This window comes from Dermacentor variabilis, unplaced genomic scaffold (genome assembly GCF_050947875.1).
Source record: "Dermacentor variabilis isolate Ectoservices unplaced genomic scaffold, ASM5094787v1 scaffold_13, whole genome shotgun sequence".
In the NCBI taxonomy this organism is placed as follows: Eukaryota; Metazoa; Arthropoda; class Arachnida; order Ixodida; family Ixodidae; genus Dermacentor; species Dermacentor variabilis.
In genome coordinates this window covers 9,745,294-9,817,382 of record NW_027460291.1, presented here as the reverse complement: position 1 = coordinate 9,817,382, position 72,089 = coordinate 9,745,294, and the positions used below count along the sequence as shown (strand labels likewise).

General features: G+C 46.5%; 1 pseudogene; it reads right to left on the bottom strand.

Moving 5' to 3' along the window:
- Nucleotides 1-39,878: 39,878 nt before the first annotated feature.
- Nucleotides 39,879-62,200, bottom strand: LOC142566796 (uncharacterized; annotated as a pseudogene).
- Between the last annotated feature and the right edge of the window lie 9,889 nt (nt 62,201-72,089).

The following is a 72,089-nucleotide window of genomic DNA, read 5'->3' as shown; positions in this document are numbered from 1 at the left end:
CCTCAGACGCTGAGGAAGTTGCTATCGCTCTGGCGATCACCGAGGCCGAGTGCCGCACCGTGCTCAGCGACTCGAAGAATGCCGCGCGCAACTTCGTCAAGGGGTGAATATGCGAACCGGCGGCTGCCATCATCGGCAAACTCCAACTTCAAGACCGCGGCAAAACCGTCCGTATCAAGTGGTTTCCGGCGCATGCCGGCGAGTGTGCATCCTCACCGAACCACAACGAGACGGCCCATTCGGCGGTGCGAGCGCTTACTTTCCGCGCCCCCAAGAGTGACCGTTCCGTGTGGTGGTTCGAAACCAAGGACAGATTGACTAGTTATGCCGAAGTAACCAAGTGTTACCGCTTAGCTCGACGGACAATGCCGCCTTCCCAACCGGCACTCAGTCGGAAGGAGGCCGTAATACTAAGGCAAATACAGACCGCGTCACTCCTCGCCCCCGCAATGGTGCACGTGCTTCACCCAGAGCTCTATCGGAGTGAGATGTGCGGTATTTCTGCAGCGGGTCCGGCGGACCAATGGCACATCAAGTGGGACTGTACCAGGTTCCCGAAGGCAGCTACCTCCAGGGCTTACCCACCCGAACTTCAAGGTGCACGGCAGTCTGCAGACAAGGACTCACATCTATGCGCCGTCCAGCAGGCACGGGGTGCGCTCGAAAACCACAAGCCTCATAACCCATTACAAACAGGCCCAACTGGGCTAGTGCAGAGTAGGGTATAGCCCCGTGTAGGACGCTTGGCCAGCGTCACGACGCGTTAAACCGTAGTTGGCCGGCACTTTATTAAAGTTATCACAATGCTAACCCCTAATAAAGAAAAATGTGCCATCATCGCTACTACAACTTTGTCATGCGTCATGCCATCGTCGTCACGCCATTGTCATCGTGCAAGTTTCATGATACAGTCGCCTTCACGCCATTGAAGTCAAACACTCGTCGTCATCACATTGTCGTCATACCATTGTCGTGTCAACACCGTCACGGAATCCTTTTCACACGCCTCAGTTGCTTAGTGGCTATGGTATTGGGCTGCTAAGCACGAGGTCGCGGGATCGAATCGCAGCCACGGCGGCCGCATTTCCATGGGGACGGAATGCGAGAACACACGTTTACGTTGATTAATGTGCACGTTAAAGAACTCAAGGTGGTAAGATTTTCCGGAGTCCTCCACTACCGCTTGCCTCAATATCAGAAATTGTATTTGGCTCCTAAACCCCATAATTAAAAAAAAACGGTGTCATCGCCGCCACTACAGCCTTGTCATGCATCATGCCACCGTGGTCACGCCATTGTCATCGTACAGGTTTCATGATATAGTTGCCTTCACGCCATTTCCGTCAAACACACGTCGTGATCACATTGTCGTCATATCGTTGTCACGCCATCGTCATCACAGAGTCGTCTTCACCCGCCTTAGTTGCTTAGTGGCTATGGTATTGCGCTGCTAAGCACGAGGTCGCGCGATTGAATCCCAGCCACGGCGGCCGCGTTTCCATGGGGACGAAATGCGACAACACCAGTTTACGTTGATTAATGTGCACGTTAAAGAACTCGAGGTGGTCAGATTTTCTGCCGACCTCCACTACGGCTTGCCTCAATATCAGAAATTGCATTTGGCACGTAAAACCCCATAATTAAAGAACGGTGTCATCGTCGACACAACAGCTTTGCCATGCATCATGCCACCATCGTCACGCCGTTGTCATCGTACAGGTTTCATGATACACCTGCCTTCACGCCATTGACGTCAAACACTCGTCGTCATCCCATTGTCACGTCATCGTTGTCACTGAGTCGTCTTCACTCGCTGGAGTTGCTTAGTGGCTATGGTATTGCGCAGCTAAGCACGAGGTCGCGGGATCGAATCCCAGCCATGGTGGCCGTATTTCAATGGAGACGAAATGCGAAAACATCCATGTACTTAGAAAATAGTGCACATTAAAGAACTACAGGTGGTCAAAATTTCCGGAGTCCTTCACTACGGCGCGCTAAAAAATCAGAAATTGGTTTTGACATGTAAAACCCCATAATTAAAAAAATTCGTGCCATCGTGACCACTACATCATCATCATCATCAGCCTGGTTATGCCCACTGCAGGGCAAAGGCTCTCTCCCATACTTCTCCAACAACCCCGGTCATGTACTAATTGTGGCCATGTTTTCCCTGCAAACTTTTTAATCTCATCCGCACACCAGACTTTCTGCCGCCCCCTGCTACGCTTCCCTTCCCTTGGAATCCAGTCCGTAACCCTTAATGACCCTCGGCTATCTTCCCTCCTCATTGCATGCCCTGCCCATGCCCCCCATTTCTTTTTCTTGATTTCAACTAATATGTCATTAACTCGCGTTTCTTCCCTCACCAAATCTGCTCTTTTCTTATCCCTTAACATTACACCTATCATTCTTCTTTCCATAGCTCGTTGCGTCGTCCTCAATTTGAGTAGAACCCTTTTCGTAAGCCTCCAGATTTCTGGCCCGTACGTGAGTACTGGTAATACACAGCTGTTATACAATTTTCTCTTGAGGGATAATGGCAACCTGCTGTTCATGATCTGAGAATGCCTGCCAAACGCACCCCAGCCCATTCTTATTTTTCTGATTATTTCCGTCTCATCATCCGGATCCGCTGTCACTACCTGCCCTAAGTAGACGTATTCCCTTACCACTTCTAGTGCCTCGCTACTTATTTTAAATTGCTGGTCTCTTCCGAGACTGTTAAACATTACTTTAGTTTTCTGCAGATCAAATTTTAGACCCACTCTTCTGCTTCGCCTCTCCAGGTCAGGGAGCATGCATTGCAGTAGGTCCCCTGAGTTACTAAGCAAGGCAATATCATCAGCGAATCGCAAGTTACTTAGGTATTCTCCATTAAATTTTATCCCCACTTCTTCCCAATCCAGGTCGCTGAATACCTCCGGTCAACACGCTGTGAATAGCATTGGAGAGATCGTATCTCCCTGCCTAACGCCTTTTTTTATTTGGATTTTGTTGCTTTCTTTATGGAGGACTACGGTGGCTGTGGAGCCGGTACAGATATCTTGCAGTATTTTTACATGCGGCTCGACTACACCTTGGTTCCGTAATGCCACCATGACTGCTGAAGTTTCGACAGAATCAAACGCTTTCTCGTAATCAATGCAAGCAATATATAAGGGTTGGTGGTACTCCGCACATTTCTCTATCACTTGATTGATAATGTGGATATGGTCTATTGTTGAGTAGCCTTTACGGAATCCTGCCTCGTCCTTTGCTTGACAGAAGTCTAAGGTGTTCCTGATTCTATTTGCGATTACCTTAGTAAATACTTTGTAGGCAACTGACAGTAAGCTGATCGGTCTATAATTTTTCAAGTCTTTGGCGTCCCCATTCTTATGGATTAGGAGTATGTTAGCGTTCTTCCAAGATTCCGGTACGCTCGAAGTCATGAGGCATTGCGCATAAAGGGTGGCCAGTTTTTCTAGAACAATCTGCCCACCATTCTTCAACAAATCTCCTGTTACCTGATCCTCCCCAGCTGCCTTCCCCCTTTGCATATCTCCCAAGGCTTTCTGTACTTCTTCCGGCGTTACCTGTGGGATTTCGAATTCCTCTAGACTCTTTTCTCTTCCATTATCGTCGTGGGTGCCACTGGTACTGTATAAATGTCTATATATCTCCTCAGCCACTTCAACTATCTCATCCATTTTAGTAATGATATTGCCGGCTTTGTCTCTTAATGCATACATCTGATTCTTGCCAATTCCTAGTCTCTCCTTCAATGCTTTTAGGCTTCCTCCGTTCCTAAGAGCATGTTCAATTCTATCCATATTATACTTCCTTACGTCAGCTGTCTTACGCTTGTTGATGAACTTCGAAAGTTCTGCCAGTTCTATTCTAGCTGTAATGTTAGAGGCTTTCATACATTGGCCTTTCTTGATCAGATCTTTCCTCTGCTGCAATAGTTTACTGGTATCCTGTCTAACGGAGTTACCACCGACTTCTATGGCACACTCCTTAATGATGCCCAGAAGATTGTCGTTCATTGCTTCAACACTAAAGTCCTCTTCCTGAGTAAAAGCTGAATACCGGTTCTGTAGCTTGATCTGGAATTCCTCTATTTTCCCTCTTACCGCTAACTCATTGATCGGCTTCTTATGTACCAGTTTCTTCCGTTCCCTCCTCAGGTCTAGGCAAATTCGACTTCTTACCATCCTGTGGTCACTGTAGCGCACCTTGCCGAGCACGTCCACATCTTGTATAATGCCAGGGTTAGCGCAGATTATGAAGTCTATTTCATTTCTAGTCTCGCCGTTGGGGCTCCTCCACGTCCACTTTCGGCTATCCCGCTTGCGGAAGAAGGTATTCATTATCCACATATTATTCTGTTTCGCAAACTGTACTAATAACTCTCCCCTGCTATTCCTAGTGCCTATGCCATATTCCCCCACTGCCTTGTCTCTAGCCTGCTTCTTGCCTACCTTGGCATTAAAGTCGCCCATTACTATAGTGTATTTTGTTTTCACTCTATCCATCGGCGATTCCACGTCGTCATAGAAGCTTTCGACTTCCTGGTCATCATGACTGGATGTAGGGGCGTAGGCCTGTACAACCTTTCTTTTGTACCTCTTATTAAGTTTCACAACAAGACCTCCCACCCTCTCGTGAAAGCTATCGAATTCCGGTATGTTACCAGCTATATGCTTAATAATCAGGAATCCGAGTCCTAGTTCTCGTCTCTCCGCTAAGCCCTGATAGCACAGGACGTGCCCGCTTTTTAGCACTGTATATGTTTCTTTTGCCCTCCTAACTTCACAGAGCCCTATATATCCCATTTACTGCCCTCTAATTCCTCCAATAGCTCTGATAGACTCGCCTCACTTGATAACGTTCTAGCGTTAAACGTTGCCAGGTTCATGTTCCAATGGCGGCGTGTCCTGATCCAGGGATTCTTAGCACCCTCTGCTGCCTCGCAGGTCTGACCGCCGCCGTTGTCAGTTACCTCCTATATGAACACAAGCACTACAGCTTTCTCATAATTGAGGCCATCGTCGTCACCCCATTATCATCGTATAGGTTTCATGATACAGTTCCCGTCACTCCATTGTCATCAAACGCTCGTCGTCATCCCATTGTCGTCATATAATGGCAGGTCATCGTCTTCACTGAGGCGTCTTCACCCGCCTCAGTTGCTTGGTGGCTACGGTAGCGCGCTGCTAAGCTCGAGGTCGCGGGATTGAATCCCAGCCACGGCGGCCGCATTTCCATGGGGCCGAAATGCGAAAACACCCGTGTACTTAGATTATTTGCACGCTAAAGAGCTCCAGGTGGTCAAAATTTCCCGAGTCCTCCACTGCGGCGTGTCTCAAAATCAGAAAGTGGTTTTGGCACGTAAAACCCGATAATTAAAAGAACCGTGCCATCGTCGCCACTACAGCTTTCTCATGCATCATGCCATCGTCGTCACGCCATTGCCATCGTATAGGTTACATGATACAGTTGCCTTCACTCCATTGTCGTCAAACAGTCGTCGTCATATCACTGTCACGTCATATCATTGACACGCCATCACCGTCACTGAGTCGTCTTCACCCGCCGTAGTTGCTTAGTGGCTATGGTATTGCGCTGCTAAGCACGAGGTCGCGGGTTCGAATCGCAGCCATGGCGGCCGCATTTTTATGGGGACGAAATGCAAGAACACCCGTTTACTTAGATTTAATTGCACGGTAAAGAACTCCAGACAGACAGACAGACAGACAGACAGACAGAGAGTGAACTTTATTTGATCCGAAGGAGCTTCAGCGGGGGCTCCTATCGGGGACCCGCGGAAGCCGCTGGCCGCGTCCAAGTCGGGGCAGGAATAGCGTGATTTTCCGCCCTTTCTTGGGCCCTCTGGATTGCCTCTAGTTGCGTCAGAAGCGATGGACTCCGAAATGCCTCTTCCCAGTCGGCTTCGCTGGATAGAGGACCGTTAGGTAACGCGGGGCATTGCCAGAGCATGCGCGCTAAGGAACAATAAATCTCATTACAGTCCGGACCGCTTGAATCGACGTCTGTATAAATGCGGCTGAGAAAGCACTGCGAGGAGAATGAGCCCGTCTGTAGCATCCTAAGTGAAACTGACTGAGACCTGTCTAACTTCGGGTGAGGAAGAGGATAGGCCCTTCTACTAAACCCATAGTGAGCTGTTATCTCGTGAAAAGTAAGGAGGGGATCGTTCTGCTGGATTTCATCCTGTCCCTTTAAGGCCTCCATGCATCCGCGGCGCGTTAGGTCTTGCGCACGGTCATGGGCAAGCTTGTTGCGGTTAGGTATGTTCTGGTGAACGTCCGCACCCATATGGACGGGAATCCAGGAGATGAAGTGAGTGCCAGGGTTTGTTCTCTTTTCTAGAATGGAGGCAGCCTCGTGGGCTAGGTTACCCGATTCGAAAGCTTTGATGGCCGCTCATGAGTCGCTGAAAATGTGAGGTGCGCGAGGGGTCGGTCATGGCCAGGTCTATGGGGACCTGTTCCGCGACTCCGCTCGTAGCTAACCTAACCGAGGCCGAGGAGCGTAATTCCCCTTTGCCGTGACTGATTGCCAATGCGAACGTGCTCGAGTTGCCGTACTGAGCCGCGTCGACAAAGACAGTCGAATCTTGATTGTCGCAGGCCTTCTGTAAAATCGCCCGTGCTCTGGCTTTTCGCCTCCCTACATTGTATTCATCATCATCATCATCATCATCATCATCATCATCATCATCATCATCAGCCTGGTTACGCCCACTGCAGGGCAAAGGCCTCTCCCATACTTCTCCAACAACCCCGGTCATGTACTAATTGTGGCCACGCCATGCCTGCAAACTTCTTAATCTCATCCGCCCACCTAACTTTCTGCCGCACCCTGCTACGCTTCCCTTCTCTTGGTATCCAGTCCGTAACCCTTAATGACCATCTGTTATCTTCCCTGCTCATTACATGTCCTGCCCATGCCCATTTCTTTTTCTTGATTTCAACTAAGATGTCATTAACTCGCGTTTGTTCCCTCACCCAATCTGCTCTTTTCTTATCCCTTTACGTTACACCTATCATTCTTCTTTCCATTGCTCGTTGCGTCGTGCTCAATTTGAGTACAACCCTTTTCGTAAGCCTCCAGGTTTCTGCCCCGTAAGTGAGTACTGGTAAGACACAGCTATTATATACTTTTCTCTTGAGGGATAATGGCAATCTGCTGTTCATGATCTGAGAATGCCTGCCAAACGCACCCCAGCCCATGCTCATTCTTCTGATTATTTCCGTCTCATGATCCGGATCCGCCGTCACTACCTGCCCTAAGCAGATGCATTCTTTTACGACTTCCAGTGTCTCGCTGCCTATTGTAAATTGCTGTTCTCTTCCGAGACTGTTAAGCATTACTTTAGTTTTCTGCAGATTAATTTTTAGACCCACTCTTCTACTTTGCCTCTCCAGGTCAGTGAGCATGCATTGCAGTTGGTCCCCTGAGCTACTAAGCAAGGCAATATCACCAGCGAATCGCAAGTTACTAAGATATTCTCCATGAACTTTTATCCCCAATTCTTCCCAATCCAGGTCTCTGAATACTTCCTGTAAGCACGCTGTGAATAGCATTGGAGATATCGTATCTCCCTGCCTGACGCCTTTCTTTATTGGGATTTTGTTGCTTGCTTTATGGAGGACTACGGTGGCTGTGGAGCCGCTATAGATATCTTTCAGTATTTTTACATACGGCTCGTCTACACCCTGATTCCGTAATGCCTCTATGACTGCTGAGGTTTCGACAGAATCAAACGCTTTCTCGTAATCAATGAAAGCTATATATAAGGGTTGGTTATATTCCGCACATTTCTCTATCACCTGATTGATAGTGTGAATATGATCTATTGTTGAGTAGCCTTTACGGAATCCTGCCTGGTCCTTTGCTTCACAGAAGTCTAAGGTGTTCCTGATTCTATTTGCGATTACCTTAGTAAATAGTTTGTAGGCAACGGACAGTAAGCTGATCGGTCTATAATTTTTCAAGTCTTTGGCGTCCCCTTTCTTATGGATTAGGATTACGTTAGCGTTCTTCCAAGACTCCGGTACGCTCGAGGTCATGAGGCATTGCGTATACAGGGTGGCCAGTTTCTCTAGAACAATCTGTCCACCATCCTTCAACTAATCTGTTGTTACCTGATCGTCCCCAGCTGCCTTCCCCCTTTGCATATCTCCCAAGGATTTCTTTACTTCTTCCGGCGTTACCTTTGGGATTTCGAATTCCTCTGGACTAATTTCTCTTCCATTACCGTCGAGGGTGCCACTGGTACTGTATAAATCTCTGTAGAAATCCTTAGCCACTTGAACTATCTCATGCATATTAGTAATGATATTGCCGGCTTTGTCTCTTAACGCATACATCTGATTCTTGCCAATTCCTAGTTTCTTCTTCACTGTTTTTAGGCTTCCTCCGTTCCTGAGAGCATGTTCAATTCTATCCATATTATACTTCCTTATGTTAGCTGTCTTACGCTTGTTGATTAACTTCGAAAGTTCTGCCAGTTCTATTCTAGCTGTAGGGTTAGATGCTTTCATACATTGGCGTTTCTTGATCAGATCTTTCGTCTCCTGCGATAGTTTGCTGGTATCCTGCCTAACGGAGTTACCACCGACTTCCATTGCACACTCCTTAATGATGCCCACAAGATTGTCGTTCATTGCTTCAACACTAAGGTCCTCTTCCGGAGTTAAAGCCGAATACCTGTCCTGTAGCTTGATCTGGAATTCCTCTATTTTCCCTCTTACCGCAAACTCATTAATCGGCTTCTTATGTACCAGTTTCTTCCGTTCCCTCCTCAGGTCTAGGCAAATTCGAGTTCTTACCATCCTGTGGTCACTGCAGCGCACCTTGCCGAGCACGTCCACACCTTGTATGATGCCAGGGTTAGCGCAGAGTATGAAGTCAATTTCATTTCTAGTCTCGCCGTTCGGGCTCCTCCACGTCCACTTTCGGCTATCCCGCTTGCGGAAGAAGGTATTCATTATCCTCATATTATTCTGTTCCGCAAACTCTAGTAATAACTCTCCCCTGCTATTCCTAGTGCCTATGCCATATTCCCCCACTGCCTTGTCTCCAGCCTGCTTCTTGCCTACCTTGGCATTAAAGTCGCCCATTAGTATAGTGTATTTAGTTGTCACTCTACCCACCGCCGATTCCACGTCTTCATAGAAGCTTTCGACTTCCTGGTCATCATGACTGGATGTAGGGGCGTAGACCTGTACAATCTTCATTTTGTACGTCTTATTAAGTTTCACAACAAGACCTGCCACCCTCTCGTTAATGCTATAGAGTTCCTGTATGTTACCAGCTATATGCTTATTAATCAGGAATCCGACTCCTAGTTCTCTTCTCTCCGCTAAGCCCCGGTAGCACAGGACGTGCCCGCTTTTTAGCACTGTATAGGCTTCTTTCGGCCTCCTAACTTCACTGAGCCCTATTATATCCCATTTACTGCCCTCTAATAGCACTGCTAGACTCGCCTCACTAGGTAACGTTCTAGCGTTAAGCGTTGCCAGGTTCATATTCCGATGGCGGCCTGTCCGGAGCCAGTGATTCTTAGCACCCTCTGCTGCGTCGCAGGTCTGACCGCCGCCGTGGTCAGTTGCTTCGCAGCTGCTGGGGACTGAGGGCCGGGGTTTGATTGTTGTGTTCATATAGGGGGTTGTGGCCAAGTACTGCATCAGCGTGGCCAATCCTGCTCTGGTGAGGGAGTGCGTTACGGGTTCTGGTCACCGGGATCAGGCCACACTCGAGGCCTGTTTGTGCAATTTTATCAACACGCGGATTTTTTTTAATCCGGTGGAAAATTGCCGGCACCGGGATTCGAACCACGGACCTCTTGCACGCGAGGCGTGTGTTCTACCTCTACGCCACCGCTGTATTGCGGGTGCATATTCCGAGCAAATGGGCTGACCACAAAGGTTGCCTGTGCCTCCCTGGATAAGGTGGTTTTCCGCTCATTGAGGAGTCTTGGAGCCATGCAGGCCCCGTCTAGGATGCGTCTACCTGCCCTGGTTGACGAGAGCTTGACTACCTGAGCGGTGACCTGCGCATCGATCACTTCATCCATGTCGTTGTGCATACCGATTTTGCTTGACCTGTCCGAGAAAGTGGTTACTGGTAATCCCAGTACCTTTTTGATGGTCTTGCGCATGAAATGTTGAGCTTATTCTTTTCGGTTTTGGTCCAATTGAGGGCCGAGGCTACATAGTCAATGTGGCTCATTAGGAAAGCGTGATGGATCCTGAGGAGGTTGTCTTAACCTAGTTTCTTCTTTCGTCCAGATACTCTAGCAACGAGTCTCAGCATGCTCTCGGTTTTTGCAGTGATGCGCGTGAGCGTTTTGGCGTTGCATCCACGCGCGTCAATCAGTAATCCTAGGATTCGGATAGATTCGACTTGAGGAATGGGCTGCCCGTTTCTTCCAAAGAGGGATATGGGAAGTTGGTTAAGGGCGTGAGCCCCCTAACACCTTGCCTGGCCGCCTCGTGCAGTAACAATTCAGAATTTTTTGGGGATAGTTGGAGGCCTGTGTCTTCCAGGTAGTACTCCGTTGCGTCTAGGTCTGAGTGTAGCACGTGCTCTACCTCTTCGAGGGATCCTCCAGGGCGTCAAATCGTGATATCGTCCGCGTATAGCGAGTGGTTTATATTAGGAAGTGATCTCAGCCTATCCGATAAGCCCTTCATGACTATGTTGAACAGTAAGGCGGAGATGACTGCTCCTTGGGGAGTGCCTCTGGCCCCTAGTGCGAACTCATCTGACTTTAGTTGCGCAATTCTGATGGTGGCTGTTCGGTTCATGAGGAATGATCTAACAAAAGCCTGAAACCCTGCTCCCAGACCTAGGCTGGCCGTGGCCTGCAAGACAAATCGACGAGATACGGTGTCAAAGCACTTGGTAAGGTCAAGGGCTAAGATGCCCCTGACATCCCTAGTGCTGTTATCGAAAATGTGCTTCTTAAGGAGTAGGATTACATCCTGTGTGGAAACGCCGTGCCTGAAGCCGACCATGTTGTGCGAGAACAGTTCCTTGCGTTCTATGTAATCCCATATCCTGTGGAGGATCGCATGCTTCGCTACCTTGCCTACGCAAAAGGTTAGCGATATCGGCCTTAGGTTGTCAAGGTTTAGGGGCTTACCCGGTTTCGGGATAAGCACAACCGAGGCCGCTTTCCACTCGTCCGGGGCGCATCCGTTCTCCCAAGTCTTGTTGACCTCTTTCGTTAGCAGCTCAATTGATCTATCATCCAGGTTCCTTAGCAGTCTGTTTGAGATACCGTCCGGGCCTGAGGCCGACCTGCTATTTACGTTGTGAAGTACTGCTCTGATTTCGGACTCCGTGAAGGGGTCATCCGAGCTTCTTTACCGTGTCACACTCAATGTTGGGATATTCCTCTGAGTGTGCTACGCCCAGTGGGAGATATCCATTGGCTACCTCGTCTAAGAGCGTTTGCTCGCCTCGTCCTTTATGTTGGTGCCTGTGAATGAGGCGGCACAATGTCTGTCTTTGGCTGCGTTTGGTTTGTTGGTCATCTAGCATGTGTTTAAGGAGATTCCATTTTCCGCCTGTGCGCAGGCGCCCATCACACTGCTGAACAGATTTCATCCCATTGTAGCCTAGCTAACTCGGTGCAGTACTGTTCAATCTCCCTGTTAAGTGTGGCAACGCTCTTTCGCAACCTCCGGTTAAGCCTTTGTGTTTTCCATAGCCTCAAAATAGAGGCTTTAGCTTCCAAGAGATGTGCGAGGTGCGGGTCCAACCTAGAAACGTAGAGCTCGGTTTGAATAGTTTTTGTAGCCTTTTCAACATCTGCTCTGAGTGTCTCGACGAGTTCGCTGAAACTGGCGTAATCGCCCGTGTTCTCCTTTCTGAGCTTACGGAAAGCATCCCAGTCCGTCACATTATATTCCCTGGCCTGGGGGGCTCTGACCTCAAGGGTAACACTAATGATGAAGTGATCGCTGCCCAGGTTTTCTTGCTTGTTATCCCATGTTGTTTGCTCTACATTTCTGATAAGGGCGAGATCGGGGGTTGTGTATCTAGCCACCGACGTGCCCAGTCTCGTGGAGAAACGGGGATCGGTGATGACTGTTAGCGCTAGGTCATCGACGGCCCGCGCTAGATTTATGCCCTTAGCCGTCTGCCTGATGTTCCCCCATGCGTTGTGTGGAGCGTTGAAGACTCCCTCGATTACTAACGGTGACTCTCTAGCGAGCGAAGCCGCCTTCATAAACAGGGAGTAGAAAGACTGTCTCTGATCGGATGGTGAGCTGTAAACATTGTGGACGAACACGCTTTGTTTAAGCCAGCTGTTGGGGATAACCTCAGCCAGAAGCGCCTCGATTCTGCCGCGACCTGGCTGAATGCCATGTTCAACTTATGCGAGTTTTTTGCTCACTAGCGTAGCTATACCTCTCTTAGACTGCCCGCTTGCCGCCACCGATTTGTAGCCTGCGAGGTTGGCTTAACACACAGTGTCTCCTGTAGCAAAATTACTTGCGGCCTTTTGGCCTCAGCTGAAATGTACTGTTGCAGCGAAGCCTTGTGCCTTTGTTAGTTAGTTAGTTAAATGGGGGTTTAATGGCGCAAAAGCGGCTAAGGCTATGCTGCGCCAAACACGAGGTGTTCTAATATACAGTTTATAAAGTGAAAGACTATGTTATGAACCTATATTTTCTGTAAAAATCCAGTGTCGTCTAGAAATTTACGGACGTCACATAATGGGACTAGCGGATCATCACCTAAAATTAGAGCAGGGTGTAACGGTATGTGTAGTTTATATAATTTGTGCAAAAGTGCTCGTCTGTGTGTTTCAATCTGCGTACATGTGAGTAATATGTGTATAACTGTTAGTGGCTGTTGACATTTCTCGCATGTTGGTGTGTCTTCTTTCCTAAGTAAGTAATTGTGTGTGATGTGTGTATGTCCAATGCGTAGTCGGCATAAAACTACTTCGATGAACCGCTCCTGATGATAACACGACTTCCACTCGCCAACTATGGGTTTCGTGAGATGTAGCTTGTTGTCAGCACAATGGTCCCATTCGCGTTGCCATTTTACCATGAAGGCTTTTCTAATTGCACGGATGCTATCACTATATGGGAGTGTCGTGTTTGTAATATCTTTGTGCGCTGCCATCAATGCACATCTATCAGCTGCTTCGTTGCCTGGTATCCCAACATGGCTCGGGACCCAGCAGAAACGAATTGACCTCCCGTATTCGTTAAAAGCCACCATGTTTAAAATGTCTCCAATCAGGGGTTCACACTCAGATTTCATATGTAGTGCCTTCAGTGTGCTTAAAGAATCTGTGTATATGACTGCATTTGTGTGTTTATCAGCGATAATTTTTTTCACAACAACCCATATAGCGAAAACCTCGGCCGTGAAAACAGAGGCGTGTTGTGGCAATCGGATACTTTTTTCCCAATTTTCCGTTATGACCCCCACACCCACGTGTTCTTTCGTTTTGGAGCCATCAGTGTAATATTGCACGTTATTTTGATATTTGTTCTGAAGTTCACGGAATTCTTGTGTAATATTTTCGCGTGGGGTGTCTTTCTTCTTTAAATGTGTTAATGTTCAATCACACAGCGGTTCAAAGTCGTGCCATGGGGGCAAACGCTTTGGCTTTGTGGCAACCTGTAGCAGTTCGCGTGGAATGTCGTAATCCCGGACATAGTCCTCATATCGCAGGACAAGCGGCTTAATCATGTTCGGTTTATTTGTATAGTGTAGGCGTGAGTTGCATTGTGTGAGGATGTTGTAGCATATGTGTTGTGGTGATGACTGAATTCTTAGTACGTAGGAAAAAGTGAGTAATGCTCTGCGCTGCTGTAATGAGGGTTCATTACACTCAACATATAAACTTTGGACAGGTGACGTTCTGTAGGCGCCACTTGCCAGTCGCAGTCCAAGGTTATGTACTGGATCAAGTCTTTGGATGTAGGATTGTCTGGCTGAGCCGTAAACAATGGAGCCGTAGTCTAAAAGGCTACGAACAAGAGACCGGTAAATACGTAAAAGACACGTTCGGTCGGAACCCCAGTGCTTATGAGATAACACTTTGAGGATATTCAATGCTTTATTTGCCTTAACCTTCAGTGCTCTAATGTGGGCAAGGAAGTTTAGTTTTTTGTCGAAGATTACTCCCAAGAATTTATATTCCTGCTTTACCTGCAGCGCAACATCATTCAACTTTAAATCCGGGTCTAAGTACAACCCTCGTTTTTGCGAAAATAGCACTGCAACAGTTTTCTGAGTAGAGAAGCGGAAGCCATTTTTCTCAGCCCACTCCATTAGTTTATTTATTGTTATCTGGAGCTGCCTTTCACATGTTGGTAAGTTTGAAGCGCGGCAGGCTATTTGCAAGTCATCGACGTATATGGAGTGCATAACAGAAGTGGGAATGACTTTGTTGATAGAGTTCATTTTTACAATAAAGAGTGTTGTGCTAAGTACGCAACCCTGTGGCACGCCGTTTTCTTGGATAAACGTGCGCGAGAGCGCAGTGCCTAGACGGATTTGGAATGTTCTGTTGGATATAAAATCTGCGATACAGTTTAGCATTTTGCCACGGATTCCTAGCGCGGCGAGGTCACGTAAGATTCCAAACCTCCACGTGGTGTCATACGCTTTTTCTAAATCGAAGAATACTGCCAGGCAGTGCTGTTTGTGTACGAATGCCTCACGTATTTCGTGTTCAAGTCGGACGAGGTGGTCTGTCGTTGAACACCCTTTTTTATAGCCGCACTGATCAGAATCAATGGAGTTCCGTATATGAAGCGTGAAAGTTAATCTGGCATTTACGATACTTTCATATGTTTTCGCCAAACAACTTGTCAGGGCAATGGGTCGAAAGCTGCTCGGGGATGTGGGGGATTTACCTGGTTTTAAAAATGGCACAACTATTGCGTTTTTCCAACTTTTTGGCATGCTTCCAGATTCAAATATTTTGTTAAAAAACTTAAGGATAACATCTACGGATGCTTGGGACAGGTGTGCGAGCATAGAATAATGGATCCGGTCCGGACCTACTGCAGTTTTCTTGCCAGTACAGAGAACCCTGTTAAGCTCTTGTAACGTAAATGGAGCGTTGTATTCGTCCCTTGACATACAAGTAGTTGGTAGTTTCTCTTTTTCTGCCCACAGTTTGTATTTTAAGAACCTGTTTGTATAATTAGCCGAGCTAGAGACGTTATAGAAATGTTCCCCAAGTATATTCGCTTGTTCTTGTAGTGTTGTCTGAGTGCCTGAAGGTGTGAGTATGTGTATCGTGTATGATGAGTAGTCCCCCTTAAACTTCCTGACCTGGTCCCACATCCTTTTCGATGTGACGGTGCAATTAATTGTAGATACATATTTTCGCCAAGACAATTTTTCCGCCTGTCTCCGAATAAATCGGGCTTTCGCTCTGGCTTGTTTGAAATTGAGAAAATTGCTTTGTGTTGGGTATCTGCGTAAAATTCCCCAGGCCTTGTTCTGCTGCTTTTTTGCTACGGTGCATTCACGTGTCCACCAAGGATTCAGGTTTTTCCGAACCACGCCAGAAGACTGCGGAATGGCCTTTTCAGCTGCAGAAATTATGCAATTGGTAAACTTTTCATTAATTTCCTCAATGCTTAGGTCTGTTAAATTAAGTTCCTCCAGCCTGGCACTTTCTGTAAAAACAGTCCAGTCGGCCATTTGTAACTTCCAGCGGCGTGGTTTTTGAGATATAATGGGTAGTGTTGATGGAAGGTGGATTAAAGCAGGTATATGATCACTGCCATATGGTTTCTCCAGTACGTCCCATTTAAGATCGCTAAATATATCCGGAGAGCAAAACGCTAAATCAATGCAGCTAAAATTATGTGAGCTCGTTGAGAAATGAGTTGGCGCACCTGAATTTAAAAGACAGATGTTATTAGTCAAAATAAAATCTTCGATAAGTTGTCCTCTTTGGTCATTCTTATCGCTACCCCAAAGAGTACAGTGAGCATTGAAATCTCCAACTAAAACAAAAGGCTCCGGCAGCTGGTCAATTAAATTTTCTAAATCTCGAGTTGTGAAATGGGTATGGGGAGGGATGTATAACGAACAGATGGTGACAGTCTTAAAAGTTAAAACGGTGGCAGCTACTGCCTCCAAGGCAGTATTTAGTGAAACGTTCCGTGTAGGAATGCCGCCTTGAACGACAATAGCGACACCTCCTAGACGACTGGAGTGCGCGCGGTCCTTTCTTATGATTGTAAAGCCTTTAAGAAAATTTGTATGCTTTGGTCCTAGGTTCGTTTCTTGAAGGCAGAAAGCCACTGGTGATAACTTATTTAAAATGTCTTTGATATCACCTAGATTGTGAATTAGGCCTCTGCAATTCCAATGAATGATGAAAGCCATGTTATTGGAATTGAAAAAAAAAACTTGTGTGTGTGAGCTTACGAGTTGTAGGTGACATGTATTTAAAAGCTGATTACTCTTACGAAAGGCGGTAACCGTTCAGGTTACCTTTCCTTTTCTTAGCGAAGGTATAATATGCTTATCCTTCTGTAAGCGCTCCAAGGAACGCGGGTCTTTTGGCGTCAATGACGCAGGGGTTTTCGGATCGACATCCATCGCCTTTCCCGAGGCGCTGGACGATCGAGAGCCAGGCGCCGAGACACGCGTCTCGGGCCGTGGAGTGCGGTTCAACTTAGGGCCCTGCGGCACTGTGGTCTGCTGGGCCGTCTTCGTTGCTGATGGAGCAGCAATGGCTGCAGCCACCAAGGGGGCGGTTGGGGTCTCTACAGGGGTACCGGACGTGGACCCTGTAGATTCCTGAGGCCGGTGTGTCGCTGCCCCCTGCCGCGTCACACTGGCATAGCTTGTTTGAGGTAAGTGCCCTAGTCTTTTCCTCGCTTCGTAGAATGAAATCTTTTCCTTTACTGTGAGTGCAATTATTTCTTTTTCTCTTTTCCAGCAAGGGCAGCTCCGCGAGTAAGCAGGATGATCGCCCTTGCAATTGACACATTGTGCGGGAGCATTGCAGTTGTCAGATGGATGGTCGTTGGCACTACACTTCGCGCATGTTTCCTTTCCTCTGCATGATTGAGATGCATGCCCGAACCTCTGGCACTTGAAACACCGCCTTGGGTTGGGTATGTACGGTCTGACGTTGATTTTCAGATATCCAGCGTCGAGTGAACTAGGGACAGTGCTACTACCAAATGTCAAAATCACATGTTTCGTCGGGATCTGTTGGTCATTTCGTCGTAGTGTTATTCTCTGAACCTTAATTACGTTTTGCTCTTGAAATCCTTCGAGTAGCTCTTCGTCGCTGAGGTTCAAGAAGTCTTCTTCAGATATAACTCCCCTGCTAGTGTTGAGTGAGCGGTGTGGAGAGATTGTTACTTTGATGTCACCGATATTGGTGAGTTCGGCGAGCTTTTCTAGTTGACTTTTCTTGGTCAGTTCAAGGAGGAGGTCTCCGCTAGCCATCTTTGAGGCCTTGTAACCCGATCCAATTGTGTTTGCTAGGCATTTCGATACTGTGAATGGTGATAGTTTTCTAACGGTGGTGTTGCCTTCACTATGAAGAACGTGGTATTTCGGAAATGTGTCTTCGCTTGGTTTTAAAAAGAACTGGAATGCTGCTTCGGTGCGACCTCTTTTCAGAGGCCGATCTGAAAGTCGCGGGAACGCTTCTGCCATTGGATGGTTTCAAAATTCGGCGGCGGTGGTAGCCACCCACCACGGAGCCCAACAAGGGGACGCTACAGGTTCCAAGAAACCTGCAGACGCCAGCTATACAGCGCCACTATAACCTAATGTATATACCCAAGGTTGAATATATCACACACGGTTAACCCTTGCCGCCAGGAAATACGGAAGTAATAAGAAGTGAAGAGAAGACAGGAAAGATGGGAAAGCGGGAGAGAAAGACGAAGATTGCAGAGGAGGACAGGAAAAGGCGACTGCCGATTTCCTCCAGGTGGGTCAGTCTGGAGGTGCCGTCTATGTGAAGCAGAGGCCAAAGAGGTGTGTTGCCTCCGCCGGGGGGCCTTAAAGGTCCAAACACCCAGCTTCGGCTCAACCTCCAGGATCCCCCTTTCCCCAGACACGGCTAAGCCGCGCACGGCTACACGCGGGAGGGTCCAACCCTCGTGTGCTCGGGTACGTGGTGTCGCAACACACCAAACGCCTGCTGACGCAGACGCCCCTGCGGGGCTTGTGCCTTTGAAAGCTAGCACAATTCCAATGCCAAATTACTAGATCTTTTTGAGTGCGCGCCATTTTGCTAGTTTAGATTTTGAAGACCCTTCAGGGCCGTCCCAGTACCGTCATTAGCTTCAGCTTGCTTGCGAACCTTTGAATTGGCCCATACCGCCATCTTGTTTTCAACTGCTACTACTTTATTCTCTATAGCTCCTACTTTACTCTCAAGTGCTCCCATGCGCTGCGCGAGTTGGTTAATGCTTGCCTGATTTTCTTTGGAAATACTAAGTAACTCTTGGAGCATTTTGTTCTGCGAGCTTTCCACCCGGCCATCTCCGACTCGCTCATCTCCGAGTCGTCCTGAAGTGGAGGGGGGCCTTACGTTTGGCTTTGCTGACCTCGACTTTGAGTTCCTGCGTGCTTTTCTGCACGGCATTATCCGCCGCTTTCGCACCCTCGACCCTGCTTTGAATGGCCAGCGCAACTTCCTGCTTGCATAGCTCTTCTTTGAGACTAGCAACCTCCTGACGTAGTAGTTGAATTTCACGCCATGCAATATGCTCTGGCGATACCGACCGCGTTACCTTTCTGGGTTTGGGCGTCTTCGCCACTCGATCCGCCCAGGTGAGCTCCTCCTGAAATCTCGTTCGAGACGCCGAGCGCCCACTGGAACGCGAGCGGCTCCGCTTGGCGTCGCGCCGCCACGTAGATAGCGTCCTGGAGCGACCTCTTCCGAGGGTGCTGGCGAAGCTGGTACATAGGCTGGAGTCGCGTTACTGCATTCCTCGGGCCACCTGCGTCTTCTCGGCACGCCGGTAGCGTTAGCGTCTTCTCCTTCTGACGATGTAGGGGACTTGAAATCTGTGTTTGCATACTCTGTTCGCAGTGGGATGTGGACCTTCGCATAGCGAACACATCGGAATGCACTGATGATCGTCCGCTGGTGATTTGTGTCCGCACGTGCGGCACCACTTGCTGTTTGGATTAGGGCAAACGTCGGCACGATCTCCTAAACCTTCGCAGCCGTTACAAACCTCCGTGTGTCTCCTGTACAGCGTACAGCGAAACATGCTCGCGCCACAAGACATATATCTGGGCACCTTCATACCCGTGAACAATACTACCACAGCCGTGGCGTTCTTGATTCTTTTGGCCTCGATGGCTCATGGGTTGCGGCGGTTCACGATTCTTGCTCGGAGTTGAGCCTCGTTGACATCCACGTCGGCACCCCGTATTACTCCTTTACACGTGTCGTCGGGGGAAGCCGGGTACAGATCCGGCACGTGCTTTCGCCTAGCCGGGCTTGCTGTGCCATTACGTAGGCGCGCGCATTTTTCTCGACAGGAGTGCACACCACATAGATGTTTTGGGTACTGTTGGAGCAAATCGTGTGCTCTTCGATTTCTGCAGGAGCCAGGGCCGCCGCCACGGGTAGGGCTTGCTCGAAACTTATTTGACTAACCTTGGTCACGTTCAGGCCGTCCCTCGGCCTGACGATGATGCGATACGTGTCCCTCGGCAGTCGAGGGAGCCTTCAGGTGGCGACGATACGCTGGTGCGCGCTCCGTGAGGCGGCAGTGATGCCTCCGTCCTTTCTCTCGCCACGTCTTGGGTTGCCTTCGCGGGTAGTAGTCGCCGCTCTCATCCCCTTGCCGTTCTTGCGTCCATATGCCGTCATCCAGCCGGGGCGCTTGCCTCTTCTTGAGAGATGTCTTCTCCCTCCACGATCTCCATCCTGCGCTCCATCTTGGTCCGTGGTCGCAGGGCTAGGCCCAGGCCTACCCGCGCTGCCTCGCCGAGGTTAGGCCTAGCTACCGCGCTAGGGTTGGCTGTGCCGCGGCGTAGTCGGAACTTCACAAACTCGTAAAACGTCAAAAAATCACCCACTGTGAAACGTCCGGTACCGGTCAAGCCCTCACATCTTCCTCCGTCGATCAACACATAATTTACTCTGTTTTGAGGAAAGAAAACAACCAAATTCATTGAAAAAACCAGAAGCCGAAATCATCGCATCCGCACTCGTCGGCTTCTTCGTCTTCTTCCAAAAGAACTGCAGGTGTTCAAAATTTCTGGAGTCCTCCACTACGGCGTGCCTCAAAATCAGAAAGTTGTTTTGGCACGTTAACCCTCATCATTAAAAAAACCGTGCCATCGTCGCAATTACAGCTTTCTCATGCGTCATGCCGCCATTGTAAGCGTACAAGTTTCATGACACAGTTGCATTTACGTCATTGTCGTCAAACACTCGTCATCATCCAGTTGTCACGTCATCGTCGTCACTGAGTCGTCTTCACCCGCCTTAGCTGCTTAGTGGCTATGGTATTGGGCTGCTAAGCACGAGGTCGTGGGACCGAATCCCAGCCACGGCGGCCGCATTTCCATGGGGACGAAATGCGAACACACCAGTGTACTTATATTTAGGTTCACGTTAAAGAACTCCAGGAGGTCGAAATTTCCGGAGTCGTACACTACGGCGTGCCTCAAAATCAGAAATTGGTCTTGGCACGTAAAACGCCATAATTTAAACAACCGTGCCATTGTCGCCACTACAGCTTTCTCATGCGTTATGCCATCGTCGTCACGCCATTGTCATCGTGCAGGTTTCATGACACAGTTGCATTCACGCCATTGTCGTCAAACACTCGTCGTCATACCATTGTCACGTCATCGTTGCCACTGAGTCGTCTTCACCCGCCGATGTTGCTTAGTGGCTATTGTATTGGGCTGCTAGGCACGAGGTCGCGGGATCGAATCCCGCCCATGGCGGCCGTACTTAGATGGAGGCGAAATGCGAAAACACCCATGTACTTAGATTTAGGTGCACGTTAAAGAACTCCAGGTGGTCAAAATTTCCGGAGTCCTCCACTACGGCGAAGCTCAAAATCAGAAAGTAGTTTTGTCACGTAAAATACCATAATTTAAAAACCGTGCCATCGTCGCCACTACAGCTTTCTCATGCATAACGCCACCGTCGTCACGCCGTTGTCATCGTACTGGTTTCATGATACAGTTTCCTTCACGCCATTGTCGTCAAACACTCGTTGTCTTCTCATCGTCGTCATGCCATTGTCACGTCATCGTCGTTACTTAGTCGCCTTCACCCGCCGTAGTTGCTTAGTGGGTATGGTATTGGGCTGCTAAGCACGAGGTCGCGGGATCGAATCCCAGCCACGGCGGCCGCATTTCGATGGTGCGAAATGCGAGAACACCCGTTTACTTAGATTTAGCTCCACGTTAATGAGCTCCAGTTGGTCAAAAATTCCGGAGTCCTCCACTACCGCGTGCCTCAAAATCAGCAAGTGGTTTTGGCACGTAAAACACCATAATTGAAAAAGTCGTGCCATCGTCACCACTACATCTTTCTCATGCATCATTTCATCGTCGCCACGCAATTGTCATCCTACAGGTTTCATTATACAGTCGCCTTCACGCCATTGTCGTCGAACACTTGTCGTCATACCACTGTCTCATCATCGTCGTCACTGAGTCGTCTTCACCCGCCGTAGTTGCTTAGTGGCTATGGTATTGGACAGCTAAGCACGAGGTCGCGGGATCGAATCCCAGCCACGGCGGCCGCATTTCCATGGGGACGAAATGCGCAAATACCCGTGTACTTAGATTAATTTGCACAGTAACGAACTCCAGGTGGTCAAAATTTCCGGAGTCTTCCACTACGGTTTGCCTCAAAATCAGAAAGTTGTTTTGTCATGGAAAAAGCTGTAATTTAATATATTTAATTGCGTCTTCTTCATAGAGTCATTGTATGCATTCGTTATCACACCGCGTCGCGGCGCTGCCGAGGTCGTTGCATCATCATCATTGCAACTTTGTCATCTGGTTTCCGTCATACCGTCGTCACGCTTTTGTCGTACACTCGTCCCCATCCTATTGACCTCACCTCCTTGACTTCTTGCTGCCACCGTGAAACCGTCGTCATCGTTTAAGAATTAATATATTACCGTCATGCCATCGTCGTAATACTGCTTTTCTCCTTCTATCAACGTCACTTTTTCTTTGCCATTGCATCGCCGTCACGGCGTCAGCTTCAGCAGTCGTCGTTATTGTTCTATGTTCACGAGCACTCTTCTCAACCGATTGCATTGGCAAAGTGGGACGATACCGGAATGAGGCGAGTGTAGTTGTAGTGCACCGCCTTTGGAGGCGCTACTGAGTCCCGCCTACTGGGCGCTTCCAAAGGTAAGCTGGGGAGCAGTAGCAGAAGACAACCCTTTGCTGGATGGATGGCTGAAGTTGGCGGCTGCGATTTCTCCTTTGTTCGGGTGTGATTGCTTCTTATGCGTTGACAGCTGAAGGAAAGACGTTGGCCTCTATGGTACCGGACATGAACATGATGTTACTGGTGTCGGGATAACCCGGTCCACATATCTGCCAGGTGCTTCCCGCAGACAAGTGCGATGAACCTTAGTTAGACGAATTGGAGCTTATATTAACTAGCCGCTTGGTTTTGTTGAGTAATGCGATGTTTCCATCGTTTTATTTTTTAATTCTACGCTGTGGTAATACTGCTTCTGTACTTGAATAATAGGCCCACGTCTTTAGTGCACTTATATCTGAAACAAGTCCGTGCGGTGCGATGTCGCCACATGTTGCTGTGATCTTTCTGCCGATGAATACGTGTGCCATCGCAGAATAAATTACGTCAATGTTGCCTCAAGAAGAGTAATTGCGAATTTATTGATGGAAATGCGTACACTAGTCAACGAAATCAACAGACGCCAGGGTTAATAAGAGCACAGGTTAGCGCTGTACAGCCGATACAATTCTCCTGCACTAGCAGGCGAACTGCCGTTCTCGCTGCAGTTTTGCAATTTTAAATTCCCTTACGGAGCTCCTTCGAAACTTAGAAAACTAAGCTCTGACCAACTCTGAAGTAGTTTTTTTTTTCTCGAACGCTACTAGAGAGAGATACCACATGATATATATAAAGGCAGAGCAGCGCCAGCCAACGTAGGTGGGCGCTGGCGGCGAGGCCGGGTTTATTCCTCTGCAGCGTAAGCATAATAAAATAAAATTGAGTTAAATACAAAGCGCACATGTAGAGAGGGACTGCGTTGTGAAACATGCAAATCACTCGGCGTGGTAAGTATGCTCAGACAGCATCGAGGTGCAAATGCTTCCCAAGCATGAGGCGAACGTTTCAGCGAAAACGGAGTTGAAATTTATATGCAGCAACTATTAGCAATTCTCGCCCTGAAATACCCATTTTCTTAAGACATTTCTCAAGAGATCACAATATATAAGATGTCCTCGGGCGAAAAGAAGAAAGCTGTTAAAGATACACTTGCCTGTTGTCATTTCGATAAGAGCCAGCGTGATTTCGGCCCTTTACAAACAAGGCAAGGTGCAAACCTCGCACTTAAAAAGTTCAACAACAGTTCAGCATGACGCAACTAGCGATAGTTCCACATGCGCGAAGCCACGCACCAAGTAGATGTAAAAACATGAAGTGCGCGACAGCTGGTGCGAGGACATACCGCGCCGAACAAAACCAACAATTTCAGCTCTTACAAACTTCAGTAGCTTTAACATACAACACGATGTATTCATGCAGTCGTGCTGCCTAGCTATTGCAACGTGGCAAAAAAGCTGCAAACCGCAGAAGTGCATTCAGAACTTTGCGAAATGCCTTTAAACCGCATGCTGCACTGCGGGCGAACCGAACAAAACATGGGCAGGCTGTGATCGACTTCGTTGCTCACCTGTGTAAATATGATCGAGCGCAGAAACACCGACCCGACAAGAGAAAGCATGAGAAGAAGAAATTTCCCACCGAAAGGACCCGACCCATTGCTACCGCTGCACCCGCTGATAACGCTTTGCGGGGAACGATTACAACTGTATCACCGGCACGTTGCATCCATTGTATTTGCGCACCGCAGCGTGCAACAATTCTCGTTCAACATGCCTTGAAGCTTTGGCCACCACACACATGCAAAGGGTGTTGCTTATTTGTGGTCTGAAAACGTACATAAAACAGAGAAGCACGATCAACGACGCAGAAAACGACGGCCCGCGGCTACGTCCTTTATCCGAGCGTACTTCGCAAGGCCCCCACCAGTGGCGCGCCCAGCGGCGCGAACTACGCGTGTGGCCGAAGCAATGGAAGTCTCAAAACGACCACAACACATGTAAAACAAGCGGGACCCAAGAAATACGGTGTGTCGCTATACTGATCGATTGCAAATCGCATTACCGCCGAGATTCATCATGAGCTGAGTTCTGCCGTGATTTTTGTTACAGTAACAAGTAATTTCCGAATTCAAGCATCATTTCCGCAACGGGTTATCTACTAATACGAAATTTGTAACCATTATTCACGAAATGGCAGTGACTTGTAATTATTCAAGACATGTTGATCCATTGTTGTTTGATTTTAGTGAAGTGTTCGACAATGTTACACACGGAAAGCTATTCAGGAAACTTCATAACTATGGTTTCCAGTTTTCATAATTAACTTGATAAGGTCATAGTTAAGTAACAGATATCAGTTTGTAGGTAAGAATGGCTGCTGTCTACATTGTTACCTATTAACTGTTGTGGGCCATAGGGTAGTGTACTTTGCCCCATTTTTATTCTTCATGTATGTCAACGATATAGCTTCTTCTACAGATCCCGGTGTTCACATTAGGTCACTAGCAAATGCCTGTGTCAACTTTCGGAAAGGTGGTTGTGCCGCGAAGATCAAACCTGTTTAAGTAGCGGTCATGCAGGTACTTATGAATGGTGTTCAGAATGGTCGACGAAATTGAATTTAGAGAAAACTGTACTATTACGGGTAACAAACAAAAATTATCCTTTTCATTTACCTTAGCTAGTAATGGTTCTCTTATAAGAGAAGTTAGCGATTACAAATATTTGGGAGTTACCATAAGCAATAACCTTACCTGATCTAAGCATGTCGATCGTATTTGCGTATCTGTAACCAGCAAGATTGTTTTTTTTTTCAAAGACAAAAGTTGAAACCGGCGCCTCCTGAGCTCTAACTACTAGCTTTCAAAACATTTATTTTACCGAAACTAAAATATGGAAGCATTTCATAGGGTCCATTTTGCATTAAATATAAATGAGAAATGGTGAAAAGGCGTGCCCATGTTCATTTTGTCTGATAAATTGAGGTCATTTATTTGCTGTTCACGCGTATTCGCGTTAACAATATTCTCACAATGGAGTATGGAAGAAAAATTGCAAGACTGAAATTGCAAGAGGGCAAGACTGCACCCCCCTGAAACAGTGTTCAGGGGTTTGCAGCTGGGCAGTGAAAAGGGAAAGCGGGGGGGGGGGGGCGGAAGGCTAATTCGTCAAACACGAGAAAAGGCGCCGCGTGTGTTTCGCAGAGTGGAACAGTGACACTATGCGCTGACTACAGACAACAAAAAAAACTATGAACAATTCTAGGAGGAATCTTTAGCAAAACTTAATGACTAAGGAGGCTCTATAACGGAGAGGAGGAGGAGGAGGAGGAGGAGGAGGAGGAGGAGGAGGAGGAGGAAATAACCTTAATGTGTGCCCTGCGAGTTGGCAGGGAGGGCCACGAGTTCATGGGTCCTGGCGGCATCCTCGGCCCACTGGACGGCCCATAGTTGACCCTCGAGGGCGGGGTTGAGCAGCGCGGCCTCCCAGCGCGCGAGAAGGCTGTTGCTAGAGGCGGCGTTCTCGTTATTGTTACGAATCCCTCGGCATTCCCATAATATATGCTCCAGAGTGGCTCTGGATTCACATGTGTTGCATTTGTTCGTTTGATATACATCCGGATATATGATGTGCAAGAGCGCAGGATTCGGATACGTCCTAGTTTGCAACTGCCGCCATGCGACAGACTGTTTTTTTATAACTTTTGGGTGAGGTCGCGGGAATATGCCCCTCTGTAACCTATAGTGTTTTGTGATGTCATTATATGTGGTCATTCTGTCCTCTCACTCATCTACCGCACCGTCACGTCCGGAGGGTGCCGGGGCGTCACTTGCGACCGTAGCTCGGTCCGTAAGCCCGCGAGCCGCGTCGTGTGCCGCCTCATTGTTGCCGTCCTCCGCGAGGGCGTGAGCGGGTGTCCATGTCGTGTATATCTTTCTTTTGCAATCTTGATCTCCTGCAAGAAGAATGCGTAGCGCCTCCGGGGAGTTTCAGCTGATGGCAAAGTTTCTTACTGCCGTCTGAGAGTCGCTGACCGTCACGGTTGCGTTAGTCTGAGCTACTGCGAGCGCTATGGCTACTTCTTCAGCTGTATCGTTACTTACGATGCGTATCGTCACGCACGTCTTACACTGTTTCTCGCCATCGATTATGGCTGCCGTAAACCCCAGTCTCACTGTATCGAGCCGCGTCTACGAAGACTGCGTCTTTGTCGCTTCCGAATTTCTTCTGTATCTGCTTCGCTCTCTTCTCTCGTCGGTTCTTATTGTGTTCTGAGTGCATGTTCTTTGGTATGGGGAGTATTACCCTTTGTTTCCTTCGCCTCTCTCGGGATGTCAACCTTGCCACCACGCTGTGTGTGGTAACCTATGTCTAGTCTCTATAGGATGTGTCTAACTGCTCTAGTCTTAGCCGTTTGTATGGTGCCGTACATTGCGCTTCAATGAGCTCGTGTATCGTGTTGTGTAGGGCTAATTGCAGCAGCTTGTTCGTGCTGGTGCTGATCGGTAGCGCTATGGCTAGTTTGTATATTTTCCGAATAAGGCATTCTAGTTTGATCTTTTCCGCCACCTGCCATTTCAAGTACGGCGCTGCGTATACTATTCTACGTACGACGAAGGCCTCTATTAACCTGATCGTGTATTCCTCTCTCATACCATTGTGTTTGTTTGCTGTCCTTTTGATTAGCCTCCTGATTTGCGCTACAATTTCCTCCAGTCTTCTGAGCGTTTCTCCGTTGTTGCCCTTGGCTTCGATGAGGAGCCCCAATACCCTGATCCTGTCGACCTTGGGCATGGGTTTCCGATCTGCCGTCTTCAACTGTATCTCCTCTCTATAAGTGAGATCTTCCCTGTAGTTGCCTGGTTTGCGACCTCTGCGAGTCGGTCTGTACAGGAACAGCTCCGATTTCTCTGCCGAGCAGGTTAGCCCTGTCCCCTCTAGTTGTCGTTCGATTGTTTCGACCACTGTTTGAGGCGTTTGTTATATTTGCCGGCACTTCCGTTTCTCACTCATAGGGTGATATCGTCTGCGTATAAGTATGATTGAGTCCCTCGATTTCTTGTAGCTTGGCTGGCAGCCCGATTAGCGCCTGATTGAACACCATTGGTGATAATAGCGAGCCCTGTGGCGCACCTGCGCTGCCTAAGTCAATCTCCTCCGAAATTAGGTCTGCTATCGTGATCTTTGCCTTTCTGCAAGTTTGGAAATTACGTCAATAATGGTACGTCCATTTTCTCAGTCTTAGTTCTCCTACTCTGTATTGTTGCATGTGTCACGCTATCAAAGGCCTTTTTTAGGTCCAACCCCAGAATTGGCTTTGGCGATCTGCCCGAATATTCTATGATCTGATGTTTTAGTTGCAATGGAGCGTCCTGCGCTGAGAGCATTCTCTGAATCCTATCATCGTGGGTGGTGGTTATCCTCACTAGGACCACGTTCTCCGTAAGTTTCCCCACGCAAGAGGTGAGAGATATGGGTGTCAACTTCTCAATCTGCAGTCGCTTGCCCGGTTTAGGTATTAACACGATTTGTGCCGTCTTCCATTGCTGCGGAATCTGCCCTGCCTTCCAGCATTCCTTAATATATTCTGTTAAATTAATTATAGACTCATCGTCCAAGTTCCTTAGCGTTTTATTCCTTAATCAGTCTAGTCCGGGGCCGACTTGGTATTGAGTTTCTGTAGGGCTGGCCTGACCTTTGAGTCGCCGATTTCGTTGTCTAATTCGTCATTTGCCCGCCCTGTGTAGTCAGGGTGTATGACGGGCATAGCTGGCGAGATGTATCTTTTCTCGATTTCCTTGAGGAATTCCTACTCTGTCCCTCGGTACGCTTCTATTAGCCGATTTATATTTTGCCTATGTGCCGACTTCGTCCCGTCCGGGTCTAACAAATATCGAAGGATGTTCCATGTCTTTGCCATTTCTATCTGACTGTACATGTCGTTGCCTTTTTCCTCCCACTGTTGTCTGCCTAGCTGCTGGGCGTACTATTCTATGTCCCGGTTCAATTTAGCTGCCCTTCTAAGAAACGTCCAATTGTGTTTTGTTGGTTCCATCTCTGTTGCAACCCTGTCTTAGGTTCCCACATGTGTGGAAGCTTAGTGTCTACCGTCTCTAAATTCGCCTCCGGCGGGACAGTCCAAATTAAATATACATTAGAAACGTCACCCCTTAGAGGTAGATAACACATTTTCCAGGCACACCATGCAGCGTTTCACTCATTGTAACTTCTCTAAATACTTCGCCGCCGGTTTGTTACAGCTCTAGCGGATAGTACGAGATTAGCATAAATTGTGTGTAATTTTTTTTTTTTACGAAAGCTCCTTAAACATAGCACACGTTATACTGAGAGGGCATTCTTCTTCGCCTTGTCGCCTACCATTCCTTGCTCGTCTTCATCTTACTCTCTTTTCAAGTTTACTCCTTCTGAGGGGCCTCTTTGAACTTGACTTTTTAAAAAAATATGCATAATCTATTCTTTTATATATCTACCCAGCTACGTATGGAAAGTGCACCGCACGTGGCTATATGCATGCACTGTGCCATACACTGTGGCACACACATACACACACACACACACACACACACACACACACACACACACACACACACACACACACACACACACACACACACACACACACACACACACACACACACACACACACGCGCGCGCGCACACACACACACACACACACACACACACACACACACACACACACACACACACACACACACACACACACACACACACACACACACACCACGACAGGTCTTTCCATTTCAATGCTGGCATTTCTTGTGTTTATGTGCATGTTTATTTTTATAATATCAATGTGGACGTCCATCTGACGAAAGCGTTTTGTTCTGTATATTTTTTTAGAAGTGTTCTTTCACGAAACAAGAAGGAAACTGCTCACTCATGTTTTTCGGTCTGCTAACAAAGACGCAGATAGGCGCTCTCGATGTGATGTCTCACTCAACAGGGAAATGTGCGGTGCACGAGTTACATTGGACATTGCGGAAAGGAAGAAAAAATAATAGATCGCTAGCTACAGAGCAAACCTCAAGTTGAAGGAAGCCATAAGGATAAAAATTGTGCTTCGCTGTTTGAAACGAGAGAATCGGGGGGTCAGGATGGGCCACCGCTCCGGGTGCCATTGACCCTAGTACCGCAGCTGCATGTAGTGCCCAGATTTCTTAACCAGTCTTTCGTTGAGGGAAGTTCTATACAAGCGTACAGATGATTGACTGGTTTCAGAACACGGTCATATGCTATGCATTCTCTTCTTTTCGCTCATTTGTTAATTTTCGGAAGCTACGATTACTACAGTCATGTAAAGTCAACTTTGTTTGCACTGTCTTTCTTTTATTAGCCTTTTTCATTATTGTGTATGCATATTCAACATCACCGTATCAATATTTTATTATTTGTAATGTCTTGTATCCATTTATATATGTATTATTATTTTTAATGTATTAATAACCGGTGGTCTACACGTACTCGTACTTCCTGCCGGTTGCCTCGAACACAAGCAGTATGACTAATGCCGGCTGGATATGTATAAGTCTAATGATTGTATATTATAATCTTTGAGTGTTCTCTCCCCCCTGACACAATGCCTCTAGGGGCCTGTAAGGTATTTTTAAATAAATAAATTAATTAATGACGTGATGATAGGATAAGACGGCTATGAACTGCGATCTGAACGTATGTAATGAAGATTATTATTATTTCTACAATTATGACTATAGAGGACATAGCTTCAGAGAAGAAAAAAAGGCACGGTGGCCATTTCATCATAAAACAATCATCATCATCATCATCTTCTTCTTCTTTTTCTTCAGCAGCAGGCTGTTCTATGTCCACTGCAGGACGAAGGCCTCTCCCTGCGATCTCCAATTACCCTTGTACTGCGCCAACCGATTCCAAGTAGCGCCTGCGAGTTTCCTAATTTAATCGCCCCACCTAGTCTTCTGCCGTCCTCGACTGCGCTTCCTTCTCTTGGCACCTATTCTGTAACCCTAATGGTCCAATGGTTATATATCCTGCGCATTACATTACCTGCCCAGCTCCATTTTTTTTCTGTTAATGTCAATTAAAATATAGGCTATACCCATTTGCTCTCTGATCGCCACACCGCTCTTTTCCTGTCTCTTAACGTTACGCCGAACATCCTTGGTCTGTCGCTCTTTGCGCGGTCCTTAGCTTGATCTCGAGCTTCTTTTTGTCAGTCTCCAAGTTTCTGCCCCGTATGTTAGCACCGGCAGAATGAACTGATTGTACACCTTTCTTTTGAGTGACAATGGTAAGCTTCCAGTCAGGATCTGACAATGTCTGCTGTACGCGCTCTAGCTTAATTTTATTCTTCTGCAAATGTCCTTCTCATGATCAGGATGCCCTGTAAATAGTCGACCTAGGTAAACGTACTCCTTCACAGACTCTAGAGGCTGACTGGCGATCTTGTTCCCTTGCCAGGCTATTGATCATTATCTTTGTCTTCTGGATAATAATCTTCAACCCCGCTCTTACACTTTCACTGTTAAGGTTCTCAATCATTTGTTGTATCTCGTCCCCAGTGTTGCTGAACAGAGCAGTGTCCTCTTCAAACCGAAGGTTGCTGAGATATTCACCGTTGATCCTCACTCTTAAGCCTTCCCAGTTTAATAGCACGAACACTTGTTCCAAGCATTCTTTATAGGTATCTTCCTTCTTTTCCTCTGGAGGATTAAGGTAGCTGTGGAATCTCTGTAGAGATCTTCCAAGATATTTACGGAAGTCTCCTGTGCCGCATCGTTCGGGCTGTGCGCGTGTACGGCGCTGCCAGAGCCCCCATCAAGACGCTGGGTCATTTATTTACCGTCTCTTCCCGACTATATACTTGGTGAGCAGCTAGCGGCACTAGTCCAATAGAACGCCTCTTCTGGCGAGGCATTCTCCTTTTCGTCCGCCACCACAGCGCTCGCACCACTCCGTTGCGCAGCGCTCCTTCCCCTCGGGCCGGCATACATCACTGCTGCGGACCACAAATATGCGTCTTCCTGTCTGCCGAGGCGCCACGCAGTCTGGTCCGTTTAGATTGCGGAACGGAGAACGTTCGTGGTGTAAACGGGCCTCCGCTGCGGAACACGGTGGCGGCACTGGAAGAAAGAAGGTATGCTAGAAAGAGCTTCCGGCTGCGCTTTCTTTCCCCCGTGCCAGCGAAGACAACTTCGGGGCGTCAGCTTTCCCACGGACAAGTTCTGCGGAGAAAACCGCTGCCGCCGGAAGATAATCTTTTTTGTGCACGCACAGCCCCCACACAGGTCGTTCGCTCGGGCCTTTCCTTTGCGCAGAAACGCACCAACCGTAGCTTCACGCGGTGACCTATGCCTCCACAGGGCAGTCTGTCTCTCGTCCAGGAGGAGAAACAAATGCCTGTACCGAAACTCAGCATGATGAGTCGACTGCGGTGCGTTGATAGCTGACGGGGAAATGCGTGAGAAATTTGGAAGCCACTTCCATGATTCTCCGTTAACATATCAGAGAGCATAGCAAATAGCAACCGACGTAACGACATAGCGTTAGCCTTGCGTGACGCACACTGAGCATGCCCAGTACGTAAGCGGCGTTGGTGCTATTGAGGGTGTACGCCATTTTAGGGATTTAGCGTTCGTAACCTCGTTTAGCCTTGAGTTGTGGAACATGGGGGCATCCGTCGAAGAGGCTGCCATCCAATTTGGATCAATAAAAAAATTAACCAGTGGAGTTTTACGCGCCAAAACCACGAATGGTTATGAGGCACGGGAAGGCGAGGGGGGAGATGGAAGCTACAGCATTGACTGGCTCATGTTGCCACGATTTGCTTCAGATTTTTCGGTTCTTAGGCTTATCGCAAGACGCCTTATTTGATGCAGCTTGCCTCCGAGATCTTGCGGCGCGCGCCACAATCCAAGCGCGCTGCCAGGCCTCAGATGCCATGGAATTCAAAATTTTGCTTGTATCTCCTATAGACGGCGCAACAACCTCCATTTTATGATCTAGTCGGTGCCAATGGTCGGTGCTGTGCGAATGATACGGATAAGGTACGGGATTTGGTTAATATTTGGTGTGTATTTGATTTACTTAGTACTTTAAGACTATATGCATTTAGGTGGCGTCGCAGCCGTTTGCCCTTTGCGTTCCACTCAGTTTCATTATTCTAAAGGATAAGTTCATGCAGTGTGCTACAACGTACGATAGCGTTATACTGTTGCGTCCCCCACTAATGCTATTGTAAGTAAATCATGAGAGTGACTTGTTGGGCTAGTGGTACATGGTTATACTAGGAGAATGTCAGCAAACTTGAGAGTAGAAAAAAAAAAATCAAGAGGCAGACATAGACAAAGAGACAGGAAGGTGGCTGGACTAACAACTGATCTTCATTCATGAAAACGACGTCCCCCAAGTCCGTACTGAACATGCGCAGGCACAACAAAACAAAAACACAGTCAACACCTTATCTATACACGTCTACAGTTATCAAGAAATAAAAGCTCTTTCTTGGTTAGGAACATACCCGCCGTGGTTGCTCAGTGGCTATGGTGTTGGGCTGCTAAGCACGAGGTCGCGGGATCGAATCCCGGCCACGGCGGCCACATTTCGATGGGGGCGAAATGCGAAAACACCCGTGTGCTTAGATTTAGGTGCACGTTAAAGAACCCCAGGTGGTCAAAATTTCCGGAGTCCTCCACTACAGCGTGCCTCATAATCAGAAAGTGGTTTTGGCACGTAAAACCCCAAATATTATTATTATTATTATTGGTTAGCAACACAGATGGCGCGCTTACACACTTCTCGGGGCCACATTTGCTGGGCTTATAGTCCAAGAACTAAAAAGACGTTGCTACCGTACCAATCCGCTCACTCGAAACTGGTCAAGCGTGGCATAGCCTCTTTGTGCTTGTCGAACGCGGTGGAAAAGAGTTCATCATCATCATCATCATCAGCCTGGTTACGCCCACTGCAGGGCAAAGGCCTCTCCCATACGTCTCCAACAACCTGCGTACAACAAAAGAGTTGTACGCATCTAATGCAAGACAGTGCCGCCCAGCAAGAAAGGAGACTGTTAGCGGCAGGCTATCCAACGACTTTGATCACTGCAGTGGGTGAATCTGTGTGCAAGCGTTTGAAAATGAAAAACAGGGGGGATCGCGAAGTGCGAGACAAAATAATAAAAGAACTTGGTGGTTATGCCGTATGTACATGGTATTTCACATAGATTGGAAAAGGTTGCGGCAAGAAACGACGTCAGTTTGGTTTGTTCTGCGCCTTGTAAGCTGGCAAAACTTTCATGAGGGTCTCGCAGCACAGTTCGCGAAAGAGTACGTGCAATACCAAGCATGTCTTGAAGCACCGCACGTGCGACACGTGTAGTGTACAGTATTCCGTTGAAATGTGGTAGAGATTACATAGGGCAAACCGGTCGCTGTATGAATGATCACATGCGTGAGCATGCAAATCTAATACCCACAGGCACAAGAGGCAATCTTCCGCTGCATTGTAAGGAGTGCGGTTGTAACCCTATCTTCAGTGACGTTTCAATCTTGGCGAAGGCTAAGACTCAGCAGGGAAGAGAGCTGATTGAAGCCTATCGCATATATAAACTTGGCCCCGAGAAGTGTGCAAGCGCGCCATCTGTGTTCCTAACCAAGAAAGAGCTTTTATTTCTTGATAACTGTAGATGTGCATAGATAAGGTGTTGGCTGTGTTTTTGTTTTGTTGTGCCTGCGCATGTTCAGCACGGACTTGGGGGACGTCGTTTTCATGAATGAAGATCAGTCCAGCCACCTTCCTGTCTCTTTGTCTATGTCTGCCTCTTGATATTTTTTCTACTCTCAAGTTTGCTGGCATTCTCACTAGTATAATCTTGAGTAAAACTCTGTATTTGCTAGTCGAAAGCACTTTGTCCAGTTGCAAAAGTAGGTCTTTGCTGGGTATTCAAAGAAAACGTTTTACTTTCCTTTCGGGAGCTCCATAAAGTCAGCCTAGACGGCTCGAATCGTGTTAAGCCCGTATGTTAAAAAAGGTGAACTAGCTGCGCTTATTTTGCTAGAAAAATACTTGACCTAACCATAGAGCTGAACATGACATGTCTGTGCATACACCACTTGATGGGGATGCTCCTAGCACCCGAAATGAAACCAATAAAACTGTGACAGAGGAAAAGACGACAGATAGCGCTGAACAGTGCAGCACTTTCACACTGCATGTGCTAAGCGCAAGGTCAACTGATGCATCGATATTTTAGTAATAATCTGTGATACCATGTCTAAATGCAAGAATTCCGCTAAAGCAACGACCAAGTTCGACTGGAAAGCCCTTTCAACGCCTACGAAGTTGCCTTCTATGAAACATGCTAACATAATATGCTCCGAGATGTAGCAACAGAAATTATGGAAATCTCTCGCTCTGTATAGAAACCAATGGGAAGTGTTTCACCGGTAGATGGTTATTCAGAATTCGTTGGGCCAGCAGAAGCACCAACATGCTTGTGTAAGGCGAGTAACTATGTATAACGCGTGCGTTTGTGTGAGAACAGCAACAAGCCGATGCCGACGATGGTGACGACGACAGTATGACCCGAATTCGCGACCTGTCGTTCTCCGGCGAAGAAACCTCATGACATTGTGCCGCACAGGGTGCAACAAAAATCTCGTGCAAGGTTTGTGTTTATCCAGTACACATTCCACAAGCTGCGCTGGAAGGCATACACCAAATCAGGAGGCTGCACTGTGTGAGACGTCGACATAGCTTTGTCACTAGCACTAACCCACAGAGTGCGTAAATACTGGAACGGGCGTGGCTAAGAGGAAGCGCCCCGCTACAAACTCGCCTGGTTCTTTCCATCGCGTTGCATGTACACAAACTATACCCTCTGACACTGTCCGGGCGTCCAGAGGGCATTGTGCACACATGTGACCATGAACCACGAAATAACACTGCAAAAACTGCGGCGCTTAGCTTTATACTAGCGTGCAAATCCAGAAGGAAGGTAGATTGAATGGTAGAGAGGAGATAGAGAGAGGAGGGAGGGGATGGGGGCAAAACCGACGCAGTCGCGAAACAAGACTTCACTCTTAGATCGCAGTTCCCATACAGAGGGGGCGGGGAGGCCATGGAAAAGATGACGTGAGAAGGCAAAGAACCGCTATGAATACAGACACGACAGTGGTCGCGCGCGAACGGATGGTACGGTACGGTACGTTTCTGCTATTTCTGAAAAAAAAGCACCATGTACATTTGTCAAGCGGACACTGACGCAGGGCGTGCAGACGGAAAACCCTATTGAGGCACCGTAGGGTCCAGGCAACACTACGGAAGCGGTCGCACGTCAAATTAGCCCTATGGCATGGCTCGAGGCCGCGGATTCAATCCAAACCGCGCCAGCCGCATTTCGACGGGAGCGAAATACAAATACAAGATTTAGGGGCGCGTTAAAGAACAACATGGTGTAAAGAATAATCCGGAGCCCACCAGTACGGTGTGCCTGATAATCCGATTGGGGTTTTGGCATGTACACTCCCATAATTCAGTTAAGTTTTAACGCTTCTGCCGCGATGTGATGTACTATAATATGAGGCAATGATAATGTCCAACCCTCTCAGAGGTTATGAACAATGACGCACAACAAAGCCTCAAGCAAACACGTCTCCTTGTGTGTTCTGTGTTCGCATGCAAGCAGCAGTGGTGCACGCAAAGTAATGTTTAACAACAATTCACCACTCTCCTATTGAACTAAACGCTGAAGAAATTAAATATTCGCCGTCAACATCTCTGTTAATGATCGTCAATCAAAGATAATAGCACAAAAGGCTTTAGTTATATCAATTCCCACAGGGCGTGAGATCCACATAATATTTTTATTGAAATCCGCTAAAAATTGTTATCCGTTAAAGGTGGACTATTGCCACCACCACTAGACGAAGCGGACAATGCAGTTTTAAAACACTCCTTTATAAAAAATATTTACTGGTAGAACCTGTCGAGTAGCTGTTGTCAAGGTGGTTGCAGGCTGTATTTTGACACCACGTCAGCAATCGGGAGGCTTTGCGATCAGGGCAGGCGTGGAATAACCGAAGCTTTTTGTATTGTGTAACGTGAGGATGCGCGCATTGGCCGTGTTTCAGTGGCGCTGCCGCGAGTGGAACGGGATCTTATGCCCCGTTAACACTAAGAAATTTCTCTTCGTCGACAACACCAACACAGGGGAAAAAAGAAGAGAAGCCCTTGCTGCGGCCATTGGTCCTTCACCGATTTTCGCCGCCGGAAAAAAAAAATATGCCATCGCTTTTCTCAAGGTAATCAGAGCACGAGAAGTGCAATATAACGAAGTGGATAGAGGCGGATGGTGCTCTTGTTTGTCAACATCCAGTTAGCTATTTTGCAAATATCTCAGAAATGGCCGGTCATGTCGCTGTTTGCAAGTATATTTTCGGTGTTTCCTACATATGTGCCGTGCTTCGTGTGGGGAGAAGTCTCCAGGACGAGTGTACAGTGCGGTACATGGACATTATGTGCGTTAAAATAGCTGTGGATTTAGCATACGTGCGCGTTTCCCATGTTGGTACGAGCCGAATAGAGATATATCACCGTGACTACGTAGCAGTTTTTCTTTCGTAACTGTTCCGTTGATGAAAATTGACGCGATCATTCCAACCCGTTGCAAAATTCATTGGTCTCCGAATAAGAAGATGGTTTGTCTGCGCTGGGTATAGCTGCATTCCAGCAAGTAAGGTGCAATGCAAATGATGAGCGCTAACGTCGTCTTACCCTACTTAGAGAACAGTCGAGACCGGCAGTGCTGTCATGCACGTGCTCTAACTGCGAGCACGATCAACACGCTTTGGCTAACATACGTCGCTGTAGCTGCAGAGGCTACAGTGCCAGTGTTTGCAGCGCTAAAGCAGCCCACGGAGTCAATGGCCGTGCGAGTGTGATTCGTAATCTTTATGGAAGGTCGTTAGCGTATTTGCCCACGTAATATAACGTATCCGATTGTCGTGTGTGCAGTGTATTTGAGTTTTTAAATTTATTTTATAGAGACATACGAAATGCTGTTGCACTAACTACGAATTCATAAAAAAACCTGCGAGAAGTGACCTGGCCAGTTTCAACGCGTCTGGCGAGAGTTGGCGGCGACGACGAGCATTCCGTCGCGCGCGACGAGGTCGGACGGCCGCCGACTCTCGCGCGGTAGAGTTTCGAGGTGTTTGTGAACATTACTGGGGGATCGCGATTTTGTTGTTCACGGGACCTTAAGGCATTTTCTTGATTTTTCCTAAGAATTTGGTACTCACATTAGCACATTTTTCTGAATAATCTTTCAGTTCATAAACAGCGCTGCTGGACCTGCTGCTGGACGGCCCAAAGCTGTTGGTCTTGGTCGCAGCTCTTGTGGCAGCCTCGAGCCACGGCGGGATCGTTCTTGTTCTTGCTTCCTCTGAATTTTTGATGCAGTACCACAAGATGTGCGTGTGATCTGCTGTCTCCGTCCGGCGGACCCAGCACTTATCGGTTGGGTATGTCTCGGAGTACATGCGATGCATCAGTCCCGGGCTCGGTAGCGATCCGGTCTGGAGCTGTCTCCATAGTACCGCCTCCGCTCGACTCAGCCTCGGGTATGGGGGTGGGAGAGTACTGCGAACCAGGCGGCAGGCCTTCGTGATCTCGTTGTAGTCCGTCATGCGGTCCTTGGCTCCGAACCACGTCGGTCGGTCTGTCGCCGGGGTGCGGTCGGTTAGCGCTCGCGCCGCTGCGTGTGCCATCTCATTGTAGTCCTCAGTGCGTTCCGACGCGTCGCCCGCGTGCACCGGGAACCACTTCATTCTTACTTTTCTGCCTTGCGGTTTGGCTGCTCGCAGTACGAGCTCGGCCTCCTTGCAGATTTGGCCTTAGGCGATGTTTCGCACCGCCTGTCTCGAGTCACTCAGCACCGTATGGCAGACTGCATCGGCGATGGCCACCTCCTCCGCTTGTTCCGCTCCGGCGCTTCTCACGCTCGCTGCCGTCCTCGTGGCGCCGGTTGACGCCTCTATAGCTCCGTTTACATGAATGCGGCAGTGGCGCATCGCATTTCCAAGCGCATTTGGGAAAGGCGATGCGACGCCGTTTACATGTAGAGCATTAACTCTCGCGAGAACGTAGCGCCACATGGTGTCGTATAAGGGAAGTGCAGCCAATTTCCAGTGTAACTGGTTTCCGGTAGTGGGCCGAATGCAAGTTGGTGGCTGAGTGTCGACTGTACCGACTACCGAGAGCCTGACGCTTGTGCAAAATGCTTGGGAATGCAGCGTTCCGTCTCTCTAATCTAACAGCTCACCAATATTTAATTCAGATATGATGGCAAGCAGAGCAGTGGTTTCATCTGCGGAGAAATAGGTTCGCGTATAGCATGCTGCGGCGAGCGAAGTTCCCGTGGGGGACGCCATTTTGTTTCTGCTTCGGGCGATGCTGTCTCGCAGCTTCACCAGCGCGGCAGTCCCGCCGCTAATTCCTTCCCATAATTCCTAATGCGACGATCCTGCGTTTACATGTCCGCAAGCCCTTACAAAAATTTCTAGTAACTTCCAATAAATTTTTTAGACAAATGTTACTAGAACCTACCAGTAGCCTATTGAATTTCTTTATACCGTTTTCAAACTTCTTATATACTTCATATCAACATTCTATCGACTATTGGACACTGGACTATTGGATATTGAATTGAAACCTTTTTTAAAAACTTTCTTTAGACAATGAATGAACATGCTTTAGATACTAAAAGCAGGATTTACTGACCATTTTCATACTTCCTCGAAACATTTTAGTAACATTCTACTTTCTGTTGCTTGATCTAGAAACATTTCAGTAACTTTCTGCTAACTTTCTGTTGCTCGATCTAGAAACTTTTTAGTAACATTCTGCTAACTTTCTGTTGCTTGATCTAGAAACATCCTAGCAACTTTCTATAACTCGACCTAGAAATGGCCTAGTAACATTCTACACCAATTTTCTGTTGCTCACCCTAGAAAAATTCTAGCAACTATTTTAGTATGCTTTAAATGTGCTGGGGACATTTAAACAAATTTCTCCGGCATTTTTAAAATATATTCTGGTGCTGTTCCAATGTAACCTTCAACATGAGTAGTATATATAAATGTGTTTGTCTATGAACAAAACACACCAGACTTTTTGAAAACTAACGTTTATTTAGCACATTTCACAACCCGCGCATGAGCATCGATGACAACGTGTTTTCGAGCTCCGCAGCGTCGAAGTGGCTTGCTGTGTAGCCTAAGGGAAGAGAAAAAGTAAAAAGAGTTTAGCCTTATGTCTCTGTTAATGTAGCTGGGCAGGACAGCACAAAGGAGTGATCTACAAGATTTTAACTTCAAATTACGAATTAAAGCAAACATTTTAGTTGTCTGCGCTGTCACACATACTCAGAATGGCGTTCACACGCGTTGGGTCCAAAACCTCTTTTTGGGCCACATCCTTGTGGGCATTGGAATGCCGCCCAAATAGAGAATTGTGCTCTAACTCTTCTTTGCTGAAACCTTCAGGAGGCCCCGTGCAAATCCTGAGCCTGAGTGTTTTGCGTCTTGCCGCAGTCGTGTCAGCGTGGCCTCATCAAGGAGGATTCCTTCCCCGAGGTCCACCTGAAAACGGAAAGCAAACATTAGTTCTGGTTTTTAGTCTTTGTAACTAAAACCTTTGTCTTTCCACTGCTATAATATTGGACAAATGATAATCTCTTACTTAAATGGTCTATTGTAGGAAGTCATGCTATGATACCGTAACGTAGGTGACTTTGCAACAAAAGCTGTGGTTTATATCTGTAGGTCTCTCATACTATTCCTGTGAGTCAGGATGCAGTAGAAATGTGATGGTTTCATTCGGCATTGCTGCATCTAGACTTTTCAGTTCACGTAAAACTTTCAACAATTGCTGCCCCATTTCACTCTTCAGAAGTGAAGAGTGTTTCATGTTTTGACTTTATTTTGTCACCTCAGCAGCGAATTTCAGCAATTATGTAAGCTTCGCCACGAAGTCTCTTTTCGCCCTAATTACCCGTTTTTCATTTGGGGCACTCCAACTCTTTGAGCCACAGGCATGAAAATAAGAACTCCTGCTCCTGCCTTCAGCCCATTTACTCATATGCCTTTTGCTCTCCCAATCTTGTGCTGAAATAGATCACGCGTTGGTCCTTCCAGCATCAACATCAGATGTAGCTCACGATGCTTTAGTGGCTTGGATGAGTATGGTGTCAGAAGCGTATGCCAGACGGAGTGCCAGGCTAAAAGTATCTTACAGCCTTTGAAATAATGGCGTTGAACTTGGCTAGGTGCTACCAACTCATCTTTCGTCCTAATTAGCCAGTTTTTCATTTGGGGCACTTCAACTCTTTCAGCCACACACATTAATATAAGAACTCCTGCTCCTGGCTGCAGCCCATTTGTTCGTACGTCTTCTAGTCTCTCAATAATGCACTGCTGCAGCAGATTGCGCGTTGGTCCTTACAGAATCAACATCAGAGGCAGCTCACCATGCGAGTGACTTGGATAAGTAAGGTGTCGGAAGGGTATGCCAGATGGAGCGTCAGGCTGAAACTATCTTACAGCCTTTGAAATAATGGCGTTGAACTTGACTAGGTGAACATCATTCAGGACTATACAAGATCTCTGCAACAACATATGGCACCGCACTGGTTAGTGTCAACAGCGTTCCATCCACATATCAGTGTACTTTCTGCATGTGCAGCATCTACTTACAATCACATCGCAAATGTTCTAGGCTCGTGCAGACTAGCTAGTTCCCATGGTACACTCAGGTGGCCGGCAACGGCCAAACTTACATGTGTGTGTGCAGCGCTGCTATGGGCAGACTAGCCTTACAAATTGGCGAGTGGCATGCAATAGAGCACATGCCATTTTCAGACGAGAATGCCTACATACAAAACAGGCCTCTGCGTTGGGTTGTTGAAGTCCAATTTGACAAATGCTTTGAACACAATGACTTTCGGCATATACCTTGACATACTAAGGAGACACACTAAATTATGACAGAACATTATGTTTGTCTCTCCAGATATGAAATAAGCAATTTGTATCATACGATGAAGCTTGTGAAACCAAAGGGAACGTAAAGTGTGTGGTGATGCCACCAGCTTTGATTGTGGTTAGCCGCATGGAATGAGACATTGTCTTCAAAGAACAGTAGTCGACCTACAAAAAACAGGACACTTTGTTTGCAGAATAAGCAACCAAAACATGTAAAAATGAAGCAGAGCCTCGTATATTAAATGCTTTATTTACCATGGTCATAATGACGTGTGAGGTTCAGAACAAACAACTTGGTTTCATTTTCTTTAACCAACGTTTTGCTACCAAATAAATGAAGAAAAGAGTTTTGAAGGAATAACTTATATGACTAAGATGTGTCAATTTTTCCATTTAGTGTCTGTTTTTGAAGTGCGCTAGGAGCTTCTGAAAGTCGTGCTGCTTAGTTCAGAAATGAAGTAGTTTCATTTTTTTATAGAAGCAGAGTTAAATGCACCTGCAGTCAACGTAATGGAATTGTTGAAATAGTACTGCTGCAAAGAATATGAACTGTTATATGTAGGAACTGTACAGTTGTGGGAACTAACCTAAAAGAAGCAAAGTAGCCATAAATCAGATGCAGTAGGGATATCCGAAGTTTAGAACAACCAGAGCTACACTAACTGCCAAAAAATGTGGTGGCACCACTTAAGCTTTACGCCCACCTTTAAAGGCAAACTTGAAAGATCCTTCAAATAGCCTTTTTTGTTCAAATAATTTTACATTTCACAAAATTGAAATGATTCGCACTTGACCTAGTTGCGTGGGCTGCTCGGCTATAGAATATCCATCTTAATAGCGTCTTTCAAATAGTTCACTGCACTGTATTTTATAGATAACTTCTGAACAGGTCTTTCGAACAAATTCTTCATATTGAATAAAGTCATGTACAAATTTGAAGAAAATTTGCCATATTATATATTTTCTGGCTAGTACACTGGAGAGAGAAATGAGATACGAAAGGCAGGGAGGCTAAGTGGAAGACAAATATTCACTTTGCTATCCTACACCGGGGAAGGAACAAAGGCAGACAGGAATTAAATGCACGTGGTGAATTGCAAATGAAGGCTATGTGTATTTTATAGGAATGTTCCACATCAACACTTGCACTACACTTAAGAGTCCAACATGTGAGATTTTGCGGTACCTGCTCCATGCAGAAGGCTATGCTAATAAATGAAAAGCAAGGTTGTGTGCATTTTCTACTAAATAAGAATAGTTCTGATAAGATAAAATGACAGAAGACAGGTAATATATACTGTGCTTGACCGTAGAAAAAAGAAATTGATTTGCCTTTTAAGCTTTTGCTCTATCGTAATTTCCACTGGTCAATTCCCCCCCCCCCCAACAGTCTGCCCCAAGAAATCACATCAGCTTCTTACTTTTGGTGCTGACACGACTGCGATAGCCTCAGCACCACCGGCACCTCTTGTTTTATCGAGGATGTGTTTCAACCTCCTTACCAAACTTGAGGAGTCTGCAAGAAAGAAAACCAAACTGTGAACAAGTGAATTGCACCTTGGTTGAAGGTGCACATGTTGATCTGACTACGCCACGAATTCTTAACGCGATTCACTTGCTGGTGATGCTGTTCCTAGTGATTAATGCTGCAATGCCCCTTTCTACCTCAACAATTTATGACACTGGTTATTTACGCAGGAGCGCAGAAGCACATGGACGAAACAAAGAAACGGGACAAAGTGCTAACTATCAACTGAATGTTTACTGCGCCAGAGCAGATATATATATATATATATATATATATATATATATATATATATATATATCACTGCACGAAAAAGGAAGGGAGAAGGAAGACACAAATAAATCAATCCAGCAAGATGAACACGCACAGGCAGCTAATGTGACCAAAACATTTCTTTCTCCAATAAGGAGACTGATGGGCAACTAACACAATCCCTATTCCTAATCTCTGCAGCTTCTACTATTTCTCTGGTGAACTGGTCAGGGTGTCTGGCCAACGACTGAATGCGATAAAACAGAGGCTTGCATCTGCAGCGTGCGCAATGTCCGGCAAGGTGGCCACATAGGGCTAGTTTTTCAACGTTGTTCGTGTGCTCATGTAATCGCTCGTTGATGCATCTACTTGTCTGTCCAACATACTCTTTGCCACGGTCCAAGGGGACGCAGTAAACCACCCCTCCAACACAAGAAACAAATGGTTTTCGGTGGGTCTTGTTGCACCCACGTGGCTCGCGTGTATCCGCGTTTACCCTCGTGAACAAACTAGACAGCTTCGAAGGAGCAAGGAAATCGATATCTACACCGACACATTTCTCGAACTTTTTTCAGATTGTCACTAATATCATGTAGGTAGGGCAAGACGATTACTTTCTTTACTTGTGTCACCTGGTCAGTGGCATTGCGAATGCTGCCTGCCACGGTGGTCAATATATGCAACCGGTAACCTGCATCTAACAGATGTGAGACTTTGTACTGAAAACGTCCCTGCACCAAGTGCAGGCTGGACTTCAAAAGAGAGTTTTTGAAGCATAAATTCGCATTACTTCACTTCACTAGCTTTGAATGAGGTGAGTATGCAAGAATGAGTTTTTTGCCTCTAGGCTCATAAAACCAACAAGAGGCAAAAAACCCATCCTTGCATACTCATCAGCTCATGAATATCCATAACCATAGTGTCTTACAAAGAGTATTCTACATTCTATTTGACAGATGACTGCTGAACAAGTATTTAGAAGAAATGTTCCATATTGAATTGACTTAAAGACAATTCAAGAACAGTAATAGCCAAATTCTATATATTCTTACTTGTAGATTGAAAAAAATTAATGCACAGAATGCACCATGAGAGAAATCTATGCGTACATTTACAGCAAAATTCCACAATTACTTGCCCCATATTTAAAAGTATAATGTGCATGTAAATTTGTATTTTCTCGGCTAGATCGAACTTTGGCAGATATGCAACTGAAAAGCACTTTGAATGGCAACTCGTGGCATCAAATGCTTTGGTAGAGCACGCAGCAATGATTAAGCACAACAGTGACTGCATTAACTCTAGTGCAATTGGCCAGGAAAGAAACTAGAAACCACACCTGTACCTCCGGGGTCCCTAGAGATACAATAAATAGGACACACGCTTATCGAAACGAAGGAACCCTCTCCGTGTTATGCACGATGCTTGTGTCACATGCTAAAACCTACTAAGTAGGCACTTATATTTTTTTGCCCCATTGAGAATAAGGTTTTCAAATTGGAAGCCAAACTGTCTAGCTTTTAAAGTTTTATTTGATTAGTCTATGTCATTATTTGTCATCTTCCATCGCGACCAGACAAGCTTCCATCAAACTCTCGATGATAGAACTTTTGTGCGAAAGCATTAAGGTACTTTTTGCCTAAACCATGTATTTGGGTAGTAGAACACACTTTTCTAGGTGCTCTAGAGTGCATTATTAGCAGTATGAAACCTCAGTTCGCTAAGTGCAACAAATAATTACACTATATCAAAAAGTAAACAGTTCAAAAATTAAGTGCAGCGCAGCTTGAGCTTCAAGAAAGCCTCCTTCCGACATCTTGGTAAATCCGAGCGAAAGTAAAATCAATTTTTCGCATTACACATAAGTAATTGCAAAGAACAAACTTTATCCCATGCCAACTGAAAAAGGGCAAAAAAATGGAGAAAAATTATTGCAATGTAACAGTGAATTGTCAGCATTGAGCTGTGCTGTCATGTCACTGCACTGGGCTGGTTATATGATTCAGCAGTTTCCTATACCACGTTACCAACTCAAATTTCTGTAATATTTAAAGGTGACCTGATTCTAGCCTGAAACGAACCTGCACTTGGGACTCATAGTGAGCTTCTAACGTTAAAAGGCTAATGATTTGTTATAAGTTTCAGGAACTGAACTCTCCTACTGACCAGGAATTGAGCAGCTACCTAATAAAGCAAGAAAATACATTGTTTGATGGAAATGTATTGTGGAGGTGAAGTATGACATGCAATACGTAAGTGTGACCGATTGAAGGGAAGAATATAGGCAGACAGGTAATAATGTGAGAATGTAACTCCATAAGACTGCTTAATGAAAAGATAAAAATAATACACGTCTAGGCACCTCATGCATCTCAACGAGGTTCTTAGGCATTTTCGCTAGATAATTATAGAGCCTGTATGAAGTATATCATGCATAATTACTTAAGATCCCCCCCCCCCCAATCATATGCAACTCAGAGGAGGCTAGTTTGGTATGTTGATTAAACTGAGGGCACTCCAGATCACCAAAAGATAAAATTCAAGTGATCTGCCACTAGAAATCCCAAAAATGGCACATACAGTAAAATGATTGCATATTGCACAAACGTGTCCTACAACTCACAAGGTAGCAACAGTTTTGACGCACCTTTGTGAAAGCATGCATATCAGGTGCTTCATCCTTGTGCTGCCCAGCTTTCAGCAGCACAGCACGTTCCTGCGGGGTGTAGGAATGCCTCTAGAGTCCGCATAGCCTTCAACAGTAAGAAATGATTGTTTATTGTACTGTGAAGGAGGAAATTTGTGATTTACCAGTGTCATGTGGAAGTGCAAAGAGTGCCTCACATAGCCAGTTGCATCAATCTGTGTCTTGTTGTACAAATCTCTCTTCGCTATATCTCAGGAGGTTTATACTGCTATTTTGTAACAAGTGAAATATCAGGAAGGAATGAAATCAGCAGCAACAACAGACTACCAGGACGATCATCAACAAAACTCGAATATATAGTAAAACAAAGATCATTGGATTAAGAAAAAAAATATTGAGCACATGAAAAGCATTCTGAAAGCTAGGCCGCGATTTGGTAGCGATGCTATTGTTTTGGCTATTCGTTAGTGGTCTGACCGACGCCTCGGCCCGTGTTAGCCGGCCGTTAGCGGTGGGCGACAAGAGTGGCATAGAATCGATCGGTAAGTATCGCTACAAAATCGCAAATCTATATATTGGCACGCACTAGTTACGCTAGAAGTCGAGGAAGAAGAAGTGTGCGTGGTAGCTGCTGCAGAAACGAACTGTAAACGGCCGTTCGCTTAGAACTGACTGACTGGCTTTTCCTCTCGTGACAAACTGGTGGAAGTGCTGCGTACGCATCCATCATATGCCTACGGGCCCTCAACCAGAAGCTACCGACGCCAGTACCTCGGGGACGGCAGAAATCTATCGAAGCAGCCGTCGCCTCCAAGGTCTTCCACCGCAATACAGCCCCCTGGCAAGCTCCGTGAGGAAGATGTCAACAACTACCGCAAGCCAAACCGAGGGGATCCCAAATGCTGCCGTACCATGCATTCTCAACGCGCCTCGCACGCCTAACCCGTTACATGGCGACGCCTTTGAGGACGTTGAAGACTGGTTGGACCATTTCGACCGGGTCGCCGCCTTTAACGACTGGGATGATCGCCGTAATTTGAAGAACGTCTACTTTTCCCTTTTAGACGCGGCGAGAGTATGGTTTATTTATTTATTTGTTTATTTATTTATTTATTTATCTTATTAAATTTATTTTTTTGGAGCGAGGGGTAATGGCACGCACTAGTTACGCTGGAAGTCGAGGAAGAAGAAGTGTGCGTGGTAGCTGCTGCAGAAACGATCTGTAAACGGCCGTTCGCTTAGAACTGACTGACTGGCTTTTCCTCTCGTGACAATATTATGTATATACAATTATATATAATATAATGCAATATATATATATATATATATATATATATATATATATAATGAAGGCCAGCGTCTCATTGAAATGTCTCGATTAAAAATAAACCTCGTTATTGTATTATCGGCCGATATCTGCTCTGGATCACAGACAAATTCGCGAAGACACTCAAGAACATAAACGATACCGGCAGCTTCTCGCGACGCAGACCTTCAAACCCAACTGGATACGTACAAAAATCTTCATACAAGGCTACATCTCCTCAATCGTCAAACTTAGCTATCGTGGGGCAAAGCGCGAAGCCTATGAAACATTGACGCATACATTACACATGTACTATAATTGTGGCAATGCCGATATAACGAAGAATTTCTTGCCAGGAAACTACCGAGCAAACAGCAACTTTCAGTGTTTTCATAATTGTGTACGCATTCAGTCATAGCAATCCAGGCGGGTAGCATATACTTCACAGAAGAATACTAGTACGCTGCAACATCAGACGAAGCTTTCGTGAAATTGCTTGCTAAATGAACACAGCAACATGGGCAACCTACGATCAGAAAGCGCTCTGCTCTGGCTAGTTACAGGATGCTCATTACATGAACAATAAGCTTCAAGAATGCGCGCAAGCGCCAAACTTGCTTACCTTTCAAGACGTAGTCAGCAAACGCTCCTTCGTCTCACACGTACCGTGGCACCGACGTTTTTCTGGCGCAAGCACTGTAGAGCTTTCGATGAAGTCCAGCGCCACAAATTCACAACCTTCAAAAGAGTCTTCCATAAACTATGATTCGAAGCCCCAGTGCTAGACTTTTCAAGAGAGCGGGCGGGCATCTCGGCAGAACAAAGGGAGCTCCGACCGGCACTGTAGTAGGACACTCCGTGTCGGCACAGGTGGATCGCACGAAAAACACGGCGAACTAATGTCGTTACACAAGACCGGAAGGTTTTGCGGTGGTTAATGCACACGACAAGGAGCACATTTTGTCCAGGCACTTCTAAAACATAATTCCACTACCGCCTTACAGCAACAAGCACTTAGCACTACCAACATGGTCTGTGAACCAAACAAATACTGCCGTAGCGCCACACTGCGTTTCTTAGAAAAATGTATCGTAAATTAGAAAATTGCGTGTATTTCCTAATAAGATTCGGTACGGACATTTTAACGAATTTTGTGGGTTCAAAAAGTGTGTACTTTGTAATTGTATGCACTTTGTGATACGAAGTTTAAGGAAATGTATATAAGCAAAAAAAAAACGAAGTGGATATTGCCTCCGAGATTCCCATCCGCTTTCATCATCACCATCATCAGCCTGGTTACGCCCACTGCAGGACAAAGGCCTCTCCCATACTTATCCAACTACCCCGGTCATGTACTAATTGTGGCCATGTTGTCCCTGCAAACTTCTTAATCTCATCCGCCCACCTTACTTTCGGCCGCCCCCTGCTACGCTTCCCATCACTTGGAATCCAGTCCGTAACCCTTAATGACTATCGGTTATCTTCCCTCCTCGTTTCATGTACTGCCCATGCCCATTTCTTTTTCTTGATTTCAACTAAGATGCCATTTACTCGCCTTTGTTCCCTCACCCAATCTGCTCTTTCCTTATCCCACAACGTTACACCTATCATTCTTCTTTCCATAGCTCGTTTCATCGTCCTCAATTTAAGTAGAACCCTTTTCGTAAGCCTCCAGGTTTCTGCCCCGTACGTGAGTACTGGTAAGACAGCTGTTTTACACTTTTCTCTTGCGGAATAATGCCAACGTGCTGTTCATCTGAGAATGCCTGCCAAACGTACCCCAACTCATTCTTATTCTTCTGGTTATTTCAGTCTCATGATCCGGATCCGCTGTCAGTACCTGTCCTAAGTAGATTTCTTCCCTTACCACTTCTAGTGCCTCGCTACATATTCTTAATTGCTGTTCTCTTCCGAGAGTGTTAAACATTAATTTAGTTTTCTGCAGATTAATTTTTAGACCCACTCTTCTGCTTTGACTCTCTAGGTCAGTGAGCATGCATTGCAATTGGTCCCCTGAGTTACTAAGCAAGGCAATATCATCAACGAATCGCAAGGTACTAAGGTATTCTCCATTAACTTTTATCCCCAATTCTTCCCATTCCAGGTCTCTGAATACCTCCTGCAAACACGCAGTGAATAGCATTGGAGAGATCGTATCTCCCTGCCTGACACCTTTCTTTATTGGGATTTTGTTGCTTTCTTTATGGAGGACTACGGTGGTTGTGGAGCCGCTTTAGATATCTTTAAGTACTTTTACATACGGCTCTTCTACACCCTGGTTCCGTAATGCCTCCATGACTGCTGAGGATTCGACAGAATCAAACGCTTTGTCGTAATCAATGAAAGCTATATATAAGGGTGGGTTATATTCCGCACATTTCTCTGTAACCTGATTGATAGTGTTAATATGGTCTATTGTTGAGTAGCCTTTGCGGAATCCTGCCTGCTCCTTTGGTTGACGGAAGTCTGAGGTGTTCCTGATTCTATTTGCAATTACATAAGTAAATGCGTTGTAGGCAACGGACAGTAAGCTGATCGGTCTATAATTTTTCATGTCTTTGGCGTCCCCTTTCTTATGGATTAGGAATATATTAGCGTTCTTCCAAGATTCCAGTACGCTCGAAGTCATGAGGCATTGCGTATACAGGGTGGCCAGTTTTTCTAGAACAATCTGCCCACCATCCTTCAACAAATCTGCTGTTACCTGATCCTCCCCAGCTGCCTTCCCCCTTTGCGTTGCTCCCAAGGCTTTATTTACTTCTTCCGGCGTTACTTGTTGGATTTCAAATTCCTCTAGACTATTCTCTCTTCCATTATCGTCGTGGGTGCCACTGGTACTGTATAAATCTCTATAGAACCCCTCAGTCACTTGAACTATCTCTTACACATTAGTAATGATATTGCCGGCTTTGTCTCTTAACGCATACATCTGATACTTGCCTATCCCTAGTTTTTTGTTCACTGTTTTCAGGCTTCCTCCGTTCCTGAGAGCTTGTTCAATTCTATCAATATTATACTTCCTTATGTCAGCTGTCTTACGCTTGTTGATTGTCTTCGAAAGTTCTGCCAGTTCTATTCTTACTGTAGGGTTAGAGGCTTTGATACATTGGCGTTTCTTGATCAGATCTTTCGTCTCCTACGATAGCTTACTGGCATCCTGTCTAACGGAGTTACCCCCGATTTCTATTGCACATTCCTTAATGATGCCCATAAGATTGTCGTTCATATCTTCAACACTAAGGTTCTCTTCTTGAGTTAAGGCCGAACACCTAGTAGCTTGATCAGTAGCTTGATCCAGAATTCCTCCATTTTCCCTCTTACCGCTAGCTCATTGATCGGCTTCTTATGTACCAGTTTCTTCCGTTCCCTCCTCAGGTCTAGGCTAATTCGAGTTCTGACCAACCTGTGGTCCCTGCAGCGCACCTTGCCGAGCACGTCCACATCTTGTATGATGCCAGGGTTAGCGCAGAGTATATGCGCTTTAGGCGCATGCAGTTTTCGAAAGCACCGCCTTCGAGATCCAATTTTGTTACTCAAAGGAAGCCGAGCTGGAAGGAGGGCAGGCATTCAGGCCCCATTTGCTGTGCTTGCATTATCTGGGTAGGCTTCCTTATTTATAAAGCATATACAGCAACTTAAGCCGAGCCATTAGCGAACTTTAATTGGCGAACCAGAGCCTATCAGCGCACCGTCTGTACAGGTCCGTCTGCTTGCAATGATGATGTGTGGTGCTTTATGGCGCAAGGGCCAGGTATGGCCAAAGAGCGCCATGACAAAGGTGATATTAACGGTATATTGTGAATGGTGTAGACAATGAATTTGATAATGAATTTCTCATGGTATATGTGACGTGGCTGTAAAAAGGCCTAAAATCGGTTGCTGTGGATGGCGTAAAATATATAGTTGCTAAAATAATGACACTAAGTGGGCTATGGTAATGGGGTTTAGTTAAAAGCATGACGCAATAAAACATAACATTAACACTTCAGCTTCGAGAGAGCCTTTGGGTAGAGGGGCTGTTATACGTGCGCTACAAATTCCCTGGCCAAATGATTTCCAGAGTGTCTGTTTCAGGTAAAAACTCTAAAACTAGTTTCGGATTAAAAAGCGGTTCATTATTGAGAAAAAATTTCGGGTGGAGAGGAATATTTCCGCGATACGCAGAAATGAAATACCTTTTTCTCTGTGCTTCTACTGCAGGACATTGAATAAGAACGTGCACGACTGTGAGATTTTGGCCGCACTTACTACAATTGGGAGGATGCCCCCCAGTCAAGAGGTAAGAGTGAGTGCCGTAAGTGTGTCCTATTCTTAGTCGGCAAAGAAGCACTTCGTTATATCGTGATGTTCTCTCCGATACCCAATATCCTAATTTGGGTTTTATCAAGTACAATTTATTTGATATCTGAGTACTCCACTGTTGCTGCCAGCGTATTTTCAGCTTGTGACGCAAGTATGCTTTAAGATCTGTGGCCGGGATGGGTATGTTTATGTCCGTGTCACTAAAAGCTACTGAAGTCGCTTCCTCGTCAGCAGCTTCGTTGCCTTTTATACCACAGTGGCCAGGTACCAGCATAGGATGATCATTTGTTTAGTACTATAAGCTGACCATAGCAATGTATACAGTTCATTAAAGACAGTGTTTTATGTATACGTACATTCATTAGGGCTCGGACTACACTCAATGAGTCTGTGAACAAAATAGCCCTAGTCAGATTCGTTTGCTTGATGTGCTTTACTGCAGAGAGTACTGCATATGCTTCCCCTGTAAAAATACTTGTATGTAGATTCAATGTACCGGATATTAAAAATGCTGGTCCTAGTGCTGCGAAGGCAACACCAGAAGGGGACTTAGAGGCATCCGTGTTAAATTCAGCACAAGAATACTTCTCCTGAAGCTCAAGAAAATTTGAGCGTATGTGTGCCTCAGGTGCTCGTTTTGATATTTCTGCAAACGACAAGTCACATTCGATAGTCTTCCACTCCTAGGGCGGTGGAAGGCGCGTAGTTGCCATTATGACATTCTCTACAATCGACGCGCCCGTTTCTTCGGACAATGCTTCCGATCGAAGGGACAGAGGAGGTCTAGTGCCTGGGCGGTTACGGAAAAGCCTAGCCGTAGACAGGTCGTAAATAACTGAATGGCATGGATGATGGAAATCTGATTTCACTTTGAGGGCGTATAAGAGACTTAAATATGTTCTTTGAAGATGTAGGAACCATTCGTTGGATTCAGCATACAGGCTTTCTACGGGGCTAGTCCTGAACGCACCAGTAGCAAGACAGATACCCAAGTGGTGGACGGAATCGAGCATCTTCAAAGCACTAGGCGTCGCAGAGTTATACACAATGGCTCCGTAGTCAAGGCGTGACCGTATAAGGCTTTTGTACAAGCTCAAGAGGCATCTTCTGTCACTTCCCCAAGATGTGCGGGACAAAAGCTTCAGTAGATTCATTGTCCTCAAGCATTACATATTCAAATATTTTAAGTGTGGAATAAAAGTTAGTTTGGTGTCTAAAATGAGGCCTAGAAATTTGTGTTCATGACTAACAGATAACCGTTCTCCATTAAGATCAATAACGGGCTCCGGTATTACCCCTCTCATATTGGAGAAAAGAATGCATGTACTTTTTTCAGGGTTTAGTTTAAAGCCGTTCTCGTCTGCCCACTTAGACAACTTATTCAGGCCAAGCTGCACTTGTCGCTCGCAGATACTAAGATTACATGACTTGTAACCTATTTGGATATCATCCACGCATACGGAATAAAACATTGTACGTGGTATGATAGTATGGAGCGAATTCATTTTTACAAGGAATAAAGTACAGCTCAGCACTCCACCTTGTGGCACACCTGTTTCCTGAGTAAATAGACGAGATATGACATTACCAATGCGAACAGGAAACGTGCGGTTGCACAGATAACTTTGAATCACCTTTAGCAAGTTGCCTCGGATGCCCATTCCAGCTTGATCACGAAGAATTTCGAAACGCCAAGTAGTATCTTATGCTTTCTGCATGTCTAAAAATACTGTTAAGAAAAACTGTTTGTGTACAAAGGCATCCCGGATATTCGTCTCGATACGGACAAGTTGATCTGTTGTGGATCTATGTTCCCTGAAGCCACACTGCAAGCGATCTAGTATCTTATTGCTTTCAAGAAAATGCACCAAACGACGGTAAATAATTTTCTCAAAAAACTTACATAGGCACCTTGTTAGGGCTATAGGCCTATAGCTGCTGGCCAAAGACGGGTCCTTGCCCTCTTTCAGAATAGGGATTATGACTGCTTGCCTCCAGGCTGACGGGATGTAGCTGGCAGAGAATATGGCGTTAAAAAGAGAAAGGAGTGTTTTGTGTGCTTCGGGATGTAGGTGTTGAATCATCTCGTAAATTATTCGATCGGTTCCAGGAGCTGATTTATTACAACTATGTAGTGCAGCCTGAAATTCAGCCATATTTGAAGGACGGTTGTAGGATTCATTGTTCTTTCCTTTTAGGTCTAGAGGCAGTCTCTCAGCTTGTTTCTGGTATCTAAGGAATGCATCGGAGTAATGCAATGGCCTAGAAATGTTTTCAAAATGTGCCCCTAGAGAGCCAGGTTGGTCCTGAAGAGTATTTCCTTGCGTGTTTACTAATGGTAGAGGATGAGTTTGCCGACCTTTGATTTTATTCACTCTTTTCCAGGCTTTTCGTTCGTCAGTATAAGAGTTGATGCTAGAAATATATCTCTGCCAGCTTTCCCTTTTGGCACGGCGCCGCGTTCTTCTACCCTCAGACTTTATTTTCTTGAAAATTATCAAGTTCTCTGTAGTTGGAGAGTCTCGAAGGTTCTTCCAAGCTTTATTTTGGTTTCTACGAGCTTTTTTGCAGTCGTCGTTCCACCATGGAACACGTCGCTTACAGGACGATCCATTGGTTGCGGGGATACATATTGACGCCGCATCAACTATGAACGCCGTGAAATATGCCACTGCATCTTCGATAGAAAGATTACTGATATCATTCCAAGTAAAATGTGTCAGCTCCCTGTATCGTGTCGAGTCGGCACAATCGACTTTCCACCGGGAGACATGTGCAGAGCACTCATCACCTTTCGTTAGTTTTATGACAATGGGGAAATGATCACTCCCGTAGGGATTCCTAATCACGTTCCACTCCAGATGCGGCAAGAGTGAACTCGATGCGATGCTTAAATCGATAGATGAAAATGTTTTGTTTGCGACACTGTAAAATGTAGGTTCTTTCCCATTAAGCAAGCAAGCATCTGTAGTGAGGAGGAAGTTTTCAACTATGCGTCCTCTGGCATCACAACGACGGCTTCCCCAAAGGGTGTTGTGTGCATTAAAAGAGAGTTTTAGTATAGCGTAAAGCAGCAAACGCAAAGAGTTAGCGTTAGCGTTAGCGTTGCGTGCACCACACTGCGCATGCGCTGTACGTAAACGCTGCTGGAGCTCTTACGTACGTACGCTATTTTCAGGATTTAGCGTTGAACGCTAACGCACGCAAGGGGAGCCTTACGTACGGCAAGATGGTGGCGCCAGTCGAAGTGAGAGCAGCCCGCTTCGGATCTATCGAGTCGTCGGCCTGCACTGTCCGGCTCATTCATTCCCCACTGATGCTCGTGTTTGCTTTAGATTTGTGTGATGATGCTTCGACAGTGGCGCACAGGTGACAAATGGGCGTTGTTTACGATATACGTTCTCGATTAGCGGCGTAGTAGGCTTAACGAGAGGGTTTGCTAATGTTTGCTCATGTTTGCTGTATCCGCCTCGAGATGGCGCCCAAGTGTATTTCGCTCGTTCGCTTGGTGTAAAGCCGCATGTCAAGCCGATGCATGTCACGTTTTCCGCGGCAAAACACGGTAATGTGGTCGGTGCTGTGGTCACGATGCGCGTGCGTTTTACCGACGACGACGATATGAACCTCCTGATGGAGGTTTTCGCCTTGAACCCATTCAGACGGACGTCAAGATGGGCGTCCGTTGTGAAAAAGTGGAAAGAAGTGGGAAATCAGATTTCTGGAAGCGAAATTGCCGGCGAAACGTCCCCTCCGGAATAGCTTCGTTGTCGAGTGGATCTTGAGGACACGTAGAACCTGCGCGGTCGCTCTCGTTTCCGAAGCATGAGGGCGTCAATGTCATCCCAACTTAAAAAGGACACGTAATATGGGTCCCACAGAACACTCGATCGCGGCATGCTAAGAATCATCGGTGTGTTTCGCGACTCTCGACAAAACAACACACTCAAACCAAACACCTACATGCGTAATTAACGCATCGACTGTGGCTTTCGATAAGCTTGACTTAGGGACACACTTGCGGATTCGGCATTGGATAAGCTCGACATTTCGTGTGGATTTGGCTTTCCAGTACTTTGTGTTTTTACATCTAGATGGCGCTGCATTTGTTTGCGTTAACGTTAACGCTTTTCTCCGTTCCGCTATTCTAAAACACTACCTTGTGCCGCGCAGTGCAGTCTTTCATTGCGTTAGCGTTGCGTCGCACGCTAACGCTAACGCAAGCATTTTACGCTATACTAAAACTGTCTAAAATCTCCAACGGTAATGTACGGTTCGGGCAGTTCATAGATAAAGGTGTGAAATTCGGTTTTTCAAAGTTGGTAGTTCGGGGGGATGTATACAGAGGTAATTGTGATCAGTTTATTAAACAGTACCGCACGGACTGCAACTGCCTCTAGAGTTGTTTTAAGCTGTAGTTGCCGGCAAGCAACACCCTTATCTACAATAATTGCCACACCGCCAGACGCGGCAAGGGCGTCGTTGCGGTCTTTTCGATAAACGGTATACTGCCGGAGAAAGTTCGTGCGTGAAGGATTAAGATGTGTTTCCTGGACACACAGCACCTTTGGATTGTACTTATTTAAGAGTTCCTTAATGTCGTCTAGGTTGTGGAGTAAACCTCTGACATTCCATTGTATTATCTGTGTATCCATAATGTATGTGTTTTGTGCTGTGTGTCTAAGAAATATAGCTTAGTTCACGAGGCCTTTCCAGGCCCCTTCATGCGAGCTCTCTCTTTCTTCCAGGCGCGCTCGAGGGAGCTGCGCCGTTCCTTGGGCGTCTGAGACGCCGGATTTGTGCCCGTATCCATCACCTCCTCTGAGGCGGTGGATACTGCCAGCGTGGCGGGCACTTTCGCGGGAATGTTGGGCCGATCTGCTTGGGCAGTGGCCGTGGGTCCAACAGGCCCGAGGGTCTGCTGGTCCTCCTTTGCGGGGGCCGGTACAGCGCTGGCTGTTCCAGCCGGGAGGGCTGATGGCGGGACCCCCGTCACACTCCGTGTGACTTGGGCGGCCGCCGAAGGATGTAGCGCTGCCCCCCGGCGCGCCACATCGGTGTAGGATGGACTACATTGATTGATGGAGAAGCGTTTGCGCGCCTCTTGGAATGAAAGGTTCATTTTTACTTTGATTTCGATTATTTGTTTTTCTTTTTTCCATGATGGGCAAGAACGAGAGTATGCGGGGTGATCCCCTTCACAGTTAGCGCAACGTGTGGCGGAAGTGGAAGTGTCGGACGAGTGCTCGTTTGATGCACATTTTGCACAAGTAGTGCACCCTCGGCAACTTTGCGAACCGTGCCCGAACCGCTGACACTTGAAGCATCGGCGTGGGTTAGGAATGTATGGCCTTACCCGCAGTTTGCAGTATCCTGTTTCTATTGAATCTGGTAAGTTGCTAGTTCCAAAAGTGATGATTATGTGCCTAGTTGGTATTTCTTTGTCATCTCGCCTTATTTTTATCCTTTGTACCTTGACGACGTTCTGCTCTTGCCATCCTTCTAATAATTCACTTTCGGTAAGTTCGAGAAGGTCATCTTCCGAGACGAAACCGCGCACTGTGGACATCGACCTGTGTGGGCCTACAGAAACGGGAATGTCCCCAAACGCTACAAGTTTCGAGAGTTTATCATATTGTGGCTTGTCGCGAACTTCGAGTAGAAGATCGCCACTTCCCATCTTCGTCACTTTATAACCTGGGCCTATTGCTTGAGTGATAGATTTGGCAACTAGAAATGGTGATATCATTCGGACTGTCTTCGTTTCGTTCTGACTGTGGACAACGTGGTATTTAGGAAAGGACACTTTCGGTTGCAAGAAAAAGTTGAACTGTTCATCGGTGCGCCCCCTCTTCAGGGAGCGATCAGGTAATAGGGGAAAAGCTTCAGCCATAAAAATTTAAAAAATTCGGCGGCGATTGTGGCCACCCACCACCGAGCCCAACAAGGGGACGCTACAAGATTGCAAGCCTGCATACGCCAGCCATGCATCGCCACTATAACCTAATATAAAATATCCAAGGTTGGATAATTACACCAGGTTAACCCTTGCCGCCAGGAATACGGAAGTGAGGAGAAGTGATGAGAAGACAGGAAGATGAAAAGGCGAGAGAGAAAGACGAAGATTAGAGAGGAGGACAGGAAAAGGCGACTGCCGATTTCCCCCGGGTGGGTCAGTCCGGGGGTGCCGTCTACGTGAAGCAGAGGCCAAAGAGGTGTGTTGCCTCCGCCGGGGGGCCTCAAAGGTCCGAACACCCGGAATCGGCTCAACCCCCAGGATCCCCCTTTCCCCGGACACGGCTAAGCCGCGCACGGCTGCACGCGGGAGGGTCCAACCCTCGTGTACTCGGGTACGTGGTGTCGCAACACACCAAACACCTGCTGACGCAGACGCCCCTGCGGGGACTTGCAGTGGTGGACGGCCTACTGGCGTCTTTGACACCTACCGAGCGCACATTCGTGATCACCGCCCAAATACACGCTTCCTATACCCAGCGTCCAGTGTCCAGTGCAGCGCCGGATTATGGGCCCAGTGCCACAAGCTGGATGCTGGGGCGCTGGGCAGGCGCGGCGTACTGGGAGGCGCTGGCTACTGGTGCGAAAAACAGCTCTAGCGCGTTAAATACGCAGTGCCTGGACACCGCATATATTTTTTTGAATGCAGAAAGCACCAGAGAGTGTTTTAGTGCAATAAAAAAGAAAACAATCTGAAAAAATAAAAATGCTCTGACCCGGATTTGATCGTCGGACCTACATATTCCAAGCCCGGTACTTTACCGCTGCGCCACGCCAGCACTTTTCTTATTCTTCTTTATTGCATGGAAATATCGGTAGAGTCAAACCAATGCAGTTATATTACATATGAACATACATGAGAAACAAATTCGCACACAGTATGCAGTCCAATGACAGTTGAAAATTCTGGCAAACAAACACAACCGTCCAGACGCGAAATCCATTCTGGTACGGGATCATATGTAGCCACCACACTACGGACTTCAGCAGTCTCTTCTTGGAAGATAGACCTTGTCGAGCGAGGGGGCTCGGCATGTCTGTCGATCATTCGACTGCTCCATAATGAATAAAGTCCTAATAGCATAAAGAAATCGTATGGTGTATTACTGACTGTCTTTTTGAAAGGAAGGAACCGGATACCGTAATATGTGAGAGGAAAGCCTTTTTTGAGACTTCTTTGTAAAATGGTCCCAAAAATGAAATGCCTCACGACAAAGTATAAAGCAATCTTCTATTGTCTCGGGTTGATTGCAGAGTCTACCATTTGGATTCCAGGGTACATACAGTCCTTTTTCCTGAAGCCACGTTTTAACTGGCAGTGTGGAGGTGTGCAGCTTAAAGAAAAAGGTTTTTGCTGCTGGCGCAATGCACATTCTACGGACACGGCAAAGAACATCTTGACCAAATAGAGACAGATACGGCTTTCGGTACAGAGGTTCAGGGAAAAGGTTATCTATAAGTGCTACATTTAGCGACGTTCGATTATCGGTAAACAAATATTCAAGTGTGAATCTGGTTTTTAAGAATGAAATAGTGTCGACAAGTTCCTTTAGGAAGCCCCATAACGGTAGTTCTTGAGCAAATTTTGTCGTGACAAACAGAAAAGGGAGGTGTGACGCAAGACGTGCTAGATTAACTGCGAGAAGGAATGGATGACGGGCATTTTTAAGGTAAAATAAGTGCATGACCAATTGTCGCACAAACAAATGCGCAAGACCCAGGCCTCCCTTTTCAAGTGGGAGAAAAAGGTTGTCCTTTCTCATGGCTTCCCATGATGAATGCCAAATAAAACATGCAAATATTCTATGAAATGCCTGGACATGGACACATGTCAGTGCAAGACGTGCAGAACATAAAGAAGCTTAGAAGCGAGAAATGTATTGCATGCCTTAGCTCTCGCAAAAATGGAGAGATCACGTCCTTGCCAGGTTGTCACCTTTCGACGGATAGTGGTTATCGTGGACGCCCAAGGAGGTCCACTATTACGGAAGTTATCGAGAGGTACTCCAAGATATCGCAACGGAGACTGATTCCAATGAATATTCGCGAGAACAGAGGGAGTGAGCGCCCACATGCCTAGCCAAAAGCCTCTACTTTTGTCAAAATTTACAGTAGCTGCTGCAGTCTCACAGAAACGCAGGGTAGCCTTTATTTCCTTGGTAATGCTTGGCTTATCGACGCAAAAGAAGGCAATGTCATCTGCATAAGCTAGCACTTTAATTTCCTCATCGGCATACATGTATCCTTTAATGCTCGAATCGCAAAGTACGCTTAAGCAAAGCGGTTCTAAGTATATGGTGAAAAGTAAAGGCGAGAGCGGACAACCATGGCGTACGGGTGACTGAACCTGTATTATTACATCTGAGAGGGTACGGTTCACAATTAACTTTGTAGTGCAATGTGTACAACAAAGTTTTACACCATTGTATAATACATCCCCTAACTGAACATGTCGAAGTAGTTGGAACAAAAATTTGTGTTGAACCTTATCAAAAGCTTCGGCGAGGTCAATCTGGAGAAGAGCTTCTCGACCCGTACTACCCTCTATGCACTCAAGGACTGAACGTGCGATATGAATATTTGTCTGTATAGAGCGGCCTCGAATTCCCCATGTATATGGTATCCTACTAATTTAGTAATGACTGTCTGCAATCTATTTGTCAGCACTTTTGCAAATATTTTGTATCCACGTTACATAACGATATCGGCCTATATCCGTTTACCCTCTTTATTATTTCATCATCGGTGCTCTTTGGTATTAAGGTTGTGTGGCCCTGACAGAAAGATGGAGGAAGCTCACCATATTGATAGGCTTCCTCGAAAAGCTGCTCTAGAAAAGGACACAGGAATTCCTGAAATTTTATATATAATTCAGCACTAAGGCCATCAGGGCCAGGCGTCTTGCTCTTCTGCAGCGTTTCGACGGCAAAATTAATTTCTTCTCGAGTGATTGGCCCATTAACGCTGAGGCGATCGTCTTCTTCTAAGTGTGGCATAAGCGAAATAAACTGATCAGCGTTTTCTTCGTATCCATCCTGAGGCTTAACTGCAGTGAAAAGATCTTTATAATGCGCTTCAAATAGGTTTATTATTTGGGTCGTTTCTGTGTATATGACCCACCAGACTCAATTTCCAATATTTGCTTGGAAAGCGCGTATCGATTTTCATCACCGAGGGCCCTTTTTGTTGGCTGCTCTTCTGTGAAGCGAATTGTGCGTGAACGCACCATTGCTTCTTTGTACACTTCCGTCTCATATTTCTGTATTTGTGCGCGAACTGTGTTTATTTCATCACTAAACAACCCTGATTCCTGGCTTTCGAAAGCGTGCAGCTTGTGCAGTAGATCATGAAGGTAATGCTTTTCAGCTTTTTTTCTTTGAGACAGCTCACAAGAAATGGCAATCGCCTCATTTTTTACTGTATTTTTGAACATTTCCCATTGAGCAAACAATGGAAGCTGTTGACATTGTGTTATTTCCAGCCATAAGTCTTTAACTTTGTTAACAAACCTTTCCTCTCATAAAAGTTGTGTATTAAGTTTCCACAGTTCCCAGTTTGGAGCAGACTTGTGAAATTTTCGGGGACCCCATGAAACAGCTACTAAACAGTGGTCTGTGAAAAATACAGGCTTCACGGCGTAGTTGTAAATGTGAGACCAGAGATTCGTCGAAACATACACACGATCAAGTCGAGCATGGGAGACGCCTTGAAATTGCGTGAACCGCACCCAAGAAGGCGTGTAGGCTCCCACGTCTATTAGATTGTGATCTTCCGTTAACTGATGCAGGAAAGTAGCACTTGCATCATAACGATTAGTTAGGTATGAGTGATCTCTGGAATCACAAACACAGTTGAAGTCTCCCAACAGTACCCAATCCTTGTCAGTATCTAGGAGCGCAGCAAATGAGAGGAAGAAAGCCCTCCTGTCATTCACTTTTGACGAAGCATAAACGCAAATAAACCGCCAATTACGGCCATGAAAAGAGAGGTCAAAGCATATAAGGCGGCCTTCCCCATGAACACGTAGCGACAATGCAGAATGATTTAACTGCTTTCTGATTAAAAAAAAGCATCCACTGGAAGCACCACATGCTTGGCTAATACACACCTCGTAATCAGGTTGAAAAGTTTGCATCGCAAGGTTGACATCACCAGCAGACGATATCTTTGTCTCTTGCACTGCACCAACATCAACTTCATGCTGCCTGAGCACGTGTAGTAAATTCTACTGGGGCCTTATATTCCTCAGCCCACGTACGTTGTGTTTGGCTACCCATAAGGGGAGGGTGAAGGCGGTAGCCATTTTGCCCACCTAAAGCTTTTGTGTTTCTTTGCCCTTGGCCACACGTGAATCTGTGGTCTTGCTCCCTTTGGAATTCTTTGTGGCACTCACCTGACTACGCTGATAAAACCGGCGCGGCACATTATCACCAGGAGAGGGAGTTCGCTGAGCACTAGGAGACACTTTCTCGGACGCCTGTAGTGCACTTTGTTGCTTCGTCGTTGCATGGTGCCGGACGTTTCCTTGCCTGACTTATGTCCATCGCCTCTTCCTCTTCTTCCTTGTCATCAGGGGGCTTTTCTTTAAGGCTTGATAGGCCAGGTGGGCAAACTGAGTCATCCTCGCCTGTAGCTTCGCTAGTAATACTTGAGCTGTTGTGACTGCTTGGCATTGGCTTCAAGGACTCCTGGTCTTCGTCCCTAATGCCACCTGTAGGCTCTCCGGTGGCATATACTACCTCTTTAGAATCCATGAGATGGTCCAGTTGTGGCTCGTCTGCGCTATACTGCCAGAACGAAGCTTATTGGCGTAGGTGGACGCGCAGGCGTCCGCTGAGTGACCAAATCGGTTGCACTGTAAGCATCTCGGTTTTCTGCATTGTCGACGAACATGTCCCACGCACTTGCAACGAGGGCACAGCGGAGGCCTACCGGGGATAAGTACGAGGCACTGGTGTCCATAAACGGACATAATGTGCGGTATTGAGCTTACGGTGATAGTGTCCTTGAGCACCAAGGAAACCTCCCGGTTTGTTGTCACCCACTGTTCCATACCAGTGCATCTCCAGACTTCTCTCTCCACCGACTGCACCTGGCCATAGGTCTGGAACGCCTCTTCAACGCGTGGTGGTTCAAGGTGAGGTGGAAGCCACAGTAATTTAAGCTTGATGTTTTTAGTCTCGGGATCTATCACCATGCACTTCAGCCTTTTGACACGGAGCTCACCACAGGCGACGAGAGTCTGTTTTGCCGCACTACTAGCGCAAGTAACCATCCATACATGGCTCATTTGACACTGTCCGACACCTACAATATCTGAAGTATTCACTACCTCAAGCAGAGCGTCTCGGAAGTCAGGAGCACGGTATGGTCTGCCACTCAAGTCCGCATGAAGGAAAATAGAATTCAAAACGTCGTTACCGGTTGGTAGACGCGGGAGGACAACTTTGTAACTTGCATCTTCGTTCAAAAACGGAGTCGACGATCCTCGGCCTCGGGCCGATACGCTGTTTCCAGCAGAGAGCATTTTCGAGCACAGCCGTTCCACACGGCTTCTTCTTCCTCTTCCTATTACCGGCTTGGCAAAAGAAAGTACACTGTGAATATTACATGGCCATTAAAAAGCTATTCAATGCCGGACCAGTGTGTTGTGATAAAAACGATGTAGGCTAGTCACTTTGTCCAAAGCACTTAGCCAATCAGGAGGATCACTCTGTGCACAGAAAAATTCACGTATATATAGCACACTTTCAATGAAGTATTCATGTGCTGGGGCCTGAACAGTGCGCTCATGTCTAATATCCACAGGCGTTAGCCACACGCTATGCATGCACAGAAGCATTAACAGATCGACAGGCACTCCCTCTGGTTCCGCGCATGGCAGGAAGCGCATCACTACGACTTGTACGTTTCCATGTTGAAGCCCAAATAAACGTCGCGAATACTCTATGCAGCTTTTGCAGAGACATCCTCGTCAGACATAACGCTTGCATCACGTAAAAGATTTTAGCGACTAAAAAGAAATTGCACACAGTGGCGCTCTTGCAAGCATTGAAAATTTATGCCTTCCCCATTTGCCGGTCTGGGTTTTTACTCGTACTGCTTCATTGCCCCAATATTCTTTGCTATCACGATAGTGTTCGAGTGGCACACCTAGGTAGGTGCCTGGTGTTACCGCCCAATGCATGTTACAAAAAGTCTCCGGCTTGTATTGCCAATTGCCGTGCCGAAAACCAAGACACTTGTTCCAGTTAATAGCACTTCCACTTGGAGTAGAAAATTTTACGGCCTCTTGTACAACGTACAACTGCTTTAACACTGTCCTGGTCCGTACAAAACACTGCTAGATTATCAACATATGCTAAAGCTCGAACTTCAGTTTGATGAAAAGTGATTCCCGGATGTCTAGGCTCTTCAGCAGCCGTAAACAAAAGGGCTTGAGGCAGAGAGCGAAAAGCAGGGGAGATAAAGGGCAGCCTTGTCTCCCAGACGACTGCACAGGAATACCATCACTTAACTGCCTATTAATTATCAGCTTCGCTATACAACCATTGTACATCATTTTAACACCTTCTCTAATAACGGTTCCAACGTTGATATGGTCTAGGATTGAGAACAAAACCTCGTGTGCCACTTTATCGAACGCCGTGTGCAGATGTAATTGCAACATGGCCACGCCTCCATACATGGCCACGCGTCCAGCATTCAAGGACAGTTCTAGCTGTGTGAACATTGGTAAAGATTGTCCTGTCTTTTATGCCGCATGTCTGATGCGGCCCTACAAGTGACTTAATAACACTTTGAAGGCGTCGAGCTAAAATCTTCATGAATATATTATAGTCCACGTTTGTTAGGCTGATGGGACACGTATCTCTGCAAAACTAAAACTGCTTCTCGATTTTGACCTGACAAAATAATCAATTATCAATTTATGTCGATCGGCTCGCGTGGCGCCGCTACAGTTCGTCCCATCAGCTACGCCACGCCAGCCGATCAACATAAATTGATAATTTGTCAGGTCAAAATCGAGAAGCAGTTTTAGTTTTGCAGAGATACGTCTCGCACAGACATGGTAGATGCGCTATCGCCCAGCAACTAAAACTCACGCCTGTACCACAAAGACAAATCTACTGTCCGTATTGAACATGCCTTACAGTCGACACGTCTGCCTAGCCATATATCTTCGTCAGAGAAGCGCAGGCTAGTGCTGGGAGCCTTCGGCGACAGCACATATACCTGTGTTTATGAGGCGTAGCATCGGCACTCATCGCTTGTACTGGCACTGTAAACATCAAAAAATGGTTCATTTACGAACACCGATGCGAAATCTGAAATATTGAGTGATTTACCCTTGTTAGATTTCTTGATTCCTGAGCCTAGATGCGCCGATAGCGTGCAGACGGACTCGGAAGGATTTTTTTAACTAAAGTGAAAACAGAGCCTACCAACTTTTCTAAAACTTTCTTGTAACAAACTTTCTTCAAACAGAAGTAAAAACACAGCCTACCAAGTTTTTTAAAACTTTCTTTTAGCAAACTTTATTCAAACAAAAGTAAGAACAGAGCCTACCAACTTTTTAAAAACTTTCTTTCAACAAACTTTCTTTAAACGAAACTAAGAACAAAGCCCACCAACTTCCTTTGAACTTTCTGTTAACAAAGTTTCTTCAAACAAAAGTCAGAACAGAGCCTACCAACTTTTTAAAAACTTTCTTTAAACGAAACTAAGAACAAAGCCTGCCAACTTCCTTTAAACTTTCTTTTAACAAACTTTCTTCAAACAAAAGTAAATACAAAGCCTACTAACTTTCTTATAACAAGCATTAATAGGAAGTAAAAGTACATAGGATGTTAACAAAGTTGATAGAAAGTTGGAAAGAAGTCTAAAGAAAGTAAGTATGCATTTCTCTATAGGAGAGTCGACTCGCGCCCGTAAATCTATCCTCGCCTGACGCATTAATGTGATGCGCCTTCCTGGCGCATTAGCGCTGTTTACCGGAATGCGATGCGCTAGAAATGCGATGCGGGGCGACACTGTCGCGTTCATGTAAACGCGGCTTATGACGACCGCTGCGCAGGCGTTCCGTTGGTACTTCGTAGTTGGAGAAAAAATTGTCTGGAGCAAGACAATTTATTCTCTAACTACGAAGTTTAGCCGCACATAAACTCCTTCCTTTGTAGCACTGTACTGCAGTCCGGTGGACGAGAGCATTTCATTGCGTGAGAGCCTTATTGGCATGAAGAATTTCTTGCAGCGTGCGTGGATGGTTCTGGCCCGTCTAGAGCGGTATCTCGAACTGTGTAGCAGCGCTTACTCTGCCTCCACTGCAGGCTGGGCCATTCTTCCGTCGACAGCATTATGGACCTCATAAAATGCGTCAAGCAAAAGAAAAGTCGCAAATGAGCTGCGCTCTTTTTCTACGTAGGTCATATGACAATGATGTCCATAATGCCACCCTCAACTCAATCGAGGCAATAAGAATGGGCGCTCATCGACGCCTGCCAACACTGCTCGGCTGATTTCGTCGCCTGGATCTTCTGGCAACGCTGACCCGGCGTTTCAGCATAAAACGCCCACTTCAACCTAGACCGCTTCGGCCGCGATACCTCATCGCCTGTACTTACTTCTACAGGTAACGTTTCCTTTGTATGTGAAGTGCTACCGACTGCCAAGCGTTGTCTGAAGACAGCCTTTGTATTGCCTGTCAAGAAAGTATGCCTAGGGATGGACGGATTATAGCATGTTGCGAATGCAAATATTCATATCATCTCGGACAGACTTGCTCGGGCATTGCCCCTAATACCTTTAACATCATCATATGAAACTTTTGTCCGCAGTAGGCTTGAATATGCATCCGTGACCTGGAGTCCTCATCAGTCCTACCTAATTAACATGCTTGAATCCATCCAGAACCGTGCAGCACGCTTCATATCGTCGACATACGACTTTCATTCTTGCGTAAGCTCCATTAAACTATCACTTGGCCTCACTTCCTTAGCTCTCAGACGAAGAGTTGCGCGCCTGTGTTTATTTCCTAAGTTATATTTCAATTTGCCCTATCTGCGTGGTTCCCTTATATCTCCTCCCATTCGTACAACGCGCCGCCTATTCAATTCAAATTGCGTCCAACGACTTCATGGCTCCACTGATGCTTTTAACAAGTCCTTCTTCCCGACCGCAATTGAAGAATGACACCTACTGCCCGATTCACTAACTAATGAGTACGACGCGACAAGGTCTAAGGCGATGTTGTTAAATCATCTGGGTTGACATGTTTCTTTTTGCTCCACTTTGTGTTCATATGTAATTTTATCCGTTTTTCTATATTGAGTTTTTTTTCCCTGTAACCACTGTGTACTCGCCCTGCTGCCCTAACCATTCGCCGACGTGTGTGGCGCTTGTGGAATCAAGCCAATATTGACAAGCACCGTTTTAACTATCGCGGTCTTTGCTTCTTTTAATGTCTTTGTGTTGCAGTGTTATATTTTTATGACCTTTGTTTTTATTATCAACCCTGTATACACTCCCCCCTTATGTAATACCCCAACAGGGGCCTTTGAGGGACAATAAATGATGATGATGATGATGATGATTATGACGATGATGATCATGGGACAGGCGAAAAGTGAGGATTGGGTATGCAAGACCTGCAGAGCGAACAAAAAGCAACCTTCTTCATCTCCCTCGGATTCAGCGCAGGCGGCAGGTAATAATGACGCAATTCAACTCTTGTTGCTTTGTGTCAAATTGATTTATCTACCCTTTCTGCTTTTGGCCTCCTTCACCACCTTCACACGTGAACGAGTTGGGAATGCCCGAACAATGCATTCTAGATTAGAGAACATCGCCGTACGGGCGCCTAATCACGATCCGCATTCATGCGTGATCACGCAGCGCGTAGCAGACCATTACTTCACTATCCATCGTTTTAGCTTGAGAGGCCTTTTTAACGCACCTCACGGTTGGAAAATAAATAGCTCAGATAGACGAACGCGCGTGGCCTTTTTGTTGATCAATGTCAATTGGATGAGATGAGCAGGTTCGATTGGCCTTCACTGATTTTTTCAGGGGCGCCAGCGTTGATTTATGAACAATCTTGTTCGCAAATACGCAGCTTCCAGGAAGCCTGTACTCGTAGCGTTATCTCTAAACAGAGAAGAAATCACAACGGGCTTACCGTGCATATCATGAATGCCACCGCCTACCGAGATCTGCTGTAGAAACGGCTTAAGCGAACTCCAAGCAATGCTGAGCTTCGCGCTAGCTACGGAATCGCGAGGAATGAAGTCGTCGCCCTTATACAATACGCTAAACGACGCTACTTTCAACGTCAGTTTCAATTATCTGTTGGAAACCCGGCGAAGACATGGTCACTAAGCTAAACACTGACCTAAGCAAAGCTAAGCTAGTATGCTAAACACTGACCTAAGCTAAGCTAAACTAAGCTAAACACTGACCTGAAAAACGTGGTTGCAGCTTAACTCGCTAAGAATAAATCCTGCCAAAACGTCTTTTATGCTTTTTCACTAGAATCAAAGAACACCAGAATTCATTCCCACCATCAACCTAAACTTTCTTGACATTAGTGCAGTTAATAAATGCTCATTTCTTGGTATAATTCTTGACTCAAACATAAAATTTACGAAGCATATCGCCTATGTGAAGCGCAAGATTTCTCCCGGTGTTAGAATTTATCTAAATCTAGGTATTAGTTTAGCAAACCAACATAGCTAATCTTGCATTTTTGTTTTCACAGCCATCTCAATTATTGGATTACAGCGTGGGGTTACACAAATACAACTTATATAGCACCACTACAGCATTTGCAGAATCAAGCCATCCGGATATTGTATTTCAGCTCATTCTACTGCAATGCTTCTGATATGCTTCTCTCCCCCCCCCCCCAACCACAGAATACTTTCAGTAAATAGTCGTGTTAAATATAAATTAGCCTTAATTTTATTTAAGGTAACACTTAATCCTCCCCCAGTAAATTTATTCTCTGAGGTTACTTTGGTTAACTTAAACGGCACAAGATTTGCGGCTGACAACAATTTCTTATTGCCACTAATACATACTAATTATGGAAAACAATCTGGATATTTCGCAGCATCATCTACTTGGAACAGCCTCCCGCTAGATGTCAAGCGCTCTTTGTCTTTAGGCTTCTTCAAGAAAACATTATTCACTTTTCTACTAGAGAGCCAAAATAAACCACATATCTAAGCTATTCACTTGCTTCCTTCATGCTCATTTCCTTCCCCATTTTCCTTTTTCTTTAGTTTCTTTTTCATTTGTAGCCTTTATAAATGTTTTTGGTTTGTTGTGTTTCGAATGCCTTAAACTACTGTTTCAATTATTTGACTAGTTATTAACTTTATATTATTTTGCAGTTTGAACTACATTTACTTTGCATAATCTTCCACTTAGTGACTACTGTATTTCTGTTTTATGCTGTGTATTTGCTCTAACGAGTATATTTTCTGGCAGGAGATCCCCTTTCAGCCACATGCTGTGGGACCTCCTTCTGTATACTTGTGTAAGCATGCATATGTACAGTCTTGGTCAAAAAACTTGAACCCGCTGGGAACGGCCGGGGAGCGGCGGCGCTCCGCTATCACGGCGCTGCCGCCGCAGGCGCGCGCCGCTGCTCGCTTGCGCCGAGGATAAAGAGGGCGAGGGAAGCATGTCTCTTGCTCTCAAGCCTCGTTTGATAACAGGGCTCGTGAAAAACAAGTGCGACGTTGGTTCTGCCACCTGCGAGGTCGTCTGGCGGCCGCCGTGGTACGGCGCTTCGTGCGAGTAAATGCGGTGGCCTGGGCGAAACTGCCCGGCTTCCATGCAGCGCATTATAGTATAAAAATTTTCCTAGTAATCGAAATTACCTATTAGAATTGATCTTACACATTCAAAGGCGAGAGCCTTCGCATTATGCTTTTAGATAAACCTTATGAATGTGTTTCTTAGTGCGGGGAAAACAATATATAAAAAATAAACTAACATCTCTCAGTGCTGTCTAGCGTTGTTCCAGGTGTTATTGTAATATGCGGGCAATCCAATCATCGTTCGTTTAGAAAAAAACAGACGCAGTAATTTGGACTACAAAGGCTCTCTCCGGAAAGGGCCTGTGATCACCCTTGTAATATTTCAAATACGTTGACCGCACGTCTCCATTGACGACCGACCAAACGAGTGCGTTTAGCGTTGAATTTCTTTAATTAGACCCACAGCGAGATTATAAAAACCTTTCGGGACTAGAAGACGTTGAGAGGCGCCGCGATCGCCGAGGAGTGTAGACGTGCTCGCGTCGGCTCCGTGTTCGTGAAATGATTTTGCAGCGTTTTCTTGCGAATTGTTGCCTAATTTTTACACCAGTGGATTAGTGAGCATAACAGGACTGCGTAGACGCCTCATTTTCAGGTGGGACACTCCGTTTCCCTGTGCTACGGACATTTTGCTGTGCTGCGAACATTTTTGTGAATCGCCCACGCCGCCGCAGCGCGTGCACGCCAGGCGCACAGGATGCATGGCGCGCACTCGAGCGAGCTCCGTAACGTCGTTGCTGGGGCAGTTTCTCTGCCCCAGCAACGAGCATGGAGCTCGATCTGGCCGCCGAGACGGGCTGGCAAACAACTCGCCTTCGCCAACCAGCGAAGCTGAGGGACGACTCTGCCCTCCAAACTGACCCCACCCTAACCTCAAGCACTCTTTCTCGCTCCAAGACCGGGCCACCAGTCAAAGCACAAGTTCTCAAGGCTGGACGCGTGCCTCCGCTCCCTTCCAACCAAATCAAGATTATCATTCGCCCCAAGGGAGCCCTCAACATCACCAAAATTGGTGGTCCTACCGTGACTACAGCCGTTCACCAAGCCTCACAGATCAGCCAAGCCGATATTCAACAAGAAACCGTGAGCCCCAACACCGAACAAAACATTGTCGTTGTTAGTACGCCAAGTCTGCAGAACGCCAACCGGTATATCTGCATAAAATTCATTCAAGTTAATGGGGTCACGCACGATGTTAACGCGTATGAGACGGCCGCCGAAGACACCACGAAGGGAGTCATCCGCGGAATCCCCCTCTCCGATACCCCACAGCAAATCAACGCCAATATCGTCAATACCCGCAACCCCCTCGCACTAGCGGCAAAACGCATTGGAACGACAACCAGCGTTGTTATCACCTTCAGTGGCCCCAACGTGCCATGTCTGGTCCGGTACGGAGCTACCTTAATCCCATGCTCATTATTCCGCAAGCAAATAGAAATTTGCTACCAATGCGGACGTCTCGGACACCGCATGGATGTCTGCCCTTTTCCCAATAACAAGATCTGCCGAGGTTGCGGAGTCCGCAAACCACATCCCGATCACACGTGTAACCCCAAATGCTCACTGTGCGGCGGCCCTCATCTTACAGCGGACAAATTGTGTACGGCTCGCTACAAGACACCGTACGTTATTCGCAAGCGCATTGGGGAACAACGAGCTGCAATGCAAGCCACCCTTCAAGAAAGCGACTTTCCGCCCTTGAACTCCAAGCCCCGCTCCAGATCCCGGTCTCCATCACGCTCGAGGCAACATTGTTCCTGGACCCCTTCATGTTCCAGACAGCGCCGTTACCGATCCAGATCTACCTCTACCCCACCGCCAAGTCTCCTACTAACAAGGTGAGCTTCGCAGAAGCCCTTAAGGGCGCCTCGCGAGAGGGTCGCACCACACCTTCCCCACAGTCCACGGACACCAATGATAACGCAGAAATAGCTCATCTCAAAAAAGAAAATGCCATTATGCGCGACCTAATTCACAAGCTCTCGCAAGAGGTTCGCGATCTTAAACAATCGAAGACCCCCGCTCCTACACCACCCGCCGAAGCGTCCCATTCCTCTAGCCACGACGCTCCACTGACACCAGCCCCCAAAAAGTGGGCCCTCCAAGAGAGAGCCACGGGCCAAGTGCGCTCAGAGGTTAAGGACATGCTAGTCTCACTTCAAAGCACGAGGAAGACACTCCAGAACGCAGTCGAATCCATGCAACACGCCGTTCTCGCCCTGGCACAGCGCGTCACAAACATTGAAACCCACCTACAAACTCTACCCATGTCCGCTCCCCCTGCCCTCGAAACCCCGGCACTGCCCATGATGGCATCCCCCAATCCCCATCATGGCCCACACTAACAGAGATACACTTATCTGGCAGTGGAACTGCCGAGGCTATCTCCGCAAACAGCCAGTCATCCGTCAACACCTTCGTACCCTCACCCGGCAACCGGACGTCACCATGATTCAGGAAACCCATATCGATTCGGTCACCCTCCCAGGTTACCAACCTTTCATCCCGTCACATGCTTCTCGCCGCCTCTGCACTTTCGTGCAGAAGAAAATCATCGCCATCGAACACAATCTCCACGACCGAAACATCGAACACCTTCTCGTTGAACTTATCCCCACCAGGAGACGTAAGGAAAGTATTTTTCTGCTTAACGTGCACAGCCATCCCTCTGACAAAGTCCGAAGCCGTTTTCTCACCCTCTTCAAGAAGGCCCTTAACGTAGCTGGCACCAAGCCCCTCGTTATCGGTGGAGACTTCAATCTCCCCCACAAGGTATGGGGATATGGCTACTCGACGACGGCGGCTCAAAATCTCT